The sequence below is a fragment of the Nelumbo nucifera genome, chromosome 2 (assembly GCF_055504915.1).
Source record: "Nelumbo nucifera cultivar China Antique chromosome 2, China Antique-T2T, whole genome shotgun sequence".
Lineage (NCBI taxonomy): Eukaryota > Viridiplantae > Streptophyta > Magnoliopsida > Proteales > Nelumbonaceae > Nelumbo > Nelumbo nucifera.
Genome location: NC_142650.1, coordinates 39,343,646 through 39,415,734, shown reverse-complemented (window position 1 = coordinate 39,415,734; position 72,089 = coordinate 39,343,646). Strand labels below are relative to the sequence as shown.

At 34.8% G+C, this 72,089-nt stretch overlaps 4 protein-coding genes across 6 annotated transcripts; 2 read left to right on the top strand and 2 right to left on the bottom strand.

Moving 5' to 3' along the window:
* Positions 1–2,560: 2,560 nt before the first annotated feature.
* On the top strand, positions 2,561–3,960 carry LOC104599160 (proteasome subunit alpha type-4-like). Its single transcript, XM_010261571.2, has 2 exons — positions 2,561–2,717; positions 2,932–3,960. Exon 2 carries the CDS (start codon positions 2,964–2,966, stop codon positions 3,714–3,716), a length of 753 nt encoding a protein of 250 aa, XP_010259873.1. The 5' UTR covers positions 2,561–2,717; positions 2,932–2,963; the 3' UTR covers positions 3,717–3,960.
* Positions 3,961–20,848: 16,888 nt separating this feature from the next.
* Positions 20,849–31,495, bottom strand: LOC104599159 (kelch repeat-containing protein At3g27220-like). 2 transcript variants are annotated; one of them, XM_010261569.3, is made up of 7 exons: positions 31,062–31,495; positions 30,692–30,880; positions 29,463–29,692; positions 26,858–27,028; positions 23,865–23,970; positions 22,934–23,140; positions 20,849–21,228 (listed from the first exon to the last, which is right to left on the bottom strand). In XM_010261569.3, the coding sequence occupies exons 1-7, from the start codon at positions 31,254–31,256 to the stop codon at positions 21,061–21,063; spliced, it is 1,266 nt and encodes a 421-aa protein (XP_010259871.1). In that variant the 5' UTR covers positions 31,257–31,495; the 3' UTR covers positions 20,849–21,060. The 2 variants fall into 2 exon arrangements, with proteins under 2 accessions (XP_010259871.1, XP_010259872.1); XM_010261570.3 differs by lacking the exon at positions 20,849–21,228 and adding an exon at positions 22,242–22,831.
* An 11,818-nt stretch (positions 31,496–43,313) lies between these two features.
* Positions 43,314–46,137, bottom strand: LOC104599158 (auxin-responsive protein SAUR32-like). The gene has a single exon (XM_088899129.1). It carries the CDS (start codon positions 43,998–44,000, stop codon positions 43,491–43,493), a length of 510 nt encoding a protein of 169 aa, XP_088755255.1. The 5' UTR covers positions 44,001–46,137; the 3' UTR covers positions 43,314–43,490.
* A 16,323-nt stretch (positions 46,138–62,460) lies between these two features.
* LOC104599157 (non-structural protein) lies at positions 62,461–65,640 on the top strand. Of its 2 annotated transcripts, none has more exons than XM_088898747.1 (7): positions 62,461–62,700; positions 63,401–63,458; positions 63,543–63,848; positions 64,023–64,071; positions 64,153–64,247; positions 64,754–64,896; positions 65,423–65,640. In XM_088898747.1, exons 1-7 carry the CDS (start codon positions 62,588–62,590, stop codon positions 65,478–65,480), a joined length of 822 nt encoding a protein of 273 aa, XP_088754873.1. In that variant the 5' UTR covers positions 62,461–62,587; the 3' UTR covers positions 65,481–65,640. The 2 variants fall into 2 exon arrangements, with proteins under 2 accessions (XP_088754873.1, XP_010259868.1); XM_010261566.3 differs by having other exon boundaries at positions 62,467–62,700; positions 64,754–64,887.
* The last annotated feature ends 6,449 nt before the right edge of the window (positions 65,641–72,089 follow it).

Below are 72,089 nucleotides of genomic sequence, written 5' to 3'. Positions count from 1 at the left end.
ATGAAATGGGTTTCCCTCTCTATAATGGGTGTGAAGTGAAATGAGTAATGGGTAAAGTCCTTTAAAATGGGTATGACATCCTTATTTATAGAAATAGAGTGAGGTAAACTCAAGAAGTTTCTTAATCTTCCCATTTTACCCTTATTTTGGAATGTTCTTAACTGATTAATACATTAGTGCACATATTTAATTACATTATGGATATTAGGTACTTGATCCTTTAATTAATTGGCCTAAAATAGTTTGGTTCAGCCTGTACTCAATCCGAATTATTGGGGTCCACAAGCTTGTATAATAAAAAAGAATGATTTTTTGTTAATGATGGAAATAGAATAAAAGTTTAACCTAACTCATAGAAAAGTTATTTTTCCATACAAGTGCAAATTGGGCGGGCTCAATTTGAGTCTGAACCAACCCAACTTGCAATTTTAGATGAACTAGCTTGGAGTTTTGGCCTTTGGGCTTGACCTAGGCCTAGGCCCAAAAGTTTGGACTCTTCTATGTTTTTGAATTGCACCTAAGCCTAGGTTTAAGTAGCTTGAGCATGGCATACATACACATACATTTATGTCAAATTTTAGTATATGAATGATTGATCAATCCAAGCTTAAGCCTAATCTAAATGCATCAAATTTTAATGCAAGCTTGGCCCAAGTTGGACAAATTAAGTTTGACCTTGGGCTTGAGCCTTAACCCCAATGCAAAGGGTTGGGACTAGGTTGAGCACAAATTCAACCCAACCTACACAACTTGCACCCTAACAGTCAAACCATTTGGGCAAAATGGGTTAATCAATAATGTCATAATTAAATAATAAAAACTATAAAATAGAGAGAATTACAAAAAATATAAAATTATTAGAAAAAGTTGACATATTTGGAATACTATAATTTGCCATATTAAACGAAGACAAGTGTGTTAATTTTATAATTAAATATGTAAATCAAATAAAAAATTTAAAATTTCAAAAAATGAGATTGTTTTCTCTTTCAAGTCAAATAGGTCAACACATGATGCCATAATTATATAATAAAAACTTAGAAAAATAGATAGAAATGAAAAATTATAGAAAATACAAAAAATTGTAAAAAAATTGAACATCACTAATATTATATGTTTGTCGTATTAAAAGAATAATTATGATAATTAAGAAGTATTTTTATTAACATTGAAAATAAAATACAAAATTTAAATATACCAACATGCCATGCTTTCATTACTTACTTATCTTTTAATGGCTTCTAATAAGAATATTGAAATTATTATTGTTATCTGAAATTATAACGTGGAACATATGTGTACATTTACTAGTATATAATAGAAAGAGGAGTGTGTAGAGGCTAAGGGTCTTTTTGCCACATGCCTCACAGAGACCTCTTTCTCCTCTCATTTCTCACACATGTAGATATCTGTTTTTAAACTAAATTATTAAAAATATAAGACGTCACAATAAAATCCCCATTAGGTCTTAATTTCATCTAATAAAATCTATCATTACTCAATAACATCATTCATAAATCCTTCCCCCCCCCATTAGTTACCCTTCTTGACTCTAAGGGTGTTTGGCAAGCCTTTTCGAGTGGTCTTTCAAGCTTTTCAAAGTTTAGAAGACCAAAAATTGGTTTTTCTCCATTTAGCAATGATAGGAATCTAGAAAGACCAATGTCCTAAAAAACTCATAGAAGGCCAAAATGGCAAAAAATTTGGAAGCTTCAAATAAAGTCTTGTTCTTGTCTTTCTACACCTAAAATCTTTCATTTAACAATTCTGTAGCCCGTTGTAGAAAGGATACTCACCAAACAGTCTAATCCTTAAAGACAAAACCCCAAAAATCTCCTTACATCTTTTGGCCATCTAAGCTATCATAAGATCTGCCTAAAAGGATTTGCCAAATATCACCTTTGTTAATAAATTAGAGGGTATAAACCCCATTGGGTTTATTTGCTAGTTTTAAAGACAATAAAAACATATTTGGATTTACAATCATAGTTCTAAATATTAGACTTGCACATAATTATATATGTTATTTATACATATTTTATAGATATGTATATATATGTTATTTTATATAATATAAATAATATAATATGACATTTATAATGCATATTATATATAATATTTTATATTATGTAATGTATAAAATAATTTTTATGCGCATATTTCTGTAATATTACATATTTGATGCAAGGTTTTAAAAAGCAACCTGGAAAGGGAACCATTTTGGCCATCGGTTTTTGGGTCGATGGTTCAACCATCCGGTTCAAATGGATGGCCCATTCTGACAATAAAAAATAAAAAATAAAAAATGGTCAAAAATCATTGAACAGGTTGACAATTCAATTGCCTGAATCAACGGGTCATTAATCGATTTAACGGTTTTGACCAGGGAACAGTTCGTAGGCCGAACATTCCGACCGTCCGGATCAACGGTGGTTCAAAAACCAGATGTATATAACTAGAGGACCGCAATCAGACCCGGGCTTATGTTTTAGGCCTGGAACGGGCCCCAGGCTATAGGCCTTAGTCCTTATTACAGTTGCAAAGCCGTATAAATTCGATCGGATTCGGAATTAAATGATCAGTAATCGGATCGACTTTGGCTGTTCGCGCTTTCTGATCCGTATCCGACCCGTTTACAGCCTTAAATGTCACAGGATTGAATTCTTTCTTGACGAAATTCCGAACCAAGCGAACATCTTTTGCGACTGCAAACTCAGGCATGATTTCTTTAAACCATCGTTTCATTGATTCATTCTACAGTTTTATGCCCCAAAACTATTAAATTTATCCTTACAATTCTCATTTGTCTTTCATTCTGTTCGTGCTTCCTCTTACAGTTGTAAATTAGGTTTTTTTGTTTTCTGTAACCGGAAAAACCCACGAGAGGGTCTCGAATTCTTTAAAACTTTTTTTTTCTTTTTTTCTGTTCAGTTTGTTGTTTTAGCAGTTGATTTTAGAGGAAAATGTCTCGGAGGTACGATAGCCGCACGACGATCTTCTCCCCGGAAGGCCGTCTCTACCAAGTGGAGTATGCGATGGAGGCCATCGGAAATGCAGGAACTGCAATCGGAGTATTGTCTAAAGATGGAGTCGTATTGGTTGGTGAAAAGAAGGTTACGTCGAAGCTCCTACAGACCTCGAAATCCACCGAGAAGATGTACAAGATCGACGACCATGTTGCCTGCGCTGTTGCCGGAATAATGTCTGATGCCAATATTCTAATCAACACTGCCAGGGTTCAAGCCCAGCGCTATACTTATGCTTATCAAGAGCCGATGCCGGTGGAACAGCTCGTTCAGTCTCTGTGTGATACCAAGCAAGGCTACACGCAGTTCGGCGGGCTCCGTCCTTTCGGAGTCTCGTTCTTGTTTGCCGGCTGGGACAAGAATTTTGGGTTTCAGCTTTATACGAGTGATCCGAGTGGGAATTATGGAGGTTGGAAGGCTGCGGCCATCGGGGCGAACAACCAGGCTGCCCAGTCGATGCTGAAGCAGGATTATAAGGATGACATGACGAGGGACGACGCAGTGCAGCTTGCATTGAAAGTTTTAAGTAAGACTATGGACAGTACCAGTCTTACCTCTGATAAGCTCGAGCTCGCCGAGGTGTTTCTTTCACCATCAGGAAAGGTCAAGTACGAGGTTTGCTCACCGGAGGCGCTCGGTAAGTTGTTGGTGAAGTCTGGAGTTACCCAACCTGCTACTGAAGCTTCTTGAGTTTCTTGCCTTCTCTTGCTGTACCTAGAGACATATTTCAACTATCTTCATATTTTTAGTTATGGTTCTTAACTGAAGATACGCTTTGAAAACTGTCATTTGACGATCCTTCTTAGAAATGCGACTTTTTGAGTATGGCTGTTAACTTTCTAATATGTGTTTCAACATGCTTAGGAGCATTTTCAAGATTAAATTGTATAATTAAACAATTTTCTATCTTGGAGTTCTTTCTCCAACTTTTTTTTGTGCTGGCTATTCTTTTCTGTTGTTCTTCTTTGCAGGGCAATATTGGTTGGTTAATTTTACCCAAAACAATCTCAATTAGTCATCTTAGTTCTTTTGTGTCAGGATTGTAGGTTCATAGTATTTACGTATTTTATTGCAAAGTGATTTCATGCAGCATTAGAGGGCATTTTTTCTTTTGTTGAAATGGTCTGGTAGTGTTGCTAACATGTGCAAGACATTGCAATGATCTGATAGTTGTTGCTTGTGACCATAAAAGTGTAAGAGTTTTGGGTGAGAGCTTATTTACTGAAGGACTTATGACAAGACATTTTGTTTCAACAAGATCATAGCGTCTTTTTGACCTTCTGTATTTTTCCAAGTGAAATTGCTATTTGATATTTAAAGGATTAACACCTAGGCCGCACCATGGTTTCTGATGTCATTGCAATAGTCTGATAATGGTTGCTTGTGATCTTCCTAACCATCCTATTTTAAAGATGCTTGAAAATATCTGAAATTGCTGAAACTACTAAGCAACATGAATGCAACTGGAGGGACTATCAGGTTGTGATGACATTTTCTGGACCAATTGTGTATACTGGCAGTGAAGTGTGAAAATACACAAAGAGATTAGAGCACTCTTTCCTTGGAAAATAAAAGGCTGTGATTCCCCTATCCTAGCCTAATCTTTTTTATTGACTAGTCAGTGTGTAGGCACTAACTTGTCATCACATTTCACATCCACTAGAGAGGCCATAATGACTAGTCATTGTTTCACTGCATTGATAGCACTGAGTAGAACTGTAATATTTGTAGCCCTTTTGAGTCCTAAAATACCCAAGGAAAACACCATTACCTGTGTGTCTAGAGCACTCTTTCCTTCGAAAATAAAAGGCTGTGATTCCCCTATCCTAGCCTAATCTTTTTTATTGACTAGTCAGTGTGTAGGCACTAACTTGTCATCACATTTCACATCCACTAGAGAGGCCATAATGACTAGTCATTGTTTCACTGCATTGATAGCACTGAGTAGAACTGTAATACTTGTAGCCCTTTTGAGTCCTAAAATACCCAAGGAAAACACCATTACCTGTGTGTCTAGTCCACACCCCAGGTTCAAGGCATTTCACAAAACATAGACAACCAAAGATACAAGGTGGAAGAGGAAAAGGAGACAAAGAAGGAAATAGAAGAGAGAATGGAGGAAGAAAAGAACCAGAAGATTGCCCACTCCTTGGTGTTTTGATACCACGATGTGGTTTAGAGTTAAAGCAATAATAAAGCAGAGAAGAGGAGAAGTGAATCTTTTTTAGTGGATTCGAAAACATAACCCAACCTAGTAGGTGGCTGGTTTTGTACTCTTCTAAAATGTTGAAGTTGAACCCTTGCTTTATAAAATGGGACAGACAGGGGTAGCCTTCTTTAGATAAGTATAAAGATAGAAATGCCCCCATGCCTATTACATTAATAAATTTTACTCTTTACTATTTCAGCCTGTTAGTGGTGTTAGTGAAGGGGTATTTCAGTCTTTGTACTTGTTGAGAATGCTGATGTGTACTGTTATGTTAGTTCGAGTGCCTCTTACTTAAAGAAGGGCACTCAAGTCTTTTTCAATAAGTCAATAATATAATAATAGGTCTGGCCGAATCAAGGGATTAACTTTTTTCCCTAATTCGAACCAGCCTTTCTCTCTTTTCTCTCTTCTCTCTTTTCTTCTTTCCTCTCCTACTTCTTGCTGTCTACTTTACTCTACAGTCAACGAACAAGACAGAATTCTATGGCAGGTCAAACTTCAACATGGTATCAGAGCTAGGTTCACCAAATCAGACTTGCTAGAATTCTGCCTTCTGCGCATTCGAATTAGGGTTTCACTTGGGGTTCTCAGTTGTGAGTTGGAGACTGGGAAAAGGGCTGAAAAGGAGTGATCGCCCTCTTCCCTAGGAGGTCTCTATGCCTCCGATTGTGTCGTTGGTGATTGGTTGCTGTGGTTTCTAAGCCCTAGTTAGGGCTGGTACGTGTGGTGCAGTGGTGTCTCAGCCCTTCGTATGGTTGGCCTTCAGGCGATGAGGTAAAGTTTTTTTTTTTTATATATATATTTTTTTTTGTTATGGAATACATGAGAGGTGTAGTACAGTTCGCATGATGGGTTCTCAGATTGCAGTATGCTAGGGTTTATGCTAGGGTTTATTCTGGTTTGTGTGTGATTCGAATGGCAATAGTGTCTACTTAATGGTGAAGCTTCCTATAGTTGTGGATTAATGTTGGTGGTGTTACAAGTGTGGTTTTCAGCTTTTGATATCGCTGAAATCAGTGTGTAGACCTCGGTGAGTAGGGGTTGTGGTGTTGTAGTTTTCAACATTTAATACTGCTGAAATCAGTGTACAGACTTCGGTGAGTAGGGTTTGTGGTGTTGCAGTTCTCAGCTGTTGAAATCAGTGTGCAGATTTCGATGAAGTGTCTGTGTGTAGTGTGCAGTGTGTAGTGCTCCTAATTCAGTGCTCAGAATTAAGGGAGTTCGGCAATGGCAGATAACAGTGATAGTAAACCTAGTGTCATGATATCTACTGACTACCTGAATGTCCAAATGACCTCCATTAAACTGAATGGAGAGAATTATGTCCCTTGGGCCAAGTCTGTAGAGGTTTTTCTGAAGGCGAAGAAGAAAGTGAAGCATATAAGAGAGGAGAAACCCCCCGCTAATTCTCAGGAGTATGAAGACTGGGAACAGGAAGATGCACAGATCATTACATGGTTGTGGAACAGTATGGAACCCAAAATCAGTGTGAACTTCATGTTTCTTGACACAGCCAAAGAGGTGTGGGATCATGCCAAGAAACTGTATTCAGGTCAGGATAATACCACTAGGGTATATCAACTGTATCAGGAATACTTCAATCTGCAACAGGGAAATCAGAGCCTTGAGGAGTACTATGCCAATGTGAGGAATATCCGTAATGAGTTAAATGTCTATCATCCTCTCACTTCAGATGTCAAAGTTCAACAGCAACAGCGAGAGCAGCTTGATGTAACACGGTTTCTGGTGGGGCTGAAGTCTGAGTATGAACCAGTACGAGCCCAGATACTAGGGGGATCTGCTCTTCCATCTTTAGAGGAGGTGTTTGCTCGTCTTCGGAGGGCTTCCATTGGATCTATGGACTCTAATGTCTCCGATAAATCAGCATTTGCAGTGTCAAGAGGCCGAGGTGGCAGAAGTGGGACTCGAGGAACCCAGCCTGGCAGGAGTGGTAGTGGTGGATCTACACATATCCGTGGTGGTGGTCGTACTGGAGGCAGAGATTCAGGGGGAGCTCGTGGTAGAGGACGTGGCTCGGGTCCACGGAAGTGTACTCACTGTGGTTTGGATGGACATACCATTAACTACTGCTATGACTTACATGGTCCTCCCTCGACGTGGGCCAACCATGCCATGACTAGTGACACCAGTTTCAGCCCTACACAGGAGAAACGGTCAGCTGACCCGATGCCTTCTACTCCCTCAGATGGTCCAGGCAAGGAGATGGTGAGTGTTCCTCGTGATGAGTATGAGAGGTTTGTTCAATCCAAGTCGCAGCAGAACACAGCTTCCTTTGCACACTCAGGTATGGCTTGTTTGGCATCCACACCCAACCCCTGGATTATTGACTCTGGAGCCTCCGATCACATGACGGGAACTCCAGGTGTGTTTTCATCTCACTCATTGCTCAACATCACAATCTGTTACCCTTGCTAATGGCTCCACGTCATCTATCTGTGGTGTTGGTAATGTTGACCTAGACCCTGTATCCCTATCCTCTGTTTTATATGTACCTAAGCTTCCATTTAATCTTATGTCTGTTAGTAAGCTGACCAAGTCACTTAAGTGCTCCATCACTTTTTACCCTTCTATGTGTGTTTTTCAGGATCTCAAGACGGGGATGAAGATTGGTGGAGGGCATGAAGCCGGTGGACTGTATTATCTTGATGGTGGTGGACGAACGTCAACGGCTCTTCAGTCATCCATTTCTCCTCTCCAGTGGCACTGTAGATTTGGTCATCCTTCGCTGAAAGTGTTGCAGTCCTTAGTCCCTTCATTGAGTCAACTTTCTGTTTTAGATTGTGAGTCTTGTCAATTTGGGAAACACCATCGTGTTCCCTTTCGTTCTAGGGTCGATAACCGTGTGTCGAGTCTTTTTTCTTTAATTCATTCAGATGTTTGGGGTCCTTATAAAGTGATGTCATATAATGGATACCGATATTTTGTTATTTTTGTTGATGACTGTTCAAGAATGACGTGGCTCTATTTAATGAAAGAAAGAAGTGAATTATTTTCCATTTTCCAGAAATTTTATGCTGAGATCCGCAATCAATTTGGTGTTCACATCAAAATTTTCCGTTCTGATAATGGTCGTGAATACTTGTCTTCATCTTTTCGAGAATACTTGGACCAACATGGCATTATACACCAAACTTCATGTACCTATACTCCGCAACAAAATGGGGTTGCTGAGAGAGAACCGCCATCTTGTAGAAACGGCACGCTCCCTCATGCACCACATGAATGTTCCCAAAACTTTTTGGAGCGATGCAATGCTCACCTCTTGTTTCTTAATTAATCGGATGCCCACGTCTATCCTTGATGGTCGTTCTCCTTTTAGTGTCTTATTCCCCAACATGTCTCCGTTTCCGCTTTCTCCTCGGGTATTTGGGTGTGTCTGCTTCGTTCATAATCTGAGTCCCGGGACTGACAAGTTAGATGCACGTTCCATGAAGTGTACCTTCCTTGGTTATTCCCGAACTCAGAAAGGGTACAAGTGTTATCATCCTAGTTCTCGTCGTTCCTTGGTATGTGCTGATGTTACATTCTTTGAGTCTACTCCGTTCTTCGTGGGGTCCGGTGCTGCTGCTTCCCCCACATCACCACCTCCTCTTCCTCTTCCTGTGGCTGATCCACCTCCTTTGGTTCCAGTCATGCCTACGTCCTTGCCTCCGGTGCCACCATTGGTTGACCGTCCACCCATCCGTCACGTGTATACACATCGCCCACGTGTACCGGCTGCAGCTCCTCCAGCTTCATCACCGTCGACAGATCCAGCTCCAGCTTCGACACCAGCCTCCGACCTAGATCTTCCTATTGCCTTACGGAAAGGTAAGCGTACTTGCACCCTTCACCCTATTTCCAATTTTGTTTCACTTACCCACCTCTCCGCTTCCCATCGCCAGTTCATATCTTTGTTATCCTCCGTGGTTGTTCCTAAGGATGTCCAGGAAGCCCTTACCTCTCCAGAGTGGTGCCGTGCTATGGAAGAAGAGCTCTCTGCTTTGCATCATAATCACACTTGGGATCTCACCGCTCTTCCTCCTGGGAAGCAGGCTGTCGGTTGTAAGTGGGTGTATAGTGTTAAGTACTTGCCAGATGGTCGTGTTGAGCGCCTGAAGGCGCGGCTGGTTGCCAAAGGGTACTCCCAAACCTATGGCATTGACTACACGGAGACGTTCTCCCCGGTTGCTAAGATAGGGTCAGTTCGTGTCGTCATCTCTCTTGCAGCTATGTCTGGTTGGCCTCTCCATCAGCTCGATATCAAAAATGCCTTTTTGCATGGGGATTTGCTCGAGGAGGTCTACATGGAGCAACCACCTGGGTTTGTTGCTCAGGGGGAGGATGGTAAGGTATGTAGACTTAAGAAGGCTATTTATGGACTTAAACAGTCCCCTCGAGCATGGTTTGGTAGGTTCAGTGAGGTGGTCAAGAAGTTTGGTCTGAAACAGTGCCAAGTTGATCACTCTGTCTTCAGTCTTGACTCTTCGGCAGGTAAAATAATATTGGTGGTGTATGTGGATGATATCGTTGTGACTGGGAATGATAAAATGGGCATTGACAGATTGAAGGCATTCCTACAGGAACACTTTCAGACAAAGGACCTTGGCAAGTTGAAATACTTTTTGGGCATAGAGGTAGCAAGATCTAAGCATGGCATTAATTTGTGCCAGAGGAAATATGTGCTTGATTTACTGGAAGAAACAGGATTGTTGGGTACTAAACCGGCTGAGACACCTATGGAAACAAATACGAGGCTGAGCAGTGATATAGGTGAAGTGTTTGAAGAGCCTGGCAGATACCGACGACTTGTAGGCAAACTAAACTATCTAACCATTACTCGGCCAGATATTTCATTTGCGGTTAGTGTGGTGAGTCAGTTCATGCAGAAACCTTTGGTCCCACATTGGAATGCAGTGCTAAGGATTGTGAGGTATCTGAAAGGAGCTTCTGGTCGTGGTTTGCTGTACAGAAGTGGTGGAAAACTGGTAGTAGAAGGATACACCGATGCTGATTGGGCAGGTTCTATGTCTGATAGACGATCTACCACAGGCTATTGCACCTTTCTGGGGGGTAACCTGGTAACATGGAAAAGTAAGAAGCAAACAGTTGTGGCAAGAAGCAGTGCAGAAGCGGAATATAGGGCCATGGCACATACTGCTTGTGAACTAGTGTGGCTGAGGAACCTTCTACAGGAGATAGGATATGACATCAGTACTCCAATGAAGCTCTACTGTGACAATCAGGCAGCGGTTCATATCTCTTCCAATCCAGTGTTTCATGAAAGAACCAAGCACATCGAAGTTGACTGTCATTTTGTGAGAGAGAAGGTGCTGAATGGGGTGATAGAAACTGCATATGTTAGTACGGGAAACCAGTGGGCAGACTTGTTTACAAAAGGCTTGAGTCGGGGGAGAGTGGACTACATATGTAACAAGCTGGGATTATATGATATATACTCACCAGCTTGAGGGGGAGTGTTAGTGGTGTTAGTGAAGGGGTATTTCAGTCTTTGTACTTGTTGAGAATGCTGATGTGTACTGTTATGTTAGTTCGAGTGCCTCTTACTTAAAGAAGGGCACTCAAGTCTTTTTCAATAAGTCAATAATATAATAATAGGTCTGGCCGAATCAAGGGATTAACTTTTTTCCCTAATTCGAACCAGCCTTTCTCTCTTTTCTCTCTTCTCTCTTTTCTTCTTTCCTCTCCTACTTCTTGCTGTCTACTTTACTCTACAGTCAACGAACAAGACAGAATTCTATGGCAGGTCAAACTTCAACACAGCCCAACTCTTCATTCACGGCCCCTTTATCTCTAGAGAGTAGAGACTTCTACCTGCCTAAAGTTGCTTCTTACTTGTACTTCCATTGGTTGTCCATGCACATGGACAGATCATGTCAGCCAACTTTCGCTTGTCACCTATTGGCACAACTACTAGGTTTTTCTTAATGGGCTTATTTCTAATTTTTTCATTCTTAGTCCAGAATGATATGTCTATTTTTACTGGTTATTTGTCTTTAGAGTTATGGCATTTTCAGGGGCCATTTTACCTATTTACCTGGTGTAATGGTAAAATCTTGAGATGACAAGTTTGAGAACATAGATACGAGTCTGTGAGTGGCCACTGTGTACAAAAAAGGCAAGATTGTGGTCTGTATCCAATGCATCAATCCCAAGAACCCAGATAGCTGGGGCCAACATTGGATAATGGTCCATTTAGACTTAAAAAGGCATGGTCTTTTTTAATTAGTTACCCCTGTGTTTAACCCTCTAGCTACTACATTAAGATTTTCACATTATAAGTTTTTGGCATAATGCCAGGAGTTTGTGAAGTTGAGATTTTGGGGTAGGTAGAATGCAGAGACTTGATTTATCAAAAAAAATGCATAGAATATGAAACATTTTAACAGTGGATAGAGCATTAAACAGAACTGATTGGCGAATCAGGAGTCATGTAGCCGACCCCATATAATTGGGATAAACTTGGATCGTGATGATGGATTGATGGTGATTATGAATTGTTTCATTTTCGTATTTTATTTCTTCCATTCCATGTGGATTCATTTATCTGTTAGGTTAATTTTAAATAACCTTTTGAGATGGGGAAGATAATGGAGTCTTAAAGGATAATAGAGTTGTAGGTTTTTAGGATTTTTTGGAGATCAAGTTTGATTAATAGCATGAAGCCTTTGACAAAGTCTAGGTTATGACATTTAATTAGACACTGGTAGAGTTGCATGTGTATTGATGGTTGTTTAAGACTAAGATGGTTTGTAGACTAGTAGATTATTTGCAGGTGGGGGTGGGATGGAGGTTGTTTCTTAAATTTGGTTGGAATTGGACCATCTTTTATGGTTTGTAGACTAGTTGACTAAGTTTTTTTGGAAACCTAATTTGATTAAATTGTAACATTTGTTGTGGCGATTAAGGTGGTCAGAGCAAAGCCGAAACTCATTCCCTGTAAAATAGAGCTTTGGACTGAAGGCTTGTGGATGGAGGTGTGGCTTACGTCATCTATAGAAGTAGAGCTTTGGTGTGAGGGGAGCAATGGAGATAATGATGTGTCAAAAGGGTGAACACGTAGTGATAAGACGCTGGGACACCATGTTGGCATTGAACCTCAACATTTGCAGAAATTGTCAAAGTTGGTTTAAGGAAGGTGGGGAGCCGGGTGCTATAAACAAGAAGGGTTTGGACCCTTTGAAAGCAAATTGGATGGATAAGTTTCAAACAGAAGTTGAAGGGACTGTGAAAGTTATCTCTGACCCACTAGGGGCGGCAGCCTTTTATGTGCAAGATAAGAAAGGCAAAAGATCATGTGAGTGTGAAAAGTAGAAACAGGTTGGGACAGACCAAGCATGAGCTACTTCTAGTACTCACGTGCGCTTCATCATTTGATAAATAATCAAAGACGATATACCTTAAGCTGAGTCTATCGTCTTCCTTGAAAAGGATCGGCTATTCGTTCCCTTTGATGGCAAGGACCTCCCCTACCATTCAACCTACGCAAACACAAACAGAGAAATCAAATGAGAGAGGCATGATCAATGACAACAAAGTAAACTCTTATGGAGATTGGTGATAGTGTCTAACTCTACCACCCTTGAAAAACCTAATCTAAGGTATAACAGAGGAGAAAGGGATGATGAGGTGGCAGACAGTGACTGGGAGCGTTACACAGGTGAAAGTATAGAGGAGGTTGATTAAGACTCTTGCCTGGGTAGCCTTGAGAGTGTTAAAGCCAGTGGAAACTTTATAGAGGAACCGCTTGGAATAGAGATCCTGTTCACCACTCCATCATCCCCTTTCAACAGAGCACAGGAAGGTATGGTTGAGGTAGCTGTTCTGGAGGATTCAAGTTCAACTGTAGGCTTGAGGTTTGAGAGTAAACCATTAGGAGAGGAAATGATGCCAAATCAAAATGAAAGCAAGGTGTTTGTTGTTGGGGGTTAGAGCCAAACATTGTGTCCAAACAGGATTTGGCCGATCAAGAGTGCAACTTGCAGAGACCTATTTTTGGGACTGTCTATGAAAGAGTTGGACAGGGGTTTAACCCCCCCCCCCCCAAGAAAAGAAAAGAAAATAAAATTGATAATTGTTCTTTTAATGCCTTATGCCTTAAGCCTACTTCCTTACTTCTAGCCCTTGAGCCTAGCTCTGTATTTGCTAACTCTTTGTTTCCTCCCCTGGTTTGTCTTGTTGCAGAGTCTGTAGTTGTCCATGCACCTGGCCAATCTGAAGCCAATGAGGGGTCTAGGGAAGGAGAAGTAGGGAGTGAGGAAATTTGGAAGGCTAGTCTTAGAAAAAAAAATTTTGGTAGGAGAAGGAGCAAGAATAGAGTAGAAGAATGGTGTAAGAGTTGAAAGAAAACATGAAGAAGATCAAGAAGGACAAAAGATTGATTTGAGGTTAGTCAAAAGAAGGGGAAAAGGAAAGAAGAGAGAAGAGGGTACAAGATAAGCCAAGAGAAATGGAGGTCTGTAGAAGGAAGAAAGGAATGGAACAGAAGAGGAAAAAGGAAAAAGAAAAGTGAAGTGGAGAAGCTAAAAAGTGGAATGGTATATGAGAAGGAAGACACTGGGAAAAAGAGGAAAAGGGGGGGAGGGGTGGGTAGAGAATAAAAGAATTAAGGGTTTGAAATTAGTGTCAATAAAAATTGTTAGTTGGAATGTGAGAGGGTTGTGAAGTACGTGGAAGAGGATTAATCAAGAACCTCTTGAGGAAGGAGAGAACTGATGTAGTGTTAATTCAGGAATCTAAATTCTAAACTAATAGAGGTTGGATCATAGGTGGGTTAGAAGCATTTTTTTTGAAGATAAATAAAAATTTTATTAAACAAAAAGAAGATACAAGGAAAGGTGAAAAGCAATCACTGGAGGGGAAAGAAACAACCAAGAAACACCCAACAAAGATGAAACAAAACCAGCCAGCCCAAACTAAACCAACATGGTCAACCCCTTAAAACTGTCGAGAATGTTAGTCTTATAATGATTGGAAATAGTTGTTTTTTGTAGGGGTTTTTTAGTCTTTATTGCTTCTTTCGTTTTTAGGCACCTTATGAGGGACATTCATGTAATTTTCTCATTCAATATAATTGTTCTCCTGTGGGAGTGAACTATAACACATCCCACCTATTCAAAGCATTCTCTTCTTCCAACAAAAAACTTTTATTTTATGCGGCATTATCTCATTCTAAATGGCTTTAGTAGGAAATACAATAGGTGGCTGAATGAGTTGGGGCCTGGAAAAAAGAGGTGCAAGAGAATGCCCATTGGGGTTAAGAAACCATACATACATATATATGGGTAAATTTCTTGAACTACCCTTACTGTTTAGCTTATTGACAAACTGTTACATATTGTCTTACAGTCTCTTTGCCATTAACGTTCGTTAAGGGAGAGACAAAAAAAATACCATTTTACCCATTATTCTCTTCTAAATTTTTAAAATGAAAGAGGAAAAAGAGAGAATATAAGTCGAGAGAGGGAGGGAGTGTGTACCAATGGCACAACCATTGCTGGTGGATGGTGAAACAGGGGAGAGCAGAGGCAGGGAGACCACTAATGTCCGTCGCATCGAGAGAATAGAATCTTTGTGTATTCCAGACCATGCTTTCTTTGGAGCTGCAATAGTCCAGAATCTGGGTCTCTAAACCAGTGCTTTAGCGTGGCATGAAAATCGAAAGTGGAAATAGAAAGTTAAGGCAAGAAAAGGTGGAGCTATGGGTTGTTCCAAGACGAGGTTCTTTCAGGAATTGGCCTTGTACACTGCAAGCACCGCTCTGAGCTGCTTGGTGTTATTCGCTGGCCTCCGTCAACTAGACCCAAATCTTGTTGCCAGCAAGAAAGTCTAGGAAGAGAAGAAAGAGATCGCAAAGCACTTGGGTCGGCCACTTATCCAATCCCTACAAGGATGTAATAGCATGTGATGTTATAAATCCTGATCATATTGATGTGGAGTTTGATTCTATTGGAGGCTTAGAAGATGTCAAAAAGTCACTCTTCGAAGCCACTATGGAAACCTGATTTATTTTCTGGGAAGCTTCTCGGGCCTAAAAAAGGGGTATTGGGGTATTGCTAATATGGGCCACCTGGAACAGGAAGATAATGCTTGCTAAAGCCATAGCAAAGGAATCTGGAGTTGTATTTATTAATGTGTGAATCCATCGCCTACTTCCTCCACCGGTGGTGAATGTCGAGCTTCAACTTATTCCCCTTGAATTGCTGAATCTCCGATGCTCATGTTTTTCAGACAAGCTTCTGGTTTTGGACCTAACTTGCAGATCCTAGAGCAATTTTCAATACGGTGGGCCAGTCCATAATTCGCTACCCTTTTCTGTATAAATGAAACTCAGAAGGTTTTGATTCGAAGGAGCAATTGAAGAACCAGAGCTCGATTTACAGGTTGAAGACAGATTGGCTTCTCAGGTTTAAATCCTGAGAAGGGGACAAGGGTAACATTGGGTTTTAAAAAAGTTTTAAACTCATGCGGTGGTATATGTGTATGGACTTTGACGGAATACTAACGATAGGGGAAGAGCTAGTCAATTGTCAGAAACAGTAGGGGTAGTACTAGATAATATGTAAACAGTAAATGTACAATTTGTCAATTAGCTAAACAGTAAAGGTATATATATATATATATATGTGAGCTTAAAGTGGACATGTTCTTATATAAAGAAAGAGTTTGATAGGTTGGATACTTGATCTTTTTTTTTGTTTTTTCTTAATTTTTTGATCAACAGAAAAAGGAATTCATTCATTAAATAATTAATACAGTTACAACAAGAGGTTGCAAATACACATAACAAGAGTATAGTCACTAGATCCACTACTATCTCACCCTACCACACCCTTCTTACATTTGAGCCCAAAACAATTGCTGTAAATCGTTCAAAAGCAAGTTACCCCACCAAAGATCTTCTGGGATCTTACCCTCAGATGATTTCCAAGGTGATACAAGTGTTGCTTTTAAAGCTGGACCCAACATCCCAACCATTTCCCGAAACTCAAAGAAATCTTCTGATCATTATATGCATAATTTGTCAGTATCTAAAGAGAAACGCTACACAGCCACATGCCAAACAAAGAGGAGTTTCTAGAGTCAATCTTCCCAAACCCAAATATTTGGTGCTCTTTCACATCGTATTCCAATTAATGAGGTGATCACATTTAGAGTCACTAAAATCCCATAGTCCCTTATTTATGTCCTCCAATTTTGCCACTTTGACTAGGATTTTGAAAACTAATGGCAAGTAAACTAGGATATTGGCAAAGGTGGGCTTTATAAGAGTAACCTTCGATAGAAATATAATTTCTTTTCAAGAAACCATTTCTTGGAGAACTTGTCCAAGATTGAATTCCACAATTATTTATCCAAAAAAAAAAGGATTGAATTCCACAAGTTGTACAATTTGGTATTGCTTGCAAGTGGTAGACCACGATACTTTAACAGCCAATACTTCGCTGGGTATCCCAAAATACCGACATAGGACTCAAGTACTCAACTACTGATATATCCAGGTTCGTTACCACCAAGTAACTTGTAGCTTTTCCATATTATAAATTTTCTCAAAGCAATTTACTAGAAGATAAAAGTTTTGGATTCCACCTAATCCACTATCCTCACAAAAAGTGGTGTCATCTGCAAATTGCAATGTGCGATGAAGAAGAAGAAATGCAAGTGAGAGGCTACCACCCCTTCTTTTCCCACTGTTGAGACCCTTGATAACAACTAAGGACATCCGTTACTAAAGTGAACAAGAAAGGTGATAAAACATCGCTTTGTCAGAGTCCTCTCTTAACAGTAAAGCTCCAACCCTATATTTGGTAATGACCAAATAAAAAAACCGAATCCAATTTACAAATCCATTCTTCCCCACCTCTCTTTTTAAAATTATGGAGATTTTCATTAGCAATCAAAATTGGATGGATGAATGGAGTGAGAGTGGTACTTTGGAGATTCAGATGGGAAATTAGGTTCCTGATATCGGAGTATTTTCATGCAGGTGGATTAGAAAATCAGCAAATATATTGGCTGATGTTTTTGCAAAGACAGCAGAAAACAAAGATGCTTTATGTCGGGCCTGTCATTCATTAGCAAGCAGATCTGGTTTGTTGTATTACACACTTGTTTTTTAGTAAGAAAAAGGGCTATTTGCAATAAAAAGAGAATCTATAGGCTATAAAGATAGTGCTGTTAGAAGTACGCCAAAGAGACAAAACGATTGTCTCCATTTGAGACCATAGTCAAAAAGAAAAAACCACAGGTAATTGTGTATATATCAACAAAAGATCCAAGACATTCCAAAAAGTTTCTATCAAAAAATGGCACTGTTCAGGGTAATCAAGCTTGATCTTGAAAAGGCTTATGACAAAATTGATTGGGATTGTTTGTTGAGGGTGTTGGAGATGAAGTTTTTAATAAATGGATGAAGTGGGTAAAAGGTTGCATTTCTTCAGCCTGGTTCTCAGTTTTAATAAATGGCGAGCCCGAGGGTTAAAATAACGCAAGCCCAGGGCTTAGATAAGGCTGCAAATCGGGCTAGGTTAGGTTGGGTTAAGTCCAACCCTAAGTTCTAAACCCCCAACCTTAACCTTAACTCAACCTGACCTTCAATTGGATAGTTAAAATCTTTTCCCCTTTTTGACCTAATGCCTTTTAAAAAAAAATGTATGCAATATCAATCAATGTGAAGATTGTTGTATGCTTGTAAATGCAGTAAAATAAAAATGCAATCAAACAAATAATAGTACACAAGAAAATAAATATTGCTAGGTAGATAAAGCACACAGATTTTGAGAGGTTCTGCCAATCCCGGCTCATGTCCTCTACTCATGACCCTCCTGAGATTTTCACTACCACAGACTGACTGAGCTTAATGGTGCCAGTCAAATCAATACAAGTAGGGCTTTCGGGTGCCTGTTATACCTAGGTAGATTTTCATGGTGCTATCCCTACCAACAACTTAGTGTTCACCTCTTAGAACACCCACAAATTACAAATTATAAAATAATATACGTTCAAATACGAATACAAGCCTCTAACTAGGCAGATATAAGCAAATACAAGCAAACTAATATCAATAGCAAGACAAGTAACAAAAATAAAATAAGCTCAACACTTGAAGAGATTCTCAAACCACTATGAGAAACATATAAGCCTCAAAGGCTACTTGATTTTTTTTTTTTTTTTTTTTTACATAAATTGCTTTAAGCACAGAAAGAATTCTTCTCTTTTCTCAAACTCTTTGCTCTTAGAAAATGCTCCTAATATTAGCAAATGTAATACCAATAAAGTTTTTCATAGTTCTTCATCCCTCAAATATTATTTATTTTATAGATGTTGAGACCTTATGACCATTAAAGAGTTGTTGGATTGGCTTCAAGCCACTCTTAGCAATGTTCAGAACATAGCCCCAACATATAGAAGGCATACCAAAAGAAGAAACTAGATGTTTAGCGTTTAAATGGTCAAATTTTCACTACTAGTAGCTAGTTGATAAAATTTGTTAGCCAACTACTAGTCATAGGTGGGAATCTTTTTCTCCATCAATTAATTAATCCCACTCTGTTAAACAACTAATAACTTGATACCAACTTTCGACTGTGAAGAGCCGTCAACTCATCATTTGTGGCGATCAACTCATGAATAGTGACACCTTATTTTATGCCTTGTCTATTGAAGACAGTTGACTCATGAACAGTGTAGTTGATTCATCATTTTGGGAAGTTGATTCCTCATTATTAAAAACCTTAAACCTTGCATAAATTCATCCCAATGGTCTAGAAATTTATCCCTTAGGCTTCTAAAGACTAAATTTAAGTCCAAAAACACTTAACAATCATATCTATTCTAATTATCATTTTCTAAGGTTCAGGTTTATTGAGATTGGTCAATATTAAGTTTGTTGTGTACGTTCCAAACTTATAATTTACAACTAGTCCTAGACAAGATATAACACAATCAAAACTTCTTGAACTTAAAATCTTTTTTTTTTTCCTTTTAGCTCATGGTAGTTAAGACTTTCTTTCTAGAGAGATTCATCAAAGAATTAACAACTACTCAATTCTTCGATACTAATTTTGTTTCATTTAGCATTTGTTAATAATTTTTAGCTCAACGAAAATAGTTACACACTTAACACAAACCATTAATACTCTCAATGAATTTGTTATCATTGAAACACATGAACACTCTTGCTTTTACTCCATGCCCTCCATTCTCTGTTGTTGCACTTCATCTTATCAAGCCAGTCTTGTAGTTCATACATCTTTCTGATCATACTAGCCCATTGGCTGTTGTGTATGTTTTCACCTTCATCTTCTATGCATAGGGTATATCTTCTTTCTGATCATACTAGCCCAGCAAGTCTAGTTGTGTTGGCTCCTCTAGTGGTGGCGGCTGAACTAGTATATCTTCTTCAGTTCTTAATTGTTTAACTTTGTGTGGAGGCATCCTACACTTTCTCCGGCCATAACTAGAATTAGATATTCTTGATGTAATCCAATAGGGATAAAGATAGACTTAGAGTCTTGGAAGCAAAAAGAAAAACATCATCGAGGAGAACAAGGAATGAGACTTAGCTCTAAGTGGAATGAATATCTAAACCCCTTCACATAAGGTCTCCCTATTTACAGAAGTAAGGAGACAAGACTACATGAATGAAGCAAGGATTCCAAAATAATCCTCAACTCGAGTAATGAATGTTTGGGGACAGATCCTATCTGTTTCTCCCTTTGGGACACATGTCCTTTAAGACCACAAGGTTGTTGGAACACGATCTTGAGCCTCCTCAAAGAGTGACTCAAGTACAGCTAGTCGTGGTTTTCTTGGGGCACTGATCATGCATCTAGCACCCTTGCCGTATTTGACTTGTCTCACAGTCACAGGACATATATTTTGGTTTTGAATGCCTCGCGGAGCCAACTAGGTGCAGCCTTACGCGGTGAAGTAGTTTACTCTTGTAAGGCCGTGGGCAACTCACGAGGAATAACATGATCCGACAAGGCGGCTCACACAATTAAAATAACATGGCCTCATGAGGCTGAGATACCGTGACCTTGCGAGGTAAAAAGAGATGGCTTCACCTTTACTCCATGCTTCGCCATATCTTTTAATTCTTTACCCTTAGGCTATGTTTGGTTTGTAGAAAAAAGTAGGGAAAAAAAAGGAAAGGGAAGAAAACCTTTACAAATTTTATATAGATTTCTCAACAACTCAAGCCCAAGTTGGGTCTATCAGGTTGGTTTGGCCATTCCAATTCCCAAGTTGCAGCCTAAAGGGTTTACTTTGAAACACCCTTAATGCACAACACGTTCCCCTTCTTGCAATAAAAGGACAATAATCAAGCCTACTCTGGTGTCTAATACCATTCACGTTTCAACAGAAATGACGTGGACATATAGCACATATATCATGTGCATAGAAAAAAGGGAAAATGACCGATAACCCCAGGATCAGAATTTAGTCTCAAAATACATTTGGGATAGGTGCCAACTCAGAATTGATACCAATTCACGGGCAGATATGAGGGAATAGAGTGTGCTTTTTGAATTTTCTGAATGTTTATAGCTTTACAGTGGAAATCAGAAATCTGCATTAGGCCTGTCCATACAATAACTGTAGAGGAAATTCTATATTGCCGGTATAATACAAACGGTCTATTACACATTGTGGAGGACCACCTATAAGCAACTTTCAGACTATTACTAATTAATGCATTATAGCTTGTCCTTTACTTTAAACATATAATAACTGCATGGGAGGGAGGATAAAAAAATTGGATTGGCTAGGTTAGAATTGGTCAGAATGAGTATAGAAAATTTATTGTAGGCTCAATTTGGTTCTCCACATTTCTCCAACTACTTTTTTTGGTGATGGATCATCAGGTCCTCTATCTCGCTGGCCAGACGTGAAGTACAACCATCCATCCCAGAATCCCGCTAGAGTGGTTTTCACACGATAAGGCATCCTTCCAATTACTGACCATTCCTGTAACCATAAAGTCGTGAAGTTATAACAGAAGCAGAAGTGACAATAGGGACAAAAGTGTAGAGAAATAGATAAAAGGTACTGAAGGGTTTGTCTTTTTCCTATTTATACGTAATTGCACATTCAAGAATACAAAACTGAAGGCGTCTGATAACAGATGAAATGGCTGAGCTGAATAACTTCTTTTAGTGAATAAGTTGTCAAGGAGGTTCTGAGCTCCTTAATGGCTGAAGTTGGGTTCTATTGCTATACCTTCAAATAAAAGACAAAGATTAAGTTATTCAGTTCAACCGTTTCAGCCATTATCAAATGACCCTTGCATCTCGTTAGTCTGTGCGGGAGGAAAAAAAGGGAACATAACACATCTTGATTAGAACTAAAAGCAGGGCAGACCACCTTGTTTGGAATGGTCAAATAGAAACGGTACCCCTCCGAAAGGACAACGGATTGATCATCTCAAATCCAGTTGTTCAATTATTGATTTAATACCTCCCTCCTATTCAAGGATCTCATGAAGTGGTAGATTTGATTCTAGATCTGTACTGCTCACAATCACGAGTGAACACACCAGTGTTCCATCCACATCAGACCCGCACCGAAGTGTCCGGAGCACTAGTGTGTTCACTCGTGATTGGATGCATAGCCCATTATATACAGCTTTGCAAGCATCATATCCCAATTTATTTTCTCAAAAAGCAACATACATTTTTCCCTGGGGTAGCACGGAGAATTTCCATTCAAAAAAGGGAAGTATACTTTATTCTACTTCAACTAATCTCATGCATCTGTGTTCCTTGAAATTTGTTGATTATATTTGTTTAAGTCCATAAAAAACATGGATATGAAGCTTCACTTTAGCACATGGGAAGCACTAAAACTGAATAAATAAAATCCTACTCCTAATACACTTGGCTTAATAATCCATCATCACATTATCCAATAGCAGAAAGCTCAATATCAATCTTATATGGACTAAAATCCCATTATATTTATATATCCCAGGGGAGAGAAAATGGTAAAGATAATCTTCATCAATAGGATATCTTATTATAACAAATAAAAGTTATTTATCAAAAAAGAGTTATTATAAATAAAATTGCTGCAAGTTCTCTGGAGCAACCAAGCGTAGGCAACCAAAGAGCTTTCTAGAGTAGAGAGAGAAGACATGAAAGAATGAATTTGTGTACACCTAGATACAAATTACATATCCAGCATGGAAGTGGAAAAAAGAGGTCAATGATACAAATTACATATTGAAGGTTGCAAATGGTTATTGTACACCTAGATGAAACTCTTGTACCGAATAAGCATTTAATTTCAGTGAAGCTTGTAATAATACAAGAGGACCTAAAGGGAAGCAAAGTCCCATGGAACTTTCTACCATTTTCACTTTGCTGGGTTGTGCAGAAGGAGAGATATAGCATTGTTTTTGAAGCCAAAGTATCCCTTTCTGATGGTGATCAACAAAACTGAATGGATGTTGATGTGGTGGTTAGGGTATTAAAATTGTTCTCTGTGGTTCCTATAGACAGCTTCATGAACCACTGGTAAGTATTATTTTTCGAAGCCAGAATGGATACATGTAAATATCGTAGCAAAGCTTCTGTACATGAAATTTTAGGGTTTCTCAACCTCTTCATATTAATACAAATCATACTTATTTATCAGAAAAAAATAAATATATAAATATAGAAGAGGACCTTACCAGTGTATCTAACTTAAATCGGAAAACTTCTCCAACCAGAATCATCTTCTTGGTTACAGGATGCTTTTGTGTTGTGCCTCCAACAATAACAATAGAATTATTGACTAAAACCCATGAAAACTCTATATGAGAGTTAGGTTTTGGCATGGGGGGCAAGGTTTTCCACTTCATCTCATCATCAAGCATATAGACATCACCATATTGAACCTGGAAAGACAAATTGGAAGTTAGAAAATGGCAACGGAAGAAAAAGGAAAAAAATGGAACTTAAAAAAAAAAAAAGAGAAGTAAAAGGGAAGAAATTAGCTAAAATCTAGAAAGTTGCATTTCTATAAGAGAAATTAAAGCAAATTCTGATACTCCAAAGGATGGGAGTGTATCAGAGTCTTGAAGTAAAATTCTAAATGTACTTCGATTTTCTTTAAAAAAATAACAAATGCATCAACCTTAGGCAAGCAAAAACCAGAATGTGTGACAATCAGGGAAATGGTAAGTTAGCAAGACAAAAGTGAATTGCAGCTTAAGCTTTAAAACAAGCTGTGGCTAGTTGGTAAAACAAATAAGGCTCTCAACAAACATGATAGAAAGTTAAAAAATTTCATCTTTTCCTCCCTAGTTCCTAGCCTCAAAGCCAACTGAAACAACTTTCAATATTACAAGACCCCAGATAAGCTGGGACCAACATTGGATTATGGCCTTTCTTTGTTCTATCATTTATCAGAATGAAATATCCACACATCAAAATACAAGCAAGAACATCAATTTCCATTCAATTCTTTTTCTTGGTTTTGTGCACTCTGAAATACAATCTCTAATTAATATGCAGAAAGGATGACAGTGCCAGGACTCGATCCAACTTTAGAACTTATAGAAAACAACATCTATGAGCTCATTGATAATTAACGTAACACCAAAGAACCATATAACAAACCTCATGCCTTCGGGAGCATTTGAAAATAGGTGATCCAGGTTTGGCCATAAAATCACCCTCCTGCCCACCAATAACAATAAGCCGATCATCCACCACAATGCAGGCTCTACAAGAAAAATAAACATTAAAATTAGAAATAACGAAGTTAGTTGTTTTAATCCTCTTATAAATGAAACCTAAAGAGGCAGTGTTGGCTCCTTCAAAAGGAAACCTATGATCAATCATGCAAGACATGAATAACAATAACAATGGGTAAAAGACTTGAACATACCCCAGGTTTACAGAATGACTTAAACATACCCTGAGGTTTCAAAATGAACTTAAATATACCTCGTGGGCTGACCCCACTGGACTTAAACATACCCTCCATCGGTAAAAGTTAAAATATAAACTCATAAAAAAAATTAAAATCCTATTTTTCCTATCAAAGTTCTTTAATAGATAAGTCCTTATTTTGAAAATCTGAAACTGCACTTACCTACAACTGAACAGTCACACCCAATTAGGCTTCTTGCAAATTGAACAATCAGTGAACATGAGTTTGTTTTCCATGTCTACTGACAAAACCCAGTGCAGATATCATGATGATACAACCATAAAATACACCACCTCAGTTCAACTGAACAGTGAGTAAATACGACTGTTCAACCAGGTGAACCATGATATGCCCACCACCAAGGTGAACCACAAAACCCAGCTATTCATGATACAGTGGGCCAAACAATCACTAATCTGAAACCTGATGTTTTCTATCAGATTGCACGTTTTCTCATAAGAGAATACCACTTAAATTGCTCAACCCAGGTAAACCCGAAACCCAGCTCAAACAATAATAACATCATAATACATCAAGAAAAATTATTCTCTTTACCTTTTTTTCAAATTAAGCTTTTATTACTCACAACCTAATAGTAACAATAGAAAGGCTTCTAAAGGATGGAAATTAGAAACCATACATTAAGAAAATGGTTTTATCTTCTTGTTAAAGTTTATGCTACAGGATTCATCAAAAAAAAAAAAAGTTTATGCTACAGGGGTAATATTGTCTTTTTCGTCCTTTGTTTCCTAGTCTAATGTCATGTGCAACCCTTGGAGAGCTTCCACTCCACACAATGCACACTATCCTTACAGAGAAATCAGCTTTAGCTGTTGCAAGAGGTGGTGGTGGTGGTTGAGGTACTCATGGAAGAGGTGTGGCTAGAGGTAATGGTCGTGGTGGTGGGGGTGGAAAAGAAAGAGATGGCGGCAAAATTCGTAGCAGACATGGTCAAATCTGGGAGTGCTCTCATTGTGGTCCTGGATACAGTTAATTTTTGCTATGACTTGCATGGCCCACCCTCTTCTTGGGCCAATCATGCCTTGGTGGAAGTAGTAGGTGGAAGATGACACCCACTACTAGTTGGCAAGGATAAGGAATTGGTTTCCATCACCCTGAGGAATATGAGAGACTTCACCTATCCTCTTCTTCCAGGACTACTGCTACTCTTGCACATTTAGGTACAGATTGTCTTGTTTCCAGTTCCAAAACCTTGTGTAATTAACTCTGGAGCTTCAAATTGTATGACTAGAACTTTAGACTTGTTCATGTCTTTATCCCATCCCCCCACTTTAGACTTGTGTAAAAATAACCATTAATTATTATAATTGATGAAAATGTTGTTATTAACATAATAAAAATAAATAAATCAATAAAAAAGTAACAAGATAAATTAAAAACTAACATTCATTTAAAACTAATATAAAACTAATACAAAATTATCTAATAATTATTAGTTGTATAATTAATTTTTACTTAAATTCCGTTGAAAAATAAAAGTTTAATATAACAGTTAAGTTTAATAAGGATTAATAAAAAGAAAAATCGATAAAAATTTATTAATCTTAAATATAGTTTAATTAATTTAACAATCCTATGAATTACCTTCCCCTCTATTTTGACCTTAACAAAAACCTCCCATATTGTTTTGAAAAAATGGTGCAAATACCTTCCTTCCATTAACATTCGAAATAGAAAATGTTGATGTAATGCATTAACTTTTTAAATACCAAAATTACTCGTATTCAGATGTAAATTTACTAAAGTACCTTAAAAAATGATTTGCTTCCATTTACTTCACTTCAATCTTTTTACCTTACTTCATCCAAAACAAATAGAGAGATTTACTCTTTAAAAGGTCTCAAGCAAAATAAATTAGTGGAATCGAAGGGTAAAGTTGAAACTTCAAATTGTGTATAGTACCACCTTAACAAATGGTAAGGGTATTTTTGTAACTTCAATGTCTTTGTTATTGAAAAGCACAAAAAGGAGGTATTTACACTTTTTTCAAAACTATAGGGGTCAAAACACAAGGATGGTTTATAGAATTGTTATAAGAGGAGTTTTTTTATAATTTTACCTAAAATAATACAAAAATAATTACAAACCTAATAAAGTTTAAAATTAATAAAAAAATTAGCAGTAATATACAAAAAATATAATATCTAGACACTTGGTGTCTGTTGTATTTTCTACAATGTTTTGCTTCTCTACTTTCTTTTAAAATTAATAAATTCTTCTTATGAGTTACTCATATATATATATATATATACACAAAAAAAAGACAAATTTATCTAGAGAATAGAAAATTAGCCACTCTCACTAAAACACAACTTGAATTGTGGTCAAATAAACTAGACATAACCCAAAAATATAATGCTTCAATTGAACTTAGAGCTTCTTCCTCAAATTTTTCTTAATAAAACCTGTGCAATGCACACGTCCCCACTTGTATTATAGTAAGACTAAATATATCCACATAAAGGCTAGGTATTATGAAATAATGAAAATATAAGTAATCAAGTTCATATAATTAAACATGGTCAAAAGAGTACATTTGTGCCAAGAAACTTGGAGAAAATAATTATCATTACCTATCAAACCATTTGGAGAAAATAGTCACAGTAATTTATATCACAATCAGCATACTATTTGTTAGAAAAGATGGAACACAAACCTGTGGGGCCCCCCACGGGGAATGGGCACTTCATTTCGCCACTGTTTCTCCAATGCTTTTCCATTCTTTACAGCAATACTCCAATGCTCTAATCCAGGTGTATGGCGATTCTCCTTGCTGCCACCCATTACGTGTAACCTACCTCTCCAAATTTGAGTTGCTGGGGCATACCTACAGATAGATATATTGAAAGCTTTCATTCAAGAATCTAGATCTAAAAATGCAACTTTACAAGACCTGACAATCAATATGGATCTAACAGCTTATAAAAAGGTGCATCAGACATTACAAATCGCTACAAAATCTAGAACACAGAAAATAGTGTAATGAAGACCACCCAAAAACCTTAGTATCTATTAAAAGAATATCGAACATATCATATGTATGTGTGTGTGTGTATAAGGGCTCTTCTTGCTCAAAACCCCCTTCCCATTTTTCTCAATTTTTTGATTTTTTTCCCTATTTTTCCCTCAAAGAGTAATGAACCGCGTCTTCATATTCATTCACATCAAACGAGAAGCCTTTTGTTTCCTCACATCTCCCTACCATGTCAGTTACTCTCTCCATTAAGAAGATGCAAGTCTCAAGCTAGAGACCCTTTGTCTTCTCTCAAATCTTGTGTTAGCAGAGGTCGAATACAGCCATTGTCATAATGTTTTCTTCTCTCAAATTGGCATACAGACGAAAGAAATAGGATATGATACCCTTCATAAAACGTTCTAAGGCCCAGAAGAGAGGGCATTTGTAGGTCAGGTAGATGTTGAGTACAGCCATTTTCCTAATACTTTTGGGCTTTAAGTTTCAAAAATCTTTTGGCAGTGTGGCTCATAATTTCAGAAGGCTTTTTTAGGTCAGTTCTCTTCACTAAATGCCTCATTATCTGTTCTTGCATCTTCCTCAATGGGGTTTTCTTTCTTCTTCCTAAAATATTTTGTATTTTTGGCTGGTTGACCATAGAAACACACGAATCTAATAGAGAGATCATCAAAATGCCTAGATGAAGATGGTTTTGCCAACAAAAACTTCATCTAAGAATTTTGCTTTAAACAATGGCCAATCAACCACCTAAAAATTTGCAGGGAGCAGCGATTTTGATCTGCTCTTTTGTTCTAGCGCCTTCCCCTTTTGACACATTTTATTTTCCTCTTCACAGCAACCATTGTTGCATCCATGGAGAGGACATCTTATTTCTGAAAAAAAAAAGCAAGTCTATGCCCTATTTTTTCCATTATTTAACCTGGCATTAGTTTTCTTTGTTTAAGTTAGGGTTTAGATTTTTTGATAATTTCTTAGAGTTTCGATTTAAATTCACTTTTCATGGATGGTAATATAAATCATTGCAGAGTTTACTTAAATTTCAGTGGTTCTACGATGCAATAAGCAGAGAAGTAAAAGAGAAAACAAAGACTATCAATGTTTGGATGGAACCCTCCTAATCCAACAATCAACATAAACTTTGATTAGTTGATGCCTCAGTGAGACAACATCGAGAATCAGCAGTTGGATGTGTAGCCAGGAACCACCATGGAAAAATATAAGGAAAGTTGCAAGACCCTTAAAATCAAACAATTTTCATTTTTAAAACACATTAAAAATGAAAATTTAAAAATAAAATCAAACATATTCAAGCATGTAAAACTCTCAATCTCTTTATTTTTTCCCACTTGCACTACTTCAAATAGTTAAATGTGATGCTTTGCATTCTTAATTCTATGAGCTGCCTTTGTACCAAGCCCCTCGAGGAAAGCCCAAACAAGTTCATGTTAGGCATGCCTAGGCACACCAGGCACACGCCTTTTCAAAGTGATGTGCCTAAGGGCCTAGGCAAGACGCATACCTTAAAATGCACCTCACCTGTGCACCTAGGCACACCTTTTAAACCACTGGGCTCTATATGCTAAGTCTATTTTTTCCTTCTCATTGTTTTAATTTTCTTAACATTTGCAGTTTGCCTCCAGTCAAGCAAGTGCTTCATTTGGTGCCTACTCTCCCAGGTGCTAGGAGGCCCACCCTAGCACTTTAGTGTCACCTAACAAGCTAACACTTTTAAGTACATTTACAGTGCATAATAATTAATGGATTGGGCATAAGATTAAATATCTTGCTTTACATATTAACATGATTAGTAATTGTTTTATTGAAAGGTCGAAAAATGCTTCCATCAGGTCAAGAGGATATGATAATAATTAAGATGGACAACTAGAAACAAAGTAAGGAGCCAGTGCTTGATTCAATAGTAAAATAGCATGGGTTTGAGTCTGAGAATGGTCACTTTGTAAGGAAAGAAAGAAAAAAAAAAGCCAAAAATTAGCTCCATATCCATTCTACCCTAAATGATATCTGTTAAGTTCTTTTCTAAAGATGATTGGATGGATATTATTCTTAACCCCTATTTTGATATGGTTCTCATTGTGTAGAGAAGCTCATTTATTTCTCTTTTACCCTTAATTTCATCCCTTTTGTATAATATTACCTCTCGCATGTCAAAAGAGAGATAAAAACTATATTCTTCATTATTGAATAAAAAATAATGCTTTACATGATTTTGGAATAAAAGGTAAAAAAACTACCATACACTTATCTAAATCGTGACCATGAAGCATACCTGGGTACTGGTAAAGGGGGCAACTTCCCCCACTGTTTTGTCTCTGTGTCCAGCACATATGAACGAGTTATCGGCCCTCTGCATTGTGGACCATATTGTCCACTGACTATGTAGATGTATCTCCCATCTGATGCCACTCCTAAATGTGAATGAGCCATTTCCTTTGGCATATCAATCCTTCCACCCCATGTATTGTCCGTAAAGTTATAGACATCAACATGAGAATGCACCTATAAGGTAAAAACATAAAGAATAAACAGAAAACAGCCAAGGTCAACTGATTATGTAGAGTTTATGTATTAAAGAAACTAAAACTACAACCACATCAATTGCTCATTGACAGGAAGACAAGAATCACTAAAATTAAGTGGAGAGCTACAACATTCCATCAAAAGCATTTATTATTTTAACGTTTTAGTTGAAAAGAACCATCACTTAAACCAGAAGCTCATTTGTGTAGAACTTAGGAATACCCTATCATGTCTATTTTGATCACTTCAGAAAAAAACAATAGTGATCTAAAAAATAAAATAAAAAGAAAATCAAGTGGAGAGCTACAACAATCCATCAAAAGAATTTATTATTTTATTAATGTTTTAGTTGAAAAGAGCCATCACTTAGACCAGCAGCTCATTTGTGTAGAACTTAGGAATACCCTATCAGGTCTATTTTTTATCACTTCAGAAAAACAATAGCGATCTACCAAATAAAATAAAAAGAAATCTGTGATACAACAGACTGCTAGCTAAGAACATTGCCATTTAGCCCAGTGATTCTAGCTTATCTTATCAAATATTCTCTCTCAACTATGATGCGTGAGGACATTATGAAGGGTTCATGTAAACCAAGTTAAACAAAATGCAATGCACTTTCTTATATTAACTAGAAGTCTCATTTATAAGGTTTACAATAAGCTCAAAAACCAAACAAATTGATAGAAAAAAACTGCAAAATCCATTGCTTCAAAATTTTCAGAAGCCATTGAACAATGCAGGCCGTTCAGGTTATACAATTCAGTTCATGTCGTTACTTCGGAAAATTGGTTGGATATAAAGAATGAAGATCACATAACGACCTTCGTATTAAGCTGACACTCACCATTAAGCAATCAAATTGCAAACACTTAAACATTGAAGTGAGTTCATGAATCAACCAAAGACCATAAGCAATTAAATCCCATAAACTAAGAAAAAAGTAAATAATCTCGAAGGGTGGAGAAGGAGTCTCACGTAGTCGATGGTACCATATCCAGCAAGCACGTAGAGAAGATTCTTAATCTGTATCGCTGACCCATCAAGACGAGGAACAGGGGCCGTCGCCATCTGCTCCCATTTCAGTTCTGGTGCAGGTATATCAGCGTAGGTTGCGGACAAGAATCTACCAGGAGCCGGGTCTTTATTAACTTCATCAGTTTTTTCCTAATGCGAGTGCAAAACCATTAAACCTAAGTAGATCAACCCTTATTAACGAAAAACAGTCGCCTAAAAGTCTAACACACCCAATCAAAAACCCTAAATAGAATAGTCGTCCAAAATCGATAAAACCTGCTGGAATTATGTTCTATATCTTAAGAAATGCTATGTCATTAATCCAACTCACCTTTTCGACATTATGTATGACCACACTCCCAGATTTCTCGGAAGCCCAGTTGGAGGCGAGGGAAGAATAAGCGGAAGCCAAGGAAGAAGACGAAGCCCAGAGAAAGTCAGAAATCAGAGCGAGCGCTAGAAGGCCTACAAACAAGAAGAGAAAGAAGAGTCTTGACGAAACGTGCTTAGCGTTCGGCCTCGCCATTTCATTTCATTGAAAGCCTTGGAAAGAGACAGAGAAGAGAATCCTGGGAGAGAGACAGAGATGGGGGTAGACGGAGATGCCGAGAGATAATTTGAAGGTGATTGAAAGGATCTAGGAGAAACGATGGTGGGAGGAAAATGGTGGGAGAATGAGAAAGCATGGGCGCCATTGGTTTCCGGTTTCGCCTTCGGCGCCATGGTTTTTCGTCAATCAACGGGTAGCATGTGCTTTCTCTGCACGATAACACAGCTGTTCCCGCTTTAATAACAGCTCACAACCAAAATTAAATTCGCATCAGCGCCTCACACAATAGCGAACTGCCACCTGTCCGACCGCACGTGTACTTCCTGTGACGCATATGGAGCTAATGGGACGGAAGTTAACTCCCAAAATCCTATGCCCGCTTCCTCTATCGATTCTGCTCTCTGTCCGTTTGCCTCGTCTCATCTCGAAAGTCCAGAATCGAATTTGGATAATTGGATTCCACGCTTCCTCTCCGGCATCGGACATCAATTCAGGTGATCACACCATCCGGCAATTTTTCATAGGGTGCAAGTCGGGCGGGTTGGGCCCGGTTTATGGTCAACTCGGACCTAGTCCTAAATTTTGGGCTTAAAGCCTGAGCCAAAAGGTAAAATCCGATTTTTCTAGCCCTTATTGTAATTTAATGCACTTGGGATGGGTTTGGGTTAGTCAATAAACCCACTCTAAAATTATAAATATATATATATATATTCAAATTTATATCTATAGTATTATAAAAAATACGAATAGCCTCTAAGATTTCTAGAATTTTTCTTGACTAAAATACCCCTTTTTTGAAATATAGTATCTTTATTGTGAGAGTAAAAAATGTAAATTGAATACTATTATTCAATGCATTCAATTCCCTCATTAAATCTCACATTTAAGGTATTAACTCCCATTCACCCTCATTGAATCATATGTTTAAAGCATTCTTATTTATTCTCATCACTAAATTCCACTAATTAAATCAATACATACTAAATTAATAATTCCAATAAAATAAAAAGTTGTACTTTTAAAATCTACATGGAAAAATAATGTTTTTCATCTAGGTGGTGGTAAGAAATTAAACCATTTTGGGTCAAATGGGCCAACTCATGTTGCCACAATTAAATAGTAAAAATTCAAAAAAAAATAGAAATTAAAGAAAAATTTAGGAACGTTTTTAATATCATATATTTGACATATTAAACAATAACAATTATGATAAATAAGAAATATTTTTACTAATTATGGAAATAGAATATACAATTTAAAACCAATTATAAATAAATATTTTTACTAATTATGGAAATGGAATATACAATTTAAAACCAATTAGAAATAAAACTATTTTCCTATTTTCTTCTCTCTCATTAAATCTCATATCTAAATTATATTCTCTCATTAAATTCTATATTTGAGATATATTTTTCTCATCATTAAATTTTACTAGTTAAACCCACAACATGAATTTTAATAGTGAGTGAGAGAGAGAGAGAGAGAGAGAGTTAAGGAGGAAGCAAGAAAGGGGGAAGGAAGAAAGGAGTATACATATACTAGTAATTGTACATGTGCTTTGCACATGGGGATTTTTTTGTGATGATAATGATAGTAAATAATATATTTCCAAAATTTTCTACAATTTTTGTTTATATTTCTATGTCTATCAAAATTATTATTATTATTTGTCACATTTATTTTTGTTTATGAATATATGATATTAGAGAAGTGACCAAATGTTTTCTACATTTTTTTGTATTTTTTATACTTTTGTGTGTTTTTATCTCTTATTATTATTGTTGTTGTTGTTGTTGTTTAAATATAACATCAAGAGTTTGACACATTTTGACTCAAAAGGTTGAATTGTTGATTCGCCACCAATAAAGAAAACAATTTCATTATTGGCTTGATATTAAATTTGTATTTTATTTATATCATTAATAAAAATTATTTTTGCCACACTTATTTTTCTTCAATATGGTTAATTAATACATGATTCAGTAAAAAATGAGAGTTAATACCCCATATAAGACTTAGTGAGAGATAATTGAATGAAGAGAAATGTAGTAGTTCAAATTACAATTTGTGACCTCACAATTAGAGCAAGACCAAATTCAAAAATAGGGGTGTTATAGTCAAAATATGATTCAATAAATGTTAGTTGGAGTGAATACCTTAAATATAAGACTTAATGAGTGAGATTTGAATGAGGAGAAATGCGGTTATTCAAATTACATCACACTAGCAGGGCCTCATGCAGTTCTTGGGAAAATCCAAAATCATGTAATAAGATAAAAGGTATTAACCAGGCTGAGCCAGGTTTTATCTCAGCCCAAGGGTTGGGCCTGAGGCCTAAGCCCAAACTATACAACCTAAGCCCAGCTTGCACTGAAATTTGATACACTCAGGTTAGTCAATCAACCCACACTAAATAACTATTTTTGTAAGCTAGCTGATACAAAAAATAGGTAATAACCTATGCTTACATCATACATGAATAGCTTATAAAAAAATTATGCACATATGCATATATACATACAAATATGTGTGTCTAAACATGCATATACGCATGCATATAATTTAAGGGCTAGGTTCAAGCCCAATTTAAAAAATAAAAAAAAAGACTAATCTTTTGAGCCCAAACCCATCATGAGGATTGAAAATACAGGTCCAACATATATAAAATTGCCGGTTGGATCAATCCGCTTGCCCAAGTTGCACCTTTATATAATACAACGTTGCATATTTTGAAACCTGTTAACTAATCCAGATGCTGCATGGATGAAGAATCCATATCATTCACCTATTACACGTGTCATATTATTCACAGGTTTGGGTAATTGGGTTTCATATCAAACATGGGTCTATCAAACACGGGTCAAACATAAACCATTTCCATTGTCGTCTTCACCCCGTTTGTTGAAAAGGTACCATCAAATCAATTGACACACAAAAAGGTGGAAGACACGCTTTTGAAGTTGTTTTAATCAAATTTTTAACTAAAATTCAAATGTCTTATGACCAAAAAAATAAAAAAATATGGCGATTATACAGAAAAAAAAAATCCAATGAAAATTTTTGTAACCGAAGCGAGATTGGCTTCAGTCAGCCTATTCGAACACCGTTTAAACAGTCTTTACAGCCTTACATCAAGAACATCTCCATATTTATGTAATTTATTTCATGGAGAGATATTCCCAATACATTTCCAATGCAAGGCTATAATGGTTGTGAGCTTTGCACTGACTGAATCTTAGACTCAATGAATGACGGCCATGTATTCTTTGCATGGGTAGTGGTCTTCCCTTGTGTCTAAGTGTCTAATACTGAACAGAACCCTTGTTTACATATTAATAATGGGTATTATTTACTTTCTTTTTTTCCTTAGTTTTCACACAACAATTTCCTCCTATATATTGGACTGGATTTGGTCCAATTTGGTCCAGTCCAAAGTGAGTTAATTGGAACAAAATAAGGGTGTCTGAAACAAGGTTCAAAGTATCGACACGTATCATATCGGGAGCTTCCCGATAGGCTCCTACAGAGGGTGTATCGGGGTTTTGACCGGTTCAGGGGGTGGATGGACCTTAAACAGGCCCCTCTGAACCGGATTTGAAAAAAAAAACTACTGATACTGTTCGATACGCCTCTACCAACGTATTAGGTGTATCAATATTTTGAACCATGGTTTGAAACTAAATAACAAAGTTTTCAGATGATGGTGTTTTTTTCTACAAAGAGTGGCTAACGCCTAAGATAGTGAAAAACAGACCTTGCATATAATGGTCGTTGTATTAAGCGACCATTGTTGCTTGATATGGGTCAAGAAGATGATTCATATGGGTTGGTTTCTTTGAATTTGACCCATATCCGGTTCGAGTCTGATATGGCATGTGCTAGTCTGAACAGTCTTAGGCTCTATTTGGTTTGTAGAAATAGGGGTCTAGAATCGGAATCGGATTGGGCTATTTCGATTCCAATTGTTTGGTTGGGTGGAATCAGAATCCCATTTCTATTTTTGTTGGAATGGCATTCTCCCATTTGAGGGAGTGGCCATTCCCTTCCCCTCCCTTGGGAATGAAATCTCATTCCTGCTTATTTCAATTCTCGTTCCCAGTCCTATCTGAGCCAAACAAACTATGGGAATAGACCATTCCAATTTCGATTATAAACCAAACGGGCCCTACTCATGTAGTCAACTCCGACCTAAAAGGTATTTTGCCAAGCCCATTCCAAACATAGGTGGAAAGGTAAAAGCTAAACCATAAAAAAAAACATGTAACAAAAAATGGTTAACTCTAGGGTCTCATAAAAGCTAAAACATGTAAGAAAGCTAAAAAAACTTAATCTATCATGTTATTTCAAAAGTTCTCCAAGGATTTAATCTGCCATTCCGAGATTTTAATGATTTTCCTAGGCTTTTTCATGCTCAAGGTGTTGTTTTTGAATCTGTTCATGTTTGGTTTGAATTTGACATTTCAGTGGTAGAAAATGTAAATTTGAAATGGCCATAATGACTTTTATGTTAATTTCTGGGCCCAAGAGGGGTTAACTTTGGGGTTTTGGGTTCTTTTCGTTTACTTGGATTGTCTTAACTGGTCTAATGGGCCAAGGTGAATTAATTGAAGGGCTGACATTAGCCTTCACTCTTTTGAGGTTTTAGGTAGGAACATATGAAGGGGCGATTTAATTTGGTGCATTGAAACAAAATCTTTTTTATTTAACGATTAAACAGGTGAATTAGGTCATGAGAATTGATGTACTGGATTTTTCTGGGTCTCTAATCATGGTGGTGAAGTCTGATTGGCCAAATAAGTCCTAGATGATGGAGATATATGGATGATAATCTTTAATTAATGGGATTTATTAAAATAGAATCTTAGCTTGATGAGGCAGCAAATGAGGAAATTTTGAGATGAAATTTGGTGGATAGGCATTTTTAAACATCCTGGATTTGATGGGAAAGTTGGATATTTGATCAGAGGTATGAATTAAAAGATTTTATTTAGATCAAGATTTTAGCTTATAACTTTTTTTATCAATGATAAGGCTTGAAAAGGAACTTAGCTTGTTTAACGATCAAATGGGGAATTATGTCACGAAATCTGATTCACAAGGGTTTTTTTGTTTTTAAACATGGTGGAGAGGTTTGATTTATCAAATAATCTTGGATGATGGAGATCTATGGTTGTCTTTTTCTAATTAATGAAAGTTGCTAAAATGAAATCTTTGACTTGATGGTGGGTCAAACAAGGGAATTTTGGGATAAAATTTAATGGGTAGGCATTTTAAAATATCCTAAATCTAATAGGAACATTGGATTTTTATCAAAGGCATGAATTGAAAGATTGGGTTTGTATTAAGGTTTTAGCGTATGGTTCATGAACAAATGAGAATGCTAAAAAAATCTTCCTTGTTTTGGAGGGAAATGGAGGAATTTAAGGATGAAATTGGACGAATAGGTTACTTTGAGGATCTTGGGATTAATGAGAGGTGTTTGGTTGCTTGGGCTACAACTTCTCATGCGATTAAATCATAAACATGAGATTGGAATCTTTATTGATCGGAAAGTTAAGATCTAAGAAAGAATTTTAAGTTGGAGTTTGGTGTGTGGGCATGAATTGAGATGAAGAGTTAGGTGAATGGTTAAGATCTAAGAAATAATTTGTTGATCTTGGTTTTCTAGTTTTATTCATCTAAGGCTGTCGAGATGGAACATCGACTTGAGGTATAATTTAAAAAAAATGAAGAACTTTAAGTTGGAGTTTGTCATAGACTTGAGGTATGATTTGGGGGGTTGATTACCACAGTATCTTTTAGGCAATGGAGGTATTGGGATTTGATTTGTTAGAGTTAAGGTTTTAACACTGTGTGGATTAGAACATCGGATAGGATATTGATACGATGAACTGTGGATGTTTGGAGTTCATAATTATGGAGCTTATGCGTGAAAGGGGATTTTGGCTTTTGACAAGTCTCAAGTTGGTCTGTTTTGCTTTCAAGTCCTTTGGGGTCTCAAAAGAGGGTATACGGAAGTAGGGTGAAGGAATCAAGCAAAAATTGGGTGCTAACACCAAGCTAAGGTTTAGTGGCTGAATTTCATTTCTTTTTTTAATCTAAACATCGAGAATCAAATTCTTTGATTTTGGAGAATCAACTTCTCCTACGACCAAACTAACATCAGATCAAACCAAATTTGATTTCAAGTTAAATTATGAGCATACTTGATACGAAGACCATAAAGTGTAGTTCGCATGCAAATTGGTGGTTCACACCCAAAATTTAATCTCAAATTTCTCTCTCAATTAAAGATGCCGTAGGTGATTTGAGGAGGTTGCTCTTGCAATTAGTCTTAACCAATTTGCTTGGATATGTTCAATTATTTTGTTTGATGTTTTGTAGAGGAAAGGCAATAAAGAACAAGATAAAACTTTTTCCTTAAAGAATAGGTTGAACAAGGGTTTGTGGGTAGCAAGAGAGTAGAAAACAAGGTACAATATGTCAATCTTTACCTCTTATCTCTTTTTTAGAGATCCCAATTTTAATGTAATTAGGACTATCCAAATTTGATTTGGTTAGACTTGTAATTTCATTAGTTATGATGGAGATCCATACCTAAACTCATACCCATATTTGACCCAATGTACAACTTAAGTTACTATGTGAATAGTCTTACTAGCTAATGGGCTAAGGCTCATTACTTAAGTGGTACATTAACATAATTGTTGCAAGCCTTATTGGGCTTGAATAATGTATTATGTGGGATCCACAAAGGTCTTATATTTAGGAATGGTAACAAGCAAGGTATCCGTGAAAACTACCATTTCCATTCTCGAACCCGTTTAGGCACCCTTTATCTCAAACTCGTTTTACCATTTACCTTTCCCTTCCAATTTCCAAAACCTGTTCCACCTAATTATTATTTAACATATCCTACTATTGCTATCAATTACGAATTTGAAATTCAAATTTAATTACCTTAATTAATACTAATTAAATCTCCAAATATTTCATTTATCATAAGGGAAATTGTCTAAAACTCACCATGAGTTTTCAGCATCTCTTAAACTCACCACAACTTTTCAAAATGTCTAAAACTCACCATGTCACTAACTTGACGTTAAACAGACTAATGAGCGTTAATATATTACCATTTTAACCTTCATAGAAAAATATAAAATGTATACAAAATAAATTAACTGGTGTTAATATATTGCCATTTTAATATTTAGACATGAAAAAAAGGAAAAACATTCAAAAAAGTATTTTCAAATATAAAATACATAAAAAACATAGAAATTACAAAAAATATAAAAAAATTATAGAAATTGGAAACAAAATAAAACAATATTTTCAAATTATAGAAATTATAGAAATTGAAAAACAAAATCAGAAAATAAAATTTGTTGAAAAAACACAAAAAAATTATAGAAAAACACAGAACTTGTAAATATATAACAAAAATACAGGAAAATTTATAGATTGTAGAAAATAGACAAATTTAAAAAACAGAAATTATAAAAAACATTAAAAATGCAAAAAAAAAACAAGAAAATTGAAAATTGAAAAAGACCATTTTTCCTCTAACTCACTATTCAAGGGTAATTTGGTCATGAAAATTGTTACTTATGCTGACATGGACAGGAAAATTTATAGATTGTAGAAAATAGACAAATTTAAAAAACAGAAATTATAAAAAAACATTAAAAATGCAAAAAAAACAAGAAAATTGAAAATTGAAAAAGACCATTTTTCCTCTAACTCACTATTCAAGGGTAATTTGGTCATGAAAAATATTACTTATGCTGACATGGACATGTCTCTTAAGAAGCATTAACAATGCACTAATGGAATGTGAGTTTTGGAAAATAAAAACTTACTAACATGGTGAATTTTAAACATTTTGAAAAGTTGTGGTGAGTTTAAGAGAAATGTTGAAAACTCATGGTGAGTTTTAGACAATTTCCCTTATCATAATTGACTCCATAACTAACCTTATTTAACACACCACTTATAACATTAATTAGCTTCATTAATTATCTTCATCTTATAATTATTTCAATTAATTCCATTTAAGTATATTTAAAACACATATTGTACAAAATTAAGATATTCAAAATAGGGTTGTTCATAACAAGACTCAAACCGACCAAACAAACCAACCCGGTCGGACCCAACCCGAGTCGGCTGGTTTTTCTTTAGCATCAGTCGGTTTTGCGTTACAAAAAACATAAACCGATGGTTTGGTTTGGTTTCGATTTTCATGTGTGAAAACCAAAATCGAACCGACCTGAACCGATTGAGACACCAAGAGAATCATTCACAAAACCGACCCAAATTGACTCAAATCGACTTGGTCAGTTTTACTTAGTTCAGGGTCGGATTCAGTTTCATTTCTAGGTAAACCGACTAGGTTGGGCCGATTTGAAAAGCGCCAGTAAACCAACCCATGAACAACCCTAATTGAAAATAGTTGATCCTATGTTGCTTACTTGAAACATAAGTGTTTTAACCACTAAGCCACTTCATGATATCTTGTCAAATTAGCATTGATAAGAAATTATATTATATCCATCTGTGTTAAAGTATATAAAATATTCATTTGCAAATACCTAAGTCTTGAGTCATAAATCCCATAATCAAATCAGCTTGAATGATTTTGCCCCTATAATCTCAACTATCCATTTAAAAGTTTTTTTTTTATGACTAATTTCTTAGGAGAATGTACTTTTTCTACTACACATAACGCTATTATTTATTAAACTTTGTTTATTTTAAATTTTGTAACCTTTTTATATGATCATTAATGAGATTTATAGTATTAATTTGTTAAGCTATGCATATATGTGTATACCAATGTTTCCTTGGTTCATTATACATCCGATTTTTATGGTAAAATTACACTTCACATAAAGTCATAAATTATTAAAATACAATTTTCTTATGTATAGAGTTATTAGAGTTGTAGATTATATAAAATTCAAATATTTTTAATATATACATATATATATGTATATATATATATATTTGAATTTCATATATATATATATATATACATATATATATATATATATATGTATATATATATACATATACAATTTTCTTATGTATAGAGTTATTAGAGTTGTAGATTATATAAAATTCAAATATTTTTAATATATACATTATATATATATATATATATATATATATATATATATATATATATATTTGAATTTCCATGGTGTATCCATGTGTATGCTAGATTTTCCATTGTATCTATACATATCCAAAGAATATCCAAAATCCAAATACATTTCTTTTAATTGCATCTTCAATATTCTTTGCATTTTCCGATATCTTGAACCTTGCACTTGATTTTACATCACATAAGTAAAATGTGATGCCCTCTTAAAAAGTAATAGATAGATAGATAGATAGATAGATAGATAGATAGATAGATAGATAGATAGATAGATAAATAGATAGACAAGTTTATAATTGGGTATCGGGAGTAGGTACCCACATTAAATATAATTGGGTTTGGGTACCGGGTACCCTAAGGTCAAAACCCAAGTCTGTCCCAAACCCTATAGGGTTTAAATATAAAATCCCAAATCCATCCCAGACCCTATAGGATTTTGATTAACGGGTCCTATTAGGGTCAGGATGGATTAAATACCCTAAACTTTCCACGAAATTGCCATCCCTATTTATATCAATCTATATAGATTCGTCCCATGCTAGAAAGCACATGGCCGAATTCTCTGAATAAACCCAATGAACCCCTGAACCAACCAAACTGGGCTTAATATGGGCCCAACTAGGTTCTCAGCAATTCATCATTTTTCCGAGACATAGCTATTTTCCCATAACTTCAACCTAGACTATCCTTATCTCTGTTGGCTTACACTCATCCCCCGCTGATCACCAGGCCATTGACAAAGTCAATGTTATTTATGAAAATTTGTGCTTCAGGAGAGAGAAACTGACCAGAGACATGGTTTCTGGGTGATGAATCAACCCCAGTTCCACTGTAGTTTGAAAGCTTAGATTTAGTATTTACTTAAACTTGTCAACCACATAGATATTATTTACAAATGGGTAGTTGACATATACATGGACGATCCATGATCCATCCGATACAGAAATCGGGGAATCAAATAAAAATGTTTTAGGTGGTGTTTTTTAATGCCTTAACAGAGTTTGCATGTGATGAGAAAGATAGATATATTAATCTATAATGTGAAACTCTTTACTTTAATGCTGCATTATTAGAATTGGTTGCTTCTTCATCTTCGCTCCGATGACTGCATTATATTATATTACCAATATTTTTATATTAAACTATAATAAAGACACTTGAATTTCCCTATGAGATCACATTGGATACTGTCTTTGGAAGAGGTGGAAGAGGGGTTTATGGATATTAAAGAACACACAGTATTAATATTACTAAAAAATCTCCATTTGCTTTGTATTTTTGGACTCCAAATTAAACGGCAAATATATATATATATATATATGAATGCGACATGATCCGTTGTCTAGCCAAACTGTTTTCAATGGCTTTGACAAGAGGACAGTTCCGTAACCAGCTCCGGTACAGATGGATGTACTGTGTAGCTAGCTGGCTATCTAGTGGTCTAGGAGGAGAGAAGTTGCTTTCCATATATAGGTTAATAGGCACAGATATGGATATACTCACTCTACATTGGAGCTCTTAAAACTGTTCTTGATATAAAATTGACTACAGTTAATAAGCTTATCAGAGTCATTGTGTTCACACTTACTCTCGTAAAAGCTAATGAGGTCTTCAGGAAAAATTGACCTTGAATTGAATGCTTCAGTCATAAAATGGGTTTAAGAAATAAAGTTATTAATAAGGTTATTCATCTCATCTCATCTTTGGGGCCATTTAACTCGTGGCAAGTCTGTTTTGAAAGATCTTTTAAAAGTTTTAATAGTTAAAAGATGATGTGAGATTTTGTATCAAGATCTCATTAGTTTGAAGACTGTTTCGTTTAGGTACATCTGTTTGTGTGTCTTTCTATGGGAAGATGAATTGAAAAGGCTAAGAAAAGTTCCATTTGGAGCTTCCCAAAAATAACTCGAAATGGGTTTTTTTATGTCTTTTTGGGATTTTGGTTTTCAACGGTTAGATCTTTTTCCAACCAAATAGAAAAAAAGACCAAAATGCAAGCTGTCAGACTTCTAACCCGTACAAAAAGACACACCAAATGGAGCTGATACTAAGCTTTAATTAATCATGTTCATAATCGGTACGAAAGAAGAATAATCTTGCAGATGGACTAATTTTTAATATATAATGCAATTATATGCAACTAGTCTCTACTCTGAAATGGATTTCATACACCAATATGTATAAAACGTTCTATACACGTAAAGTCAATTAATCCTCTAATCTCTCCCGGATTGTTAGTTTACTAGTTTCATAACGTAGTGATTTGATGATTAACATCGCATTAATTAAATTAAAGCCCATCAATTTTCTCTTTTTTTTTTTTGGGAAAAGTGGGAGAAGTTAAGACCCATCAATTTGAACTTTTAATTTCTTCATCATTTTCTTCAGAATCACAAAACACAAGATTCAAAACTGAACAGATGCACTCAGGAAGTGTATGTTTTGTTGCAATAGTGCTTATGAGCTGCAATTCTTTTCCCTGGTGATTCCATGACAAGTGCCCATGTGACCCTAACACAATCTCATATAATCAACGGTCCAACCCAGATGTTCAAGTTCAACCAACTGACTTGGAGAAGATAAAAAAGAAAGCTACATAATTAAATACATCCATGTCTTCTGTTGCCAAGCACAACAGACGCAGACATATACACAACTAAGCTTCAATATACAAGGAATCTCAACTACCAAAAAACCTTAGCCAATTAACAGAATATAAAAAGAAAAGAATGGTGGCAAATCATTTATTCAAGCAAATTATGAGCTGCAAAAGTTCCTCCACCAAAAGAAATTAGCTGATGTGAAGCTTTAAATCTCTAAAATGTTGAAGATTAATTAGGACTGGACATAAGAACTTTTATAATTTGATTCCTTGATTAATTTCGAAATAGTAACTTGGTCCCTGCAGATAGAAGAAGTCTATACTCTACCTTATTCATATAAAGCTTTTAAAGTCTTCTCTCATACATTGCCTTCAAAGACTAAAAGAAAGTAAAAGAAGACATCAAAGGGGAAAGTAGAAAGAAAAAAAAAATGAAAAATTATCTGCACAGTGGATTCTGAGGATGGTGAGGTGGAGTCAGCTCAGCTTCTGATGAGCAACTCTCTCCCCCAAAACCATACTCATTAATGAACAAAGCTTCCTTCTTTTCCTGTACCACCTTCAATATCTTCTCGAAGACAGCGACCTCACAGGGAATCCTCAATACTCCTTCCTGTTGAAACCCAAATTCCTCTTCTGCTTCTCTCAGTAAGATCCCGAAGGCTCTATGACTCAAATACTCTGTTGGGATTATAAATCTCTTCATTTCCTCTCCCACACAAACAGCAAGATATCCTTTCGGAACAGTGTCGCCTGAAAGTGCTGACATGGAGATTTCAGAGAAAGAGAGTGTCTTCTTCAGAAATTTGATGCTCTTACTGCCACTGCCGTTAGTGGTAGCTGTGGTGTTGCTGCTGCTCTTTGGTGCGTTTGCAAGCTTCCTCCATTTTTTCAGCATCCGCTGAAGCCTAACTATATCGCTGATCTTGTTAGACTTCTTGGAATCCATGGTGTTCTTGAAAGACTGTGTTCGTTTGGTTTTCCCTCTGCAGAGATTTATAGAGAAATTGGGATGCTTGAGTTGTGAGTTTTGATTTTTCACACCATATTTTTCTAATATTTTATGCTATTTAAGTTATTAATTTACATGGGTTTCTGTTGCAGCTGCCTAAAGAATCAAATTCCATAGTGGGTTTTTATTTGTTTAGTCCCTAGCTAGATCAGTACCTTCCAGATTTTTTTATCCTTTACTGCTGTAATCTGTCTCTCTCTTTATTGGTTCCTTTCCTTTATCCTATATGCTGGGATTCCTAACTACTTCAACCCTAAAAGCTTGTCAAGGGTTTGTAAATGACTAGTACTGATACCTCAGAACTCCAACTTGATCAGTTTCTTGTTACTTCTCAGATCTTCCTCAGTGTCATTGAGATTAAGAACTGACTAGTTGTTGCTTGGTTTCATCCAACTGTCTCAGCAGTCAAAGCCCGTAGGGAACTCGTCTTCTTCAATAATTTAGTTTTTCAGCTTTGCCTTGGTATTTTCATCACTTTAATTGCTATATGATGTTGTTAAGTGCTTTATGCCTTTGATTTTGCATTTGTTTATTGAGATTATATTAGTGCTTGGAGGATCGTGGAAGGTGGCAATCAAGAAATTTCCATGTGAGTATGCCCATTGAATTTGGTTATAAAAATTATAAAATGCATCTACACTTAAGGGTGTGTTTGGTTTGTGGGAATAAAGGTCTAGAATTGGAATGGGACCATTCCCATTCCAACCATTTGCTTGGGCGGAATTGGAATTCCATTCCCATTCCTGGTGGAATGGCATTCCCCCATTTGAGGGAATTTTCATTCCCTCCCCCTCCCTTAGGAATGAAATCGCATCCCAGCTGATTCCAATTCTCATTCCGATTCTTATTTGAACCAAACAGACCATGGGAATAGACCATTCTGATTCCGATTCCAACTGCGAATCAAATGGACCCTAAAATCACTTAAATTTCCTTTTTCTTTAAATGACTGTTGGTAAAATTGAACTCTGATGTATTTGAAAAGCTAAAAAGAGTAGCATTCGACTCGTAAATAATTATAATTTGCATTTGTTTTGTACCTTTGAATATAGTTGAATTGTTTGAATATTTGAATGTTAAAATTGTTAGAGAATAAATACCTATTCAAAGACCTCATTTAACAATTTAAGCTTTTAGGTTAAATAGTTCATTGAGATGGTATTAGAGCTAGTTTAACCAAATGGTCTTAGTATTTGATCCTCTTCACCCCATTAAAATTAATTAAATTTCAGCATAAGGTATAAATGGGTTTATGCATATCCATGCTTCAGACCTGATGGGCTTTGGCGTGAGAAGACGTGTTGAATAAAAACTTATTTGGAGAACTCACCTAAAAGTCTAAGGTGATGTTTGGCATCGATGATGATTTCTCCTTGCTAATTATCCAGAAATCTGTGATTTCTGAAATCAATGATTTTTGAAAAATCATCAAAATTTGTTGTTTGGTATCATTTATGCCACTAGTGGGAAGAATACCTCAAGGTAAAATCTAAAACATAGTAAAACTACATGTATTAGCTTATTATTATGACAATGGGTGGTGTTGTAACAATCACTTTATTTGAAACTAAGGGCACCCAAAAGCTACTATTTTTAAAATCCAAAGTTTGGAATTCCAGTAAGAATGCAAAACATTATATGATGGAGCTTGTGCAATAGGGGAAGTGGGATGGGGTCCAACCACAAGAGATCAACACCCTAATCCTGAATGAACTACTATAACTTGTGGCTATTTTTCTTCTTCAGATGATCATGGAATAAAAGGCAAGCCTCCTCCCCTAGTGAAAATGTATCACCTTTAACACAACATAACCAACAACTATCTAGATGCTCTATACATAGAGACCCTCCAAGAAGAAACCAAAGAAAAATCAAGATGTACCAAAGCAAATATCTCAGGTCCTTGACATACTAGAGATGATACATAGTGGGCCTTTTGTGGGTGAATGCATGATAAAATTAGATGAAATTGGATGTAATCATTCTAATTAATCCACCCTATTGCAAATCATCTGTATTGTTTTCTACTAGTATATATACCCATAAAGAACGGATGTGGTGGTGTGAGACAGCAAATGAGCCAGCAATGACTATGTGGTTAGAACCGCTTTCTAAAGAGAGGTGGGGATAGGAATAATGGTATTTTTTTTTGGATGGTAACATGTAAGAACTATGATTGTTCTTTTGTTTTAAGGATGATGTTGATTTCTAAGGTTGAAATATACTATTCTTTTTTTGGATGTTGGAACTTTGGTTGACTTTTGTGTTAGAGATGATTGTTGATATGTTTTGTTTATGTTTCAATTTATTGATGGCTTGTTATTTAGGAATGATTGTTATGTGATTGTATGTGTTTGATATATGTAATGTACATACATTTTATAAAGACAAATGTTGACTGATGAAATGGATGAATCACTGTTAGTCCTTTTGATATTACAAGTAAGTGTGCATATGTTTTGCATGTGGTAATTATAGATGATGATAATGATAGTAATAATGTATCAACTTTTTTCTATAAACCTTATGTATTTTTGTTTTTGTTTTTATATTTTTATATTATTTATTATTAATCTGATGCGAATTGCAAATCTAAATTTGATCACATAAACATCTCATACAAATATGTGATAATTGGATCGAGTTGTGAAATTTTAAGTATCATTGATAGGCCTACTTGCTTGGCTAAATTCTTCTTTTCGTAATATTTAATATTTTTTGTGTAATTTATCAAAAAATGTAAGATTTAAATAAAGGAAATTGACTGGGGGTAAAAAATAGTAGTTCAATTTACAATTTAAACCTCATAATTAAATAGAGACTAAATTCAAAAATGAGTATTTTAGTCAAAAGAAAGTTTTACAATCTTATTCATATTTTTAATAGTAGTGTAAATATAGAATTGTAGATGTGTTCAATTTTTTCTATAACTTTTTATTTTTATGTGTAAAAATAATTCTAATATGTCACACTTACTTTTTGTTTAATATGATAAATATATGACATTATACATGTGCCTAAATGTTTTATGCAAAATTTATGTATTTTTTATTTTTATATTTTATTAACTTTTATTATTTATTTATGACATTAAAGGTTAACATGTTTGACCCAAAATTTGAACTATTGATCTTTATCAAACAGTAAAATAATTTCATTTTTGGCCAATTCTAAATTATGTATTTCATTTTCATTACCAATAGAAATAAATCTTGTTTATTACAATTGTTTTTTTTTAATTTGATTAATAAAAATCATAAGCGTGTCTAAATTTTTCTACATTTTTTGTAAGTTTCTATGTTTATTTCTATTTTAAAAATTTTATTATGTAACTTTGACTTCGTAGGTTAATCAATTTGATTCAGATGGTTGAATTGCTTAGCCACCACTTGGATTAAAAATGGTTTTGTTTTTTAGTTAGTTTTAAAATATATGGGTTTATATTGTTAAAAATATTGCCACAAATCTAATTTAATAAGAGAAAATGAAAGTTAATAATTTAAGTATAAGACTTAATGAGAGGGGATTAGATGAAGTAGGAAGTAATAATTGAAATTATATTTTCAACCCTTACCATTAGAGATGGGCAAAATACACAATTGTGGGCATTTTAGTAGGCATTAAAATTGGCATTAAAGCTATAATAAAATGATTTTTATACTCTTCTCAAACAAAGAAGCAGAGGACAATTTTAGTCCAAAAAAAGTTTCACATTGTATTCACACTTTTATATACAATATAGATGTAAGTTGATTTTTGAGAAATTGGCTTTGAGTCTTTTTGGTACTGATTTTCAAGGACCAATTATTTTTGTATTAGAGTTATTATTCAATGCCATGTTGGATGCCATGTCATCCTCAAAAATTCAGAATCAGTTAAAAATAAAAAAAAAACACCAAAAAAGGTGATCCTTGAAAAGTGTTGATTTCAATAATCGATTTTGGCTGATTCCCGAGAAATTGACATAATTGGCCAACCAAACAAGAAAAAAAAATCATGGATTCTTCAAATTCTGATGTGGATCCTACATGGTGTTGATTTTTGGGAAATCATTATTGATGTCAAACATCACCTAAGTCTTTTGGTTGCATGGCTCCTTTGAGATAAGTATCTAAGAGTATTTTGTTTTATGAATTAATCATTTGAATATATCTGTTTGATAGATGTAAATGCTATGTAATTGGCATTGCAATTTACAAAAAATCAACAAAGAAAGATGTTGGAACTCTTATAGACATTGAAAAGAGTGGATCAAGAATAAAAGAATTTAAAGATAAATACTTTCCAGTCAAAAAGTGGCCACTTTGTTCTTAGTTTTATAACAAAAAAAAAAACAAAACATCTCTCATAAATGGCATTAAAGTATAATGGAAAAGTCATTTTCTAAGTTTAGAGCTGCATTTAGTGCAAACAAACACCCACACCCCCTATTTTTGATAGAAAACAAGAGGTGCTACACAAGTCGGGGGGGGGAGGGGGTAGCACACCCCCAAACATAAGACAAGCAAATCAAAATGAGATCCTTTGGGAGATTACAAGGATTAAAAGAAATTGGCCCATCAAGAGAAGTAAAATCTCTATTTGCAATCCAGTCTGCTCCTTGATTCGCCTCCCTATAAACGCGCCTATAGCTTACTCCACACTCCAACTTGTCCTTCACTTGCAAGCATTTTGAAATGATATTTCTAAGATTCCAAGGAGGAGAAGACAACCCTTTGAGTTAATGAATGGCAAGGTTTGAATCCCCTTTGATGATGATCGAGTGGTTTCAAAAGTTGGCTACCAAGTTATGAGCTTCCCATGCAGCCCATGCTTTAGTAGAGTTGATTGTGGAGGTGTCTAAGAAGTAGCCATTGAAGTCCAGAATCCCACCCCAGTGGTTCCTCGCAATGGACACCATAGAACACCTACCATTCTTGTGACAAGAAGCATCAAAATTAATTTTAATTTCTCTATGATTCAAAGGGGCCCAATAGATGGCTTTCCAACTTCTTAAAACTTTGGTAGAACTCAGATTCCTAGATAACTCCTCATATTCATAAAAAGCCCTCAAGGCTCTATCCAACCCAAATTAAGGAGGGTTTTCTTTATTACTGAATGCCATTTGATTTCTATTTTTCTAGATATGCCAAAGAACAAAGGCACACTTTTCTTTCAAATAGCCCCCTTTTTCTTAAGTCTTTTTTATGAATTTCTATCCACCATTCACCAATTTCAAAGTTATTCCCATTAGAGTTCCCAAAATTCAAATGACAGTTATTCCAAATTTCTTTGAAGCATTGCATTCAAGAAATACATGATTGATATTTTCTTCCAAACCACATCTACAACAATCACCATCAATATCAAATCCTCTCTTTCTAAGAATATCTTTTACAGGTAGTCTACCATTTAACAACAAGAACAAGAACACTTTTATTTTTAGAGGGATTTTAAGGCTCCACACAGTTGTAGCCCAACTTCTTGTGTTTGTTCTCAAGGACCCATCCTCATTTTTATGTTTGCATGCCAATTTCATGGTGAAGAAGCCCTTTGGATTTAAACTCCAAATCAATTCATCTTCTCCAGCGCTTAAAGGAATAAAAACTGCTTTGATTTTATTCCAAATATTGGGAGGGACAAAGTTTATAATTTGAACCTCCTTCCGAACTCCTCTATCTTTATCGATGAAATTACATACCATCTAATTTTCATTGTAACCTGGTGAAGGGGTCAAGAAATCTGCAAGAGAATTTTCTCCAAGCCAATTATTTGTCCAAAACTTGATAGACTTGCCATTATCAACCTCCCATCTAATGCCTTTCCTTAAGAGGTCCCTAGCATTCAAGATGCCTCTCCAAGCCCAAGACACTCATTTTCTTTTTCTTACCTCCCAAAAGTTTTCATTGTTGAGGTATTTACCCTTCACCAATTTAGCCCACAAATTATCCTCCTCTTTAAAAATTTTCTCATTCAACTACTCCTCCAACATGTTCTAGGGCTTTTCATAGATCACAATAGCCATTGGAACCTTCAAATGGTCAAATTTCTTCGATGTACTTGACTGTTAATTTTGTTAGTCAGCTACTTGACAAAGAGAGAAAACTTTTTCTCTCTCATAGTTGATTGGTTCCTCTATATCGGTTGACTGATATCAGTTGAACTCAGTCTATCTAGGTTATTTGACTATGCTTTTCTCGGGTAGCCATCTAGTCTCCTTAGACAATGCATATTTCAATGCATCAACCTAAGAATTTTTATTCCTGTCTCACTTTGAATTTTTATTCCATATGAATAGTCAATTCATATAATTAAAATATAAAATGATTAAATGAAATTGAAAAAAATCCACAATAAAATTAAAACAAAAACTTACAATGGAATTGAAAAAAAAAATAAAAATAACTTATAAGGTATAAATAAAATAAAAAAACCTCAAAATGTACAATAATCTAAAATATTTTCTTCAAGTCTTTAACTTCAAGTCCCACTTTCCTCTTCTTCTGATGATACATTGGATAATGTGTCATGTCCTCCTTTATCTTTGAGTATATTTTCTACATCCAACCAATCTTTTAGACAAATGCATATCTCCAATCTTTCATCTGCCATTAGACTCTTTCATTTAGTACCTTGTTTCCTATACTAAAACAAGATTCCAATGCTATTGTGGACGCTTAAGGGGTTAGTAAACAAGATAATTACTTTCGTATGCTTTCCACTAAAGCTAAAATATTAAATTATTTTATTTCCTTAGTTGTAAAGAAACTTAAAAAATTATTTTGCAAATAAAAATAAAGTTCACTAAAAGATGAATTTGAAGTAAAGGAAGATGAGGAAACAATGCCTCTACTTATTAAGGATCACACCATAGCTTTAACCGTTGTGGTACTACTACCACTATTACTATTACTATGTCTAGTAGGTGGCACTGAACCATTTTTTTTAATTTTAGATTTAAATAAATTATACATATTAAATAATATATATTTTTTAATTTCTTCTTTTTGTCTACCTATATCTGTTTGCATATTTTGATTATATGAATTAAGCATTATATTTACACCTTCTAATTTTATCCTATGATCTAATATTATGAATAAACAATATAAAGGATAAATATGTTCCCGATGTTTTTAAAATTTAATTTCTATTTGTTCAACAATATTTTCAAAATATTGTTCATTTCTATATTTTAAAAATAAATTACTAATTATAAATAATTGATTAATTAAAATAAAGTAAGTTTTGTAATAAATACCAGAAAAATTCTTGTAGAATCATTAAATATTTGTGAAAATTCTTTTGTACAAATTCTCATTTCCCAATCAAAATTAGTTATCATATTATTTGGTATTCTTTGATTATAAAAGTTTGATATAACTTCTTTATATGGTATACTACTTTTTAACATATCATAAGTAGAATTCCATCTATGTTGGACATCTTACATAAATTTTTTATAGTTTTTTCTATATTGATGACATAAATTTTTAAAATCTTATTTTTTTGCACCTGAATATCTAATTTATAAAATATGAATTTTAATTTTTAAAACATGTTTTGAAATGATATTTAAACCATCTTCTATACATAAATTTAAAATACGACAAACACATCTAATGTGAAATAATCTTCCTTCTAAAATAGGTTTAATTAAGATTTTAAAACAATTACAGTTAGATCATTATTACTAGCATTATCAAAACTAATTCAAAAACTTTTATCTTCTTTACCATAATTATGTATAGTGTTTAAAATACTAGTTGCAATAGTTGGTCCAATATATGGTCATTCTAATCTTGTAAAACTTAAAATTATTTTAAATAAAATCCATTTTTCATTAATAGAATTAGTAGTTATAGAAATATAAAGAAGACTAAATATTTGAAGTAAGATTAATTTTGGAAGAAAGATTTGTCAAAGTAGATATTAAATTTTGTTTATATATTTCAATCTTTTTTTACAAATAATGTTTAGTCTAGTTGTATTTCTACATGCTTGATTAAGTGTCGTTTGTACAAAGTTTTCAAAATTAGTATCTTCAAATAATAAAAATGGTTGCTCATCATGTACTATGTATCTAGCTAATGCTTGCTTAATTTTTTTCTTGTGAATAATGAAATTTGGAAAATGATCTAGACCCAATCCTAATTTGTGTTTGGGTTAATTCATTTTTAATTTGATTAATAAGTTTTAATACATGCATTTTCAAATGGCTAGTGCCACCACTACTTTGGTAGCTAAAATCGCTTTTACATTTATTGCAAACTTTTCTCCTGTCCTTTCCCACTACATTCTTGATGGTAAATCTAAAACATTGCTGGTTTTGTTTTTCGGTGCCTTTAAATTACTAGGGCTAGCATTAGATTGGGTTTGTTCGTTAGCGGTAGCACTAGTTCCAACATCGGTAATGCTATCATACTATGAGTGAGACTCATCAAAGGAAGCAAAGTGAAAGGGAGTCTAAGAGAAACCAGCCATTTTAAGTTTGATTAATATCTAAAATTTATAGAAAAATCCAACTAATCTAGTAATTGCACTTAGGTCCTCGATGTCTGGTTTGATGGTTTGGTATTTCAACATGAATGTAAAACTTTTAAGTCTCTCAAATTTCCAACTTCAACTTGAGACACTCAATAAAGCTCATTCTTGTTGAAATTAACAAAAAAAATAAAAACAAAAGAGAGTATGGGAGTAGAGTAGTATGAGAGATTGAGAATATGAGAGTATAAGACTGAGAGATTGATTTTTTGATTGAATGATTGTTGTTGTGATGAAAATGGGTAAGGGTTAGGGTATTTATTATAAGGGTTAGAAATAATTGAAATAATTAAAATACCCCCCTAAACAAGTCATTTATAGTTGTTGAGAGGGGTATTTTGATCATTGAAAAAGTTTATTTGTTTCTCTACTTGAAATGCCCCCCTAAACTAGTTGTTTATAGCTGCTGGGGGTATTTTTTCCATTATTCCCCTTGTATAGCCATTATATAATGGCTAAAAACATGACTAGTTTCAGTCGGGTTAAGCTGGGCCGGGCCTTAACGTGTTGTGTTGTAGATCATGCTATGTCATGTTATGGGTCTTAGTGTGTTGTGCCCATGGGTATTGCTGGCATGAGCTGGCAAGTGAGCCATAAACCCTTATCCCGACCTGGTCCCAAGGGTCATGCCATGCCTAGCACTAGGGGTGCTCACGGTTCGGTTAACTGAACCATGGGGAATTTTTTGAAACTGAATTGGTCTTACCGCTTTTTGCATATCTCTGAACCAAAACAGAACCAATACCACTGCTTAATTGGTTGATCGGTTTTGGTTTATGACTGGTTCAGTTCTTCAATTTTTCGGTTTTTTATATTTATAACATATATTATAAATAATAACGGTATATAATATATTATAAATATGTGTTTTATATTATAAATACTATAAATATATAATATATGTAATATAATTTAATACATTATATATTATAAATAGATAATTATGAATATAATATATATAAATATTTATATATAATATAAAGATAATATGTGAGATATATTAAAATATATATATAATATACATAAAAATACAAATATTGGTTGGTCCGGTTAACCTCCAGTTTTTTCTAGATTAATTAAAAATTGAACCGATCCTTTGGTTTTTCAGAAATACCGAATTAAAACTGAGTCATTGATTCAGTTAACCATTCGGTTCAATTTGGTTTTTTGGTTTTTTATGACCCTTACTTGGCACGAATTGTCACTGTATTTGGCAGGCCATGCTAGGCACGGCCCTAACCATGCCGGCCCACGAGTGGCCCCACCCATTTACACCTCTAATTGGTGAAAGTAGTTTAGGATAGAAGACTGTGAAGGAGGCCAAGTGGGGAATTGTTGAAGCTTAAAATTGGTGATTCAACGTTGGTAAATAGGTCTGGCCTCGGCATCATTGTTGGGGAGAATTTTGTTTTGGCCAAGTCACTAATAGAAAAGTGTTGCCTCCCATTGAGACGGAGGCTTTTGCATTATTGAAGGGACTGAAATTTGCTATTCATTAGAGGTTTTCAGCCTGCTGGTGGAAGGGGTGCACTAGTTCTGATTCACCCTTGCCAATCACATAGGTGGTGGTTAGGGATGTAAACGGGTTGAGTTCGGCATGGTTTTCCTCAACCCTAATCCGACCCTCCAGTGTCCTAACCCAAACCTGATTCAATCCAACTCATAAATACATAATTTCTGAACCTGATCCGACCCTAGGGTTCAACATGATACCGACCCGACCCAACCTGTAGCATTTCATTTGTATTTTTCTCACATGTTTTGAAACCCTAAAATCCATTAATTTTAGTTAGGAATTTGTTTTATAGATTTTAAGGTGTCACTTTTTTTATTTAAAAAGGAGAAAAACAAAAGTCAACATATAAAAAATCTTAAACTTTAAGGTTATAGAGTTAGAAGTTAAAATGTTACAAGAATACTATGTATACATATAGGGGTATGGATCAACCAAAACCCAAACCCAATACAAACCAGATTCAGGTCAAAGAATGAAAACCCTAACCCAACCCCAAAGCTGAATATGCCTGACCCTAACCCGACTCTATAGGGTCGGGCCAAGTGGGGTTTACCGTTTAACCCAACCCATTGGCATCCCTAGTGCTGGTCTAGTGTAGGGTATGCATCAACCAATTTTCCCACTAAGTGTATTACACTCTAGGCTAATGGAGTGGCTCGTTCAATTCAATGGCACGCCATTCAATGTTCACTTGGTCTCATGTGCCAAATTTATTAGCAATTTGTATTTGTACCAATGACATTTCACTAAGTAGATAAATGAAATTGCTTTCTTAGGTTAAAAAAAAACTGTCATAATTATTTTAAAACCTCTTATTTGTAAGGCATTTATTCATAAACATAATTTTGCATTTAATCCCTTAGGCTGCGTTTCAAACGATGCAAATAGAGTGTAAATTCCGATTCAGAGTAAATTTGCACTCTAGTTCACTTTTGTCTGCATTGACAAATGACAGAAAACACATTTTTCAATGCATATTTACATTGATAATAAGATGTAAAATTACATTAATAGAAAAGAAATAAATTTACATTCAAGTGGGCTTTTGATAAAAAAAGGTATATACTTTATTGGAATTCGTGTTTGCATCCATTACATCTAAAAGTATGCTTGGCAAGAATATAAATTTGAGAGTATAAAATTAACCCAACTTTACATTTATATAAACCTTTTTATACTCTACATTTGCATTCACACTTATTTGCATCATTTCTAAATACAACTTTATTAGTTTCATCAACAAAGAACATAATTACTTATTTGCATCGTTTCCAAATGCAACCTTATTAATTTCATCAACAAACATACCTTTTCCCGGATATATTTAATCAATTCATCTAGATTAACGCAAATGAATAGAGAATAATGTTGAACCTTGACAAAGATTCACTATAATTGTAAAATTTGATGTTATATATATATATATATATATATATATATATATATATATGTGTGTGTGTGTGTGTGTGTGTGTATGTATGTGTGCTCATCTAAATCTCAGGGGATGCCATAATAAAATTAATATAGAAAAATGTATTTTACAATTAAAACTTAAAAGTGATTAAGTGAATAACGTGGCCAAGTTGCAATAAAGAAGAAGGGCGTAAGTATGGGGGGTTATTAATTGGTCAAGGGTCAAAGCAATAGAGAGAGACATTCGTACAGTTTGATCAATGCGTCTTAAATTGAGGTTAACTTGCAAGTTAAATTAATAATTATCAGGTCCAGAGATAAGGCCTACAGAGGAAGCTTTTATTTATTTATTTATTTTAAAACTTCTTGGTCACATGACAATGTAACTCTATTCACTTCTCTCTTTCATCACATGACATTAATAATAATAATAATAATAATGTCCTTTTAGAATCCATGTAACAAAGAAAAGTGATTCAACATGGTGTATTGGTAGACCTATTTCCTTTGCATCTAAGAAAATGTTTGTTAAAAGTTGTTAACAAATATACAATATTACATCATTAATAAAGACAACTCATATTTTTTATTATAATTACTTTTGTTTAATAATGTCTCCAAATTTTCCTATAAACTTTTTATATTTTTCTATTTTTAAAGCTTTATTATGTAATTATGACATCATGAGTTTACCCATTTGACTCAAATGCTTGAACCATTGACTAATAACTAATACTGAAAAATGTTTAATCTTTGGGTTGATTTTTAATTTTGAGTTCATTTTCATAATAATAAAAGTAATTCTTGTTTATCATAACTTTTTTGTTTAATATAATGAATATATAATATTAGAAATGTCTGCAAATTTTTTTCTAAGCTTTTACGCTTTTTTTTATAAATTTTGGAATTTTTATCTGTTTTTATTTTTTATTATTTAATTATGATATCATGGATTAACCCATTAATCTATGTGGTTGAATTAGTGACCCTTCTCCCTATCAGTCTCATCTATGTGTGAGTTTTAATTTTTTTATTTTATTTCCGTTGTTAATAATTTTTTTTTCTTATCATACTTATTTTTGTTCAATATGATGAATATATAATCTATACTACTTTAAAAATCACAAATAGGGTCAAGAATATTTCTGCAAATTTTTGAGGACAAAATTTGGTCCTCTATATTTAAATTTATTGATAAAAATGAGGGTAAATAGGGTAATTGGTTATTGATATTAAATGAGTTGAAAAGATGTTATTTTAAGATATTCAATGCATTCAATTCCTTCTCATTAAATCTGATATTTAAGATATTAATTTGCATTCACCTTCATTCAATCATATATTTTAAGGCATTTTTACTTGTTATTAAATTCTATTAATTAAATCTATACATAATAAATTAATAATCGTAATAACATAAATAAATTATACTTTTAAAATCTACCTAAAAATATTGTTTTCATTTAGGTGGAGGTAAGAAATTATACCATTTTGGGTCAAATGGATCAATCCATGTTGCCACAATTAAATAATAAAATTTAAGAATAGATAAAATATAAAAATATATAGAAATTAAAAAAATTGAAACATTTTTAATATCATATATTCGGCATATTGAACAATAATAAGTATGATAAATAATAAATGTTTTTATTAATAATGGAAATGGAATGTAAAATTTAGAACCAATTGGAAATAAAATTATTTTCATATTCTCTCTCATTAAGTATCATATCTAAGGTATATTCTCTCATTAAAACCTATTTTTAAGATGTATTTATCTCATCATTAAATTCTATTAATTAAATCTACAATTTTAATTTTAATAGTATAAAAATAAAGATTTTGAAAAGTAATTTGAAAACAAAACCATTTTCTTTCCTTCCGGTGATGGGTAAGCAATTCAATCAAATGGGTTAATGAATAATGCCATAATTAAATAATAAAAATTAAAATAAATAAAATATATAATACAAAAAAAATTGGCATATCCCTAATACTATATATTCATTATATAAAACAAAAATAAATATGGAATGTAAGATTATTTTTAATGATCAAAATGGAATGATAAATTTAAAATAACCTAGAAATGAAATATTGGGTACATATCTGTTATGTAAAAATAGAAAATACAAAAAAAAAACAGAAAAAGTAAAAAATAGAGAAAATTTTGAGCACACACACACACATATATAATGTAGATGGAATATATAACTTAAAACTGATCCAAAAACAAAAATTTTTCTTATCTAGATGATGGGTAAATAATCCAACTTTTCAAAGAAATGCCATGATTGAATAATAAATATTTTAAAACATTTGAACACAAAATGATAAAGTAGAGAATTGTGCCAAAAACATTTGGGAACATTTCTAATGTTATATACTCTTCATATTAAATAAAAATTATTTTTATTTATGACAGAAATGGAATAAAAAGTATAATAATAATTATTGTTATCATAATTTAAAATTTCCACATGCAATGCACTTGCACATTTACTACATTTAAATTTATTTTTAATCATACTATTATTTTTGTTAATTTTCGTTTTCTGTATTAACTATGATGAGCCCAGATCTCCTACCCACAAGAACTCTACCCACATCTACACACATAACATTGCAACCGCACATGGAAAACATCTCATACTCTTGCATAGTATTATGCACGAGGAGATGTTCCTAATGCATACGGGTAGTGTGTTGTGGGTAGATGTGGGTACGGTTATGGAGTCAACTATGGTATATCTAAAATTCAAATAATTAATATGAAGAAAAATTTTTTGCGTGCAATGCATGTGCTTAATTACTAGTATTAAAGATGTACCAAAATTTGTTTTACATTTTTTTTTGTATTTTCTTTATGCTTTTTCCATTTCTATCTATTTTGAACTTTATTATTTAGTTATGATATCCTGTGTGAATCCATTTCACTTAAAAGAGAAAACAAATCTTTTTTTGGCAGAATAATATTTTGTTCCATTTCTATCATTAATTAAAAAAATCTTATTTATCACACTTATATTTGTTTAATATGATGAATATATAATATTAGATATGTGTCAATTTTTTTTACAACTTTCTGAACTTTTTTATAATCATTTTGTATTTTATATCTACTTTTAATTTTTATTATTTAATCTTGACATCATTGGTTGACCCACTTAATCCAAATGGTTGGACCATTAACATGCCACACATACAAGTGAGGTCTACTTGCAACTGTTTCAAAAGGTTCAAGCAAAGTGATTGGAATTAGCAAACTTTAAGGGAGGTTTCAACAATTTACCCAAATGTTCATTTAAACATCAAATAGTGAATGATACAAATACACGAGAGATACATGAACAATACAAATGCACTAGAGATATTAAAACCTCCACAAGTCGCATAAAATACTGTGTATAACCATTTAAAACTTCTTTGTCTCCTATTCATAGCAATGTTTTAAAAAAACTACTTGAAATCAAAACCGTTTTGGCCACCGGTTTCTGGGTCAATGGTTCAACTGTCCAGTTCAAACGAATGGCCCATTTTAATAAAATAAATTAAAAATATAAAAATAATTAAAATAATTAAAATTTAAAAACAACCAAAAAACTGTTGAATAGGTTGATGGTTCAACTGCTCAGGTCAATAATTTTTGGTCGAAGACCAGATTTGAGGTAAAATAGAACCAATTGGCTGAACGATTCCCAGATTAAACGGTCTAACCATCTAGATCAACGGCGGTTCAAAAACCATGATTCATAGCGTCTTTTTCGTGATCAGTATTATGAGCCCTTACAGCCCCCTTCAAACTCAAGACAAGACAAACTGAATTTGTGAGAAAGTCATAAACTTCTATTTGGAGAGTCTCTTATTAGTAACGACACCAGTTATCTGAAGTGGAGATAAATTTGACATTCAACAGTTGACAACGCACCAGACCCGTTACAAAATGGTAGTTGATCTCAACATGTTTGGGGCTGAACTTGTACCCTCTGGACCAAAGTACAGAGGATTTCCTGTACCACCCAACAGAGAACAGCCATGTTGTGTCGCTCCATCATTTCAAGCCCAAATTTTACTGAGTTCAGATGTTTACTAGGAATGACAACAGACGGGTGTTTGGGGCTGAACTTGCACCCTCTGGACCAAAGTACAGAGGATTTCCTGTACCACCTAACAGAGAGCAGCCGTGTCGTGTCGCTCCATCATTTCAAGCCCAAATTTCACTGAGTTCAGATGTTTACTAGGAATGACAACAGACGGGTGTTTGGGGCTGAACTTGCACCCTCTGGACCAAAGTACAGAGGATTTCATTTCCTGTACCACCCAACAGAGAGCAGCCGTGTTACTGTTGCTCCATCATTTCAAGCCCAAATTTTACCGGGTCTAGATGTTTATTAGGAATGACAATAGATGGGTTCAGGGCAGGGCACTCATTCCCCATAGGCGATGGAGTTCCATCGTTGAATTTTTCTCATTTTGATGCAATCACCTAAACATGCATGTAATTTCGAGCTATTTTAAAAATAGGATTGTGGGAGTTTGGAGTATTTTAAGAATTGGATTATGGTAAATTGGGGGTATTATAAAAATGGAATTATGGGATTCTAGCGTTGTTAATAATTTGGGGAAAATTTAGATGTACTTCAGAAATTAATATTAAACCTATCTAGGAATATTTTAATAGTTTACCACTGGGTTTGGGAATTCTATGCAAACTAGGTCCCCACCTTGTCTCTTGTTTGGGGCAAAAATATTTTCCCTAACCTGCCCCATCCTTGTTTAAAATCGTGAAAAACCCACCCCATTCAGGGTACGACTAGTTTTATGGGGAAAATTGCCACCCCTAATGTTAATGCTAGTCTAGACTCCAAAACAAAATGAAATTTGGTTTGTTTGTTTGCCCAAAACTCCCTTCCCCCTCACCCTTATGTTCCACCCCTGCTACTGACCAAGCAAGGTTTATCTGAACTCTTTAGCTGATAGTGGGGCCTATGGATTTATTATTGGCGTGGAACTTCATCATTGGTTCCACAGCTTGCTAAACAGTTAAAGCGTTCAGCTAATCCAAATTCCTACTGACTGCCTAAGGCTGTTGCAACCGCTCAACTCTCTCTCTCTCTCTCTAACTCCTTTCTTCTTCCTTATTATTGCAAAAGCTAGAGACCTTCACACCAGAACCAGAGGATTTGTTGTTGCAATCATTTCCAAGATCACCACAACCAAGAGCCAGAGCCTCTCCCTTCCAAGAGGTTAATTCTTCCATTGCTGTCCTAATTTATTTTGGATCTGATTTATCACTGTAAAACATTTTTGTATTCCTTTTTGAGTTAATTGAATTTCAAGAGGTTTGTTCCAAGAGCCTCTCCAATTGCTGTAACATAAGCTTTTCTCGTTTCCATTAAAGCTAATTTATTTCATCCATTTCTTCCCCATATTTGTTGTAACATGTATAACAAAACCATTCATGATGAGTTTACCGATATCCTTGTGTTGTACATATACAAAACCTTTTTCTAGTGTCAGGTTATTCCTTAGGCTGTGTTTGGAAACGATGCAAATAAGTGTGAATGCAAATATGTAGAGTGTAAAACGGTTCATATAAATTGCAAAATTGGGTTAGTTTTGCACTAACAAATTTAACTTCTTACCAAATAGACTTTTGTGATATCACATGCAAATGGTGTATGACGGTTGATTAACAGTAAGGGAGGTGTTTGGAAATTGTTAGAAAACTTAATGATAGTTTAAAGACAATATGTAAACAATAAGGATATAGTTAGTCAATTTCGTAAACAGTAGGGGTAGTTTAGGAAATTTGCTCTTTTATAAAAAATAAATAATATAACAAATTAATAAAAATATATTTATAAGTAAATAAATAGCATATATGTATTATATATATTTATAGTTATAAATATATAATATATCGGATGGGATCTTCTTGAATCAGATAGGAGGGTGATCCGAATCGGATCCAATTTTTGATCGAATCATATTATCCAATCCGATCCAAAGATCCGAACAAGGGTGATCCAAATTCGACCAAATAGGATTGATCTTGGATCAGATCATATCCATTTGCACCCCTAAGCGAGCTTATGTTTTCTAGGTTCCCTCTTAGAATGAGTACACAATAAAAAAAAGGGAAATTATCTAAAACTCACCATGAGTTTTCAGCATTTCTCTTGAACTCACCACAATGTTTCAAAATGTCTAAAACTTACCATGTCAATAAGTTTTTATTTTCCAAAACTTACCTTCCGTTAGTGCACCGTAATGCTTCTTAATAGAGGTGTCCACATCAGCATAAATAACAATTTTCATGACCAAATTACCCTTGGATGGCGAGTTAGAGGAAAAGGGTTGTTTTCAATTTCCAATTTTCATGTTTTTATGTATTTTTAGTGTTTTTTTATAATTTCCAATGTTTTTTTATATTTTTCTATTTTCTACAATCTATAAATTTTCCTATATTTTTTTTGTTATTTATTTGCAATTTCTGTGTTTTTCTATACTTTTTGGTGTTTTTTCTACAATTTTTATTATCTGATTTTGTTTTTCAATTTCTATAGTTTCTATAATTTGAAAATAAATTTTTATATTTTTTGAAATTCCTGTGTTTTTATGTATTTTATATTTGAAAATATATTTTTTGAACTATTTCCTATTTTTCATGTCTAATTATTAAAATATATGTATATATTTTATATTTTTCTATGAAGGTTAAAATCGTAATATATTAACACCCGTTAATTTGTTTAATGTCAAGTTACTGACATGGTGACTTTAGACATTTTAAAAAATTGTGATGAATTTAAGAGAAATACTGAAAACAATTTTAAACAATTTCCCAAAAAAAATTCCTGTTTAGAAAGTTTATTTTTTACCGCTTCATGGGGCTACACAATAGAGGGTAGCCCATCCCCTTTCCCATAAAACCACGTGCATCGAACAACAAATTACCACGTGCCATTTTGTCCCGCCTAAATCCGTTTCGAAATGCATCGAGAACGAAACAGATTAACAGAGACACCTCCGGCGAAGCAAGAGAGCGAGGGGCTGAGGGCAGGGAATGGAGTCGATAGAGATTGAGACAGCGGCACAGAGTTTGGAGAGATCGGTGGTCTTCCATGTCGTCAAAGAAATGGTTGGTTTTGTCCTCTACATGCACCAACAGATCCCGGCGTAAGTCCTCTAAGTTACTTTCTTTTCGTGTTGAAACCCTAACTCTTCTTATAAATCATCGAGACCGGTTGGCACTGTTAAAGATCTGACTGTAGTTGGAGGTTTGTCTTTCTATTGGTTTCTGTTTGTATGATTTATTAGCGTTATTTTATTCGAATGATTCTCTTTTCGCCGAGTTGAGAATGATTTGATCCATCTTAGACTTGATTGTGCCAAACTATCTCTATTCCTCTCTGTTCATAACGATTATTACTGATTATTTATAGTTTCATAATGTCTCTGACCCCATGTTTCTCTTTGTCCATGTCCTTATGAGCTAGATATTCATTTAGTTTTATCTGATTGTTATTTTTTTCTTCTCCCATAGTTCAGTCATGGACTCGTATCTTTTGGAAAATTAAAAAAAAATGCCTTCTTAGTATAATCAATTTGTCGAACAAATTGTCTTAAGTTTTGCAAGGACAATTTGGCATTTTTTCTACAAGTAATTTTCAAGATTCAAATGGTTACTACCACATGGAAAAGCATAATAGAATATTTGGTCATTAAGCTAAAACTTACGTATGTAATCGTGAAAATCAAGCTGATAAAAGCGACACATAATCAATTCGCCAAGCCTGAATTAAAGTCAAAATGAGGTGCTGGTTTTCTGATTTTAATTGTTTGGAAGTGGGATTTAATATCAATTACTGTTCTGTAGCATCTTGCAGGATCTTAGCCATGAATATGATACACTGCAAGAAGAACTTAAAAGTTTGGTAGGTCTACTAAATGAAGTTAGATCTTTTGCATTGTCAGTTTTCTGGTTATGATTTCTGCATCCTAAGACATATCATTTGTAGGACTTGGTTCGAACGCAAACAAATGTGAAAGCTTCTTCTCAAAGGAAGCACATTGGAAATATGAGAGAGGTGAAGCAGGGAATTAAGAAGTTGGGAAAGTTGATGAATTCCATCTTCAGTCTCCAAACTGCCATCCAACTAATGCTTAATGAGATTCCTGACATCCATGAAATCATTTTAATCCTTGGAGCTAGTCCATTACGGCCAAAATATGTTTATGAGATGTGCTTTTCATGTGGAAAGTCTTTTCAAGGAAGTGTGAATGATTTCTCCAAAAGTAAAACAGCAGAAACGCTTTCAAGAAAGGTTATCCTTGGCATAACTTTTTAATTACAGTTTAGGTTCACATCATCATCATCGTCCAAGCCTTATCCCAACCATATTGGGTCAGCTACATCAATCCTGTTTCACCATTTCGTTCTCTATATTTTATTCAAAATTGTTTTGTTTTTTAGATCAGTACTTGATGTTTGTGTACAGGTTATTAGGTCACTGATTTCTAAGGGTGCAGGATCCAGTACTTATGCAGGTATTAGCTAAGCAAGTCTTTAACAGATTTAAGTTGAGCTATATTAGGTCAATCTAAAAGTGATGCATAATCTTCTTCTAGGCCCCATGAAGCTATTTCTTTTGGTTAAAGCTCCCTCAACTTTCAGTCTGCCTCTTCATTTTCTTCCTAAGCGGGACTACAGATACAGCAAAAAGGTACCAATCCTTTGCATTGCAAATAGTAGTAAGCTTTTTCATTTTTTTGTAATGCTATTTTTTCTTGTCATTTAGCTACTCATGTTTCCACTTTCACCCTGCCTCTTCATTTTCTTCCTAAACAGGACTACAGATGCATCAAAAAGGCACTGATCCTTTTTGTTTCAAATAGTAGTAGGCTTGTACTTTCTTCTAATGCTATGCATTCTTCCTTCTAGCTATGCATGTTTCCAGTCCTTGGGTTTTGGGGGACTTTTGGGTGGTGCGGAGCGGGAGGTATCGTGATGTAATAATGTTTGGGGGTTGCACAGTAAAGTGAAGATCCTTATTTCTTGATGTTTCCACCTGTAGTTTCATTCCAACATATAAGATTTCTCTGATAAAAAAATCAGTCCTCTAAAAGTATTAACCATGTGATACTGTGTGTATTTCTTCTATGTTTATATTTTTCTGACCTCCGGAGGGATATGCAAGTCAGTGTTTAAACTAAGTGTTTTCTGTTACAGATATCACCGTTCAGATTATGCATCAGGTGTAGGACTCATGATCAGGATATGGATGCTTCACATAATGATCCTGTAGCTTCTCAAACTGCTAGTTATACTAGCATTCCAGATTCCACTGGAAACAATTTAATCTGGTATGGAAGGTTTGCTATTTCAACTCTTACCTTTTGGTTAAAGAAATGCTTCTTTGCTCTACATATGTAAGTCCTTCCCCACTGCATGTTCACCAAGAGTGTCTTTATGAGAATCTTTTCCCCTTGTATAGCTTCTGAAAGTCAGGGTGACATATACTCTGTGAGTGTGTAGTCAGATTTATACCTGCAGAGGCATTTAGCATTTTAATTTCATTTATTTTTACATTTTGTATAAAACCAAGGCCTCCAAAACCTCTGTCTGTCCATCTTCCATTAGCCAGTAAATCATGGGTGATGTGCTTTAGGTTTGTGGCTCCAGTTCAGCATAATTGTCAGCACTACTATCATTTATCTCCATCAATGCCTCATGTATGATGTCACTGGACAAGTTGTTCTGTAGATTTTAACTGTCAACTCCTCAAAAATTTCCTTGTTGCATTTCTTTATCTATTAATGATTTAACAGTAATATTTCAATCACCTTTCTTTGAATGACATTGAAGATGGTGCATTGACAACTCAGTTTTCTGTTACAGGTTTCAGTGTAAACACACAATCAAGGGCTTAGCTTCCAGAACACCATTAGAGGAGTAGTGGGAACTTTGTATGCTCAGTTGTTCCTTGTGTCTCTTCCTTTCCCTGCTGCACTACCATGTAATATACCAGAATGAAAACATGTTTCATGTTCTTTTCAGTTGTATTGTATGTAACACAATTACCCAAAAAAGATTTATGGTTTCTTCTGATATGGAAATAGATATGGGGTCTAGTTATCCTTTGTCACTTACATTTCACATGGAAGATATGTTGTATCTATGGTTCGTTTTGGTCATAATTGGGTTATTTTCTCCAGAGATTAATGTGTCCATTGAAGGAAGGGATTGAACCTTTATAGTTATGGGGACAATATTGTGGTTTTCTCCACATATCATTTGTTGGTCTCTCCTTGGAGATAAAGTGAGCAATTGAAGACCAATGGGACCATTTGGAGCTTATGAAATGTCAGGTAAAATGGTTGTTGATGCAATGACCCTCCATAAGAATGAAGTTTATATGTGAACCCATGTGATTTATTTTCGATGAGTAGCACAAATGCACACACACAAAAGGCAGGGATCACACTCCTAATCTCACAATGAACTGAATTGTAATTTTTTTTTGGAAAAATACAATAAATTTATAATAGGGAGAGCCATTTAATTGTAGGCATCCAACTTGGGCATGTTAAACCAAAGCTTGAACTAACCTAGCTTGGAATTTTGCATGGACTGGGCTTGGATTTTTGGTCCTTAGGTGCTTTGTGCCTTAGTTCGGGGATGTGGTTTTTCAAAATTTTGTGCTTTTTTATTCTTTTTGAAGTATGACGGTTGGGTTGGGGGTTCCATTTACGGACCCCTGGCCAAGCAAGCCCAAACAAGTCCTTGTTTGGGTCTTAAATTCATTGGCTCTAAGAATCTCCTATTTGCTAATATTGTTCATTCACTCATTCTAAAAAAAAAGTATTTTATAATATAATTAAAATTTTAAAATCATTTTTTATAGGGACTAAGAATTTATGACCCTAACATGGACTTGTTTAGGCTTGTCTCAAGGAACTTGGTACAAAGGCCACTCATAGAGGAATTAAAGATGTTTAACATCACATCAGCTATTTGAAATTAAAAGTTAGACATGCTTGAATATGTTTTGTATGCTATATTTTATTTTATTTTTGTATTTTCACTTTGTATATGTTTTATATGTTATCTTTATATATTTAATTTTGAGCTTATAGGCTTTTTAAAACATTTAGTTTAAAATTAAAGTTTGATTTTTTAATTAATAGTATTTTTGTTATACTCTTTTTCTTGAATTTTTTACATTTTTCTGCAATTTTTTTCAACTTTTTTCTTTAATTTGCATATTTCTTCAAAAAGGCATGCGCCTTGGTCAATAATGGCCTTTGTACTCTTCTTTTTCACGTCTTACACTTAACACTGGCCTAGACCAAGAAAGTTGGGCTTTTTCAATTTTCAAGTTGAGCTTGGGCCTAACGTTGAAGAACATGAGTGTAGATTGAACCTTCATTCATATATTAGGTGCTTTAGGGTGTTCAAGTATTAGGTCATTATATATTAATATATTCTAATCTTATGATTTAGCTACATGTAATAACTTTATCCTTATGTGATGGATCAATTTTAACTTTATAGTTGAAACTTTAATTACTAAAATATCAAGAGAAAGTTAGATGAAACATTTTTGAGCATCATAAACTTAAATCTCTCCTCTGTAGCTTTATTACTTCTGTCTTTCAATAATGAATTGTCCCTCCTCCATAACTTCTTCCCATCTATCTTTCTTTTTTTTTTTTTTCGATCAGCAACTCAGCTTCTTCCAGTCTATTTTCTCTCTTCTTTGGAGCATGGCAAGACTTGTGGATCTACAGTAGGTGAACTTTCTTAATTCATGCCTTAAAAGAGATTTTTCATTGAGATTTCTCACAATCAAGAGTACTTGGCATATGGTTATAACTGGTGTTCATGGCAAAATGGACTCTGGCTAGGATGTAGGTGTCTCTTAATGGGCTATCCTTTCTTTTGATGTCTGTTTAGGGGATGCTGTCAAATTTTGGGAGGATATCTGGGTTGGTTCTTACGCTCTTAAGGATTTATTCCCTTCATTGTATTTTGTGTCCTTGTGTAAAAACAAGAGGGTGTCAGGTTCCGTTGCTCCTATACTTTTTAGGTCAGAATTGGGATTTTGGTTTTTGGAGAGGTCTAAGAGATATTGAATTAATTGAATTGAATGGGTTATTACAACTTCTTGATTCCGTTTGCTTCGATCCTTCTAAAACAGATAAAGGGATTCGGATTCCTCACCTTAAGGGTAACTTTTCTAGTCCATCCTTTTTTAACTCTCTTTGTTGGTCTTCTCCTCTCATATTTTCCTTGTTAAGCAAGTTTGGTGTCGGTTTGTTCCAGCCAAGATAGGAGTTTTTTGTTGGGGGGGGGGGGTGTTTCATAGGAAGGTTAATACTTTGGACATGATACAAAAAAGAAGACCCTCTTTTAGGGTGATCATTTCAGCCTGGCCTGGCCCAGAAATTTTGGGCTTGGGCCTGGGTTTTGTGTTTAGGCCTGGCTCGGGTCTGGGCCCACATCAGGCCTGCAAATTTTAGGGCCGGTATTGGGCTTAATACTTCAAGACCAATCCGGCCTGCATATATTTAAATTCACACAATTTGTTTATAATGTATACATATATATAAGTTATTTTACATTATATTATATATTTTATATATAAATATTATAACCTGACATGTATAATTTATATTTTATGTAATATTTTATATTATATAATGTATAAAATAAGTTTATATGCATGTTATGTCATTTAATACAAAATATTATAGATATGTAATGTTTTATATACATGAAAGACATTGGCCCAGAATCAGGCCCGGCTTGACCCGGGCCCGTATAGACCTGGGCTAAGGCTTATGTTTCAGGCCCAGAACCCCAGGCCTAAGCTATAGCTCTTATCATAAGCGCAAAGCCCGGCCTGGGCCCAGTTCGGCCCAGCCCATGATCACCCCTACCCTCTTTGTGCTCATCCCTAAATTGGTGCATTCTTTGTAGATCCAATAGAGAAAGTTGTTACCATTATAGAGAAGAGAATGAGCAGTTTTGTCCTTTTGCCTTCTTTGTATGTATATTATTATGCGTGCATATTAGTGTACAACCTTTTATAGCTTTGTACTTTATTTCTCTTGTAAGGATAATCTTGTTTATTCATCTTTTAATATAGATATGTCTTTTTTGGGTTAGATTGACACTGGATCAACTGTAACAACCTTGGAGTTTTCTTGCTTCTCTCTTTCATGTTTGTCTCTCTAAAGTTAACATGGTATTAGAGCAGGTTATTCTCTGATTTGTTTTCAATACATTCAGATCGATTTGTCCCTCTTTACTTCAGTGATTGGTTTTGGACTGTTTTGATCAATCTGAGAACTAGTTTTCTCTGTTCTGCGCAACCATCAAGAAAAATCTCATTAGATCTCTCTTAAAAGACATTAGGTTGTGATAAAACTTCAAAGGAAATGTTGCTTAGCCCAATTTTTCATATTTTGAAAGTTTCACTGGCTTTAGACAAGTGCTGAAGGAGTTCTGTTTATCTCTCTTGAGTGACAACTGTCTACTTTTCTTTTCTAGAATGTGATTTCAGATCTTAATTTCTCTATCTTTCGAACATCTTCTCCTGGTTGTAAGAGGTTTTAACTCTCCTCTTTCAATTCTTTTGGATTGCTTCTTATGATTGCACTATTTGTTTTCTATTGTTCCTTCTATATTTTGTTCATTATGGGACTCGAGCAAGTGGGGCTATATTGATGGCTCTATAGTCATGTTCGATTCTAGTGATGTCAAGGGGTTAAAGTAATGGAAAATAGAAAATGCATAAGTTGTATCTTGGATTCTCATATCTATCACTATTGATGTTGCTATTCCAATGAGGGGGCTTAAAATTGTGCATGACATGTTTGAATACCTTGAAAAGGTGTACCAACAATCAAACATGTCTAGGCAATATCAGATTGAATTAGATATATTTTCTTGTGCTTAGGGGGGAAAACCGATTTAGGAGTATTATGCTGGTTTCGTGAACCTTTGGATTGAATATGAGTTGGTTCACCTTGGAGATTTATTTACAAATTGTTGTGTAAAGTTTAGGGGAAATTCTAGATTAGTACCTTGTACTTTAGGCTTAGTGTTACTTTGGTCCCTGAACTTCAAAATGTGCCAATCCAGTGCTTGAACTTCCAAAATGTGCCAATTTAGTATCTACCATTAACTAGCTATTAATTGGTACATAAAAAGATGCAAATTTCCTTAAGGTGTCATCTACTTTTCGTAAGGAAAAAATGTATGAGATATCAAAGGAAGAATGAAGAAGTACAATACACCAAACATTCCTTTGTTCTTGCTATTGCGGCCCCAATTGAATTCCCTAATTGAAATGTCATGAACAACAACTAATATCTTCACAGAAAATTTTCTCAAAATGCCATAACATTAAATCTATAATATACCGGACTCATGAAGCGCCCATTGAAGCACGAACTCACGTTAAGCTGACAAAGAATGTTTAATCTTGTATTCACTTGACAATAAATAGATCTGTAAGAATGGGTAACTGCCAATGGAAAACTTTGCTTGTTTGCATAAAACAGCCCAGGTTGTATCTCCCAATGCATGACATGTATTAACCAAGGGTATTCCTTTAAATCCATGTAGATTTAATGAGTTTCCTCTAGGACATTGTAGCCAATCTATACACCACTAGTTCCCCTGTTTTTCACGCTTTTGGGTTTCCTCTGTCTTTTCCTCTGATTTCTCTATCACTACCTAAAGAGATCAAAACAGAAAAATGGATCGGCTTTCTGCTACTACATTGCTTCCAAAAATGTTTTAGGGGATGAGGGAGGACATCGCAGGGAAATTGGGGTTTATCTGGGAACATATAAAAGCTCCCCTAACCATTCTCTTTACTTCATCAGATGGGAGTGTTCTAGTTTCTTTTTGTTTTTTATCTAGTTTTCCGATCAGACCCAACTAGCAATCATAAGCTTAAACCAACTAGTCAACCTAAAACTACTTAATTAAGAGGAAAAATTGGGTGTTTTTCCCTCTAAAGTTTCAATTTTGATATGTATTCATTCTTATTATAGTACAGAGCAACACTAAAAAGTTAAAAAATGAAACTTCTTTTCTGGTTCTAAATGCAACTCTAGTTTCACACATATAGAAGATGATAAATAGTGTTTTATTTCAGAGGGTAATTTTGACAATTTCAAAAGTTTAAAGCCACACATGTCATCACGCGATACACATAACTGACGGCTGGTTAATGATAGGTACTAAATTGGCACATTTTGGAAGTTCAGGTACTGGATTGATATGTTTTAAAGTTCGAGGACCAAAGTGACACTAGACACAAAGTAAAGGGTACTAATTTGGAATTTTCCCTAAAGTTTATAAATAAGCACTTTAATAAGAAAAAAAGTTATGCATTTTTTGATGCATCTTCAATCTGATTATGAGGTAATACATTCAAACATACTCAGTACTAAGACTATACCCGACTTGGGTATGATACTTGGAGAGTTATTAAGACAGGAAACTCGACTTCTTACTTAGTCCTCTCTTGATTAGAAGAAAGAACATGGCATGGGTGCAATTTTTTTGGCTACCAAACAAAAGGAGAAGAAGGATTTCTCAAAGATTCAGTGCTATGAGTGCAAGGAATTTAGGCATGTGGCATCCCACTACAAGAAAAATAATTTTTGCACTTATTGCAAGTAGTAAGGGCAAATTATTGAATATCCGATTAGGCCCCCTAAGAAAGGACAAAATAAGGCTTATCAAGTTTTGATTGAACCAGTTGATACTTCTTCACCATCAACCCACAAAACTGTTTATCAAGGTCCTCTGACTGAAGATAAGATTCACTAACTTATGTCTTCGTCTATTTCCTATGCTTTTTCTGCATTGGACTGACTGATAAGTCTACTTACTTGTGTTCTTCCCCATCTCATATGTGGATTATTGACTTCAAAGCCTCAAATCACATGATCAGGGGTTCCTTTGGTCAATTTATTAAACCTTGCACCTCTGATAATCACATTATTACAGCTAATGGTGAATCTCTTCCTATATGTGGTTATGATGACTTATTTCCGTCCACTTCTTAGTCTACACCCTTACATCTTCCTAAAACATTTTTTTTATGCCTAAGTTGAGTATTAATTTAATTTTTGTTAAATAACTCGTTGAACATGGTAACAATATCTTATTTTCTCCGTGATGGTTGTTTATTTGGAGCCAATGCACTAGGGAGATGAGGGGGAAGGGGTGTGGGCTTGGGAGGCTATTTTCTTTGGAATTTGAGGATAAGAGATCTTCATCGACTTCTTGTTTTCTATCTACTACTTCTAGTTTCTCTTTTGTTTCTTGTAATAATGTGTAGCACTTATGGCATAAACCTTTGAGTCACACTCATGCTATAAACTTGGACTATTTGTTTTCTTCTGGTTGTTTTCTTGTAACTATTTCTTCATTTAAGAGTGTTGATGAATAATCCTGCTTGACCTGGTTATTTACCTATTGATAAATCAAGCTTCTACACTTCTTTACTTTATTTATAGTGATGGTTGGTCATCTCTTG

Bases quoted from the DNA above. Each gene is read 5' to 3' on its own strand.
- LOC104599160 (XM_010261571.2), top strand. From the start codon at position 2,964: ATGTCTCGGAGGTACGATAGCCGCACGACGATCTTCTCCCCGGAAGGC.
- LOC104599159 (XM_010261569.3), bottom strand. From the start codon at position 31,256: ATGGCGAGGCCGAACGCTAAGCACGTTTCGTCAAGACTCTTCTTTCTC. The intron at 29,693-30,691 runs GTGAGACTCCTT...TTTACCTTATAG, and splicing joins GATATGGTACCATCGACTAC to GTGCATTCTCATGTTGATGT. The intron at 23,971-26,857 runs GTTTGTGTTCCA...TTTTTCTTGTAG, and splicing joins CCCCGTGGGGGGCCCCACAG to AGCCTGCATTGTGGTGGATG.
- LOC104599158 (XM_088899129.1), bottom strand. From the start codon at position 44,000: ATGGATTCCAAGAAGTCTAACAAGATCAGCGATATAGTTAGGCTTCAG.
- LOC104599157 (XM_088898747.1), top strand. From the start codon at position 62,588: ATGGAGTCGATAGAGATTGAGACAGCGGCACAGAGTTTGGAGAGATCG. The intron at 63,849-64,022 runs GTTATCCTTGGC...GTTTGTGTACAG, and splicing joins CAGAAACGCTTTCAAGAAAG to GTTATTAGGTCACTGATTTC. The intron at 64,248-64,753 runs GTACCAATCCTT...TTTCTGTTACAG, and splicing joins ACTACAGATACAGCAAAAAG to ATATCACCGTTCAGATTATG.